The 71,244-nt window shown below is 41.3% G+C and overlaps 4 protein-coding genes and 2 non-coding genes across 9 annotated transcripts in view; 2 read left to right on the forward strand and 4 right to left on the reverse strand.

The window, feature by feature from the left end:
* Window positions 1-9,655: 9,655 nt before the first annotated feature.
* dalrd3 (DALR anticodon binding domain containing 3) lies at window positions 9,656-19,071 on the reverse strand. The gene is made up of 13 exons (XM_069693874.1): window positions 18,612-19,071; window positions 17,104-17,411; window positions 16,669-16,991; window positions 15,334-15,392; window positions 15,018-15,119; window positions 14,870-14,934; window positions 14,500-14,558; window positions 14,294-14,376; window positions 13,936-14,062; window positions 13,226-13,284; window positions 12,947-13,063; window positions 12,788-12,856; window positions 9,656-12,081 (listed from the first exon to the last, which is right to left on the reverse strand). Exons 1-13 carry the CDS (start codon window positions 18,840-18,842, stop codon window positions 11,962-11,964), a joined length of 1,722 nt encoding a protein of 573 aa, XP_069549975.1. The 5' UTR covers window positions 18,843-19,071; the 3' UTR covers window positions 9,656-11,961.
* On the forward strand, window positions 16,298-16,370 carry trnak-cuu (transfer RNA lysine (anticodon CUU)). The gene has a single exon. It is a non-coding gene; the product is annotated as a tRNA-Lys (tRNA).
* Window positions 16,377-16,448, forward strand: trnam-cau (transfer RNA methionine (anticodon CAU)). Its single transcript has one exon. It is a non-coding gene; the product is annotated as a tRNA-Met (tRNA).
* Window positions 19,072-30,168: 11,097 nt separating the features above from the next.
* impdh2 (IMP (inosine 5'-monophosphate) dehydrogenase 2) lies at window positions 30,169-42,961 on the reverse strand. 2 transcript variants are annotated; one of them, XM_069693876.1, is made up of 15 exons: window positions 42,625-42,961; window positions 40,545-40,593; window positions 39,036-39,137; window positions 38,853-38,927; window positions 38,266-38,472; window positions 37,844-37,931; window positions 36,757-36,956; window positions 36,253-36,343; window positions 35,811-35,906; window positions 34,841-34,912; window positions 32,738-32,881; window positions 32,379-32,523; window positions 31,594-31,737; window positions 30,976-31,059; window positions 30,169-30,637 (listed from the first exon to the last, which is right to left on the reverse strand). In XM_069693876.1, the coding sequence occupies exons 1-15, from the start codon at window positions 42,720-42,722 to the stop codon at window positions 30,616-30,618; spliced, it is 1,617 nt and encodes a 538-aa protein (XP_069549977.1). In that variant the 5' UTR covers window positions 42,723-42,961; the 3' UTR covers window positions 30,169-30,615. The 2 variants fall into 2 exon arrangements, with proteins under 2 accessions (XP_069549977.1, XP_069549976.1); XM_069693875.1 differs by lacking the exon at window positions 34,841-34,912 and having other exon boundaries at window positions 42,625-42,811.
* A 1,919-nt stretch (window positions 42,962-44,880) lies between these two features.
* Window positions 44,881-62,293, reverse strand: arih2 (ariadne homolog 2 (Drosophila)). The gene is made up of 15 exons (XM_069693877.1): window positions 62,177-62,293; window positions 57,198-57,750; window positions 54,814-54,881; window positions 54,157-54,229; window positions 53,476-53,617; window positions 52,268-52,389; window positions 51,625-51,734; window positions 50,909-51,026; window positions 50,623-50,673; window positions 50,311-50,332; window positions 49,575-49,726; window positions 49,051-49,194; window positions 48,419-48,487; window positions 48,060-48,185; window positions 44,881-46,839 (listed from the first exon to the last, which is right to left on the reverse strand). Exons 2-15 carry the CDS (start codon window positions 57,462-57,464, stop codon window positions 46,768-46,770), a joined length of 1,536 nt encoding a protein of 511 aa, XP_069549978.1. The 5' UTR covers window positions 57,465-57,750; window positions 62,177-62,293; the 3' UTR covers window positions 44,881-46,767.
* Window positions 62,294-64,604: 2,311 nt separating this feature from the next.
* Window positions 64,605-71,244, reverse strand: part of xpc (xeroderma pigmentosum, complementation group C) — a 14,607-nt gene continuing 7,967 nt past the window's right edge. For all 3 annotated transcript variants that reach the window (XM_069693880.1, XM_069693879.1, XM_069693881.1), the window contains 6 exons: window positions 70,502-70,662; window positions 69,724-69,805; window positions 68,526-68,657; window positions 67,111-67,280; window positions 66,328-66,421; window positions 64,605-66,124 (listed from right to left, as the gene is read on the reverse strand). In XM_069693880.1, coding sequence (XP_069549981.1) covers window positions 65,792-66,124; window positions 66,328-66,421; window positions 67,111-67,280; window positions 68,526-68,657; window positions 69,724-69,805; window positions 70,502-70,662 — 972 coding nt within the window. In that variant the 3' untranslated portion in view covers window positions 64,605-65,791. The remainder of the gene's footprint in view (window positions 66,125-66,327; window positions 66,422-67,110; window positions 67,281-68,525; window positions 68,658-69,723; window positions 69,806-70,501; window positions 70,663-71,244) is intronic.

A 71,244-nucleotide genomic window follows, 5' to 3' on the forward strand; every position in this document is an offset into this window, starting at 1 on the left:
AAATCAAATGTCAACTTGAAAAAAAAAAAATGCAGAAACTAATGATTTGTGGTGCTGGAAGTAATGTCATTATATAATAGTATGGCAGCAAAATTAATTTGTTCAATAATTTTTCTCCAAATGGAAAAGGCAACACACCAATGTGAGACACACTCGTCTACAAACCAATCAATGTCAAGCGCAGAGAGACGCAGCGCGCCAAGGTCATGACAACAGGATGCAGGTATTTCATTCCAAGTATAAAACTTACTGGATCAAATGCAATCTAACAAACGCTATTTGATATTTGCTGGAAAATATTTTACTATTATTCACATAACTTTTTTATGGTTGCGTGTTTCTCCTGTTTATACTATATTTAACATGTTTTACTGAAACCTGGTAGTAACACCCTCTTCTTTCTATTGTTGTCTACAGTGGGTGTTGTCTATAGTCTGGCAGTTGACAAACGGCTTTTAGGTGCATTACTGCCACCCTCTGGCAGCTGTAATGCCTTACTACCAGGTGCCTTTAAAAACAAGGGAAAATATATTGTTTCAAAACGATAGTCAAATTGAACGATAATTTTATTTTTTTATGATCTATTCAAAAAATTTATATCATGACCCAGGAATCAGTTTTCCCTATTACTTGGTGAGCGCAGCATTTCAACCCTCCAGAAGATGGACTCACAATAAATCTGAATTGAGCTCAGTTTAGTCTCCCCAGCTGGGATATCGAGATGTAAACTAAAACAATTTCAAGTCATCTATTATGTAAAGTTTGTGGGCCGGCCAAACCAGTGGCAGTCCACCACCTGCCTGACTGCTCCAGCCTTCCCAGCATCCTCCTCTTTCTCTCTCTTTGAACCTTCCCGCTGAGTCAATAAGGAACCGTTTGGCTTGTTGAGGATGAAACACTTCAAAATAGAGCGTCTCAGCTTCCACCTGGGGAAGATACGAAGCTGTGTGTAGTCCTGAGAAACACGCTAAATCTGTTGACGTGAATGTGTCCTAGAAAGAGGCGTAGATGAAGCGGACGTCACACCCGAGTGCGTCTCTCCTCGAGACGCGCGGGAAGATAAATCTGCTGCCTGTTGACTGCTGGTTGCCATCGGAGGGTATTAATGTTTCACAGCCCATTGTACTGGAGTGTCAGTCTCCCTTTTATCTTGTGTTTCCGCTCGCTATCATCCTGAGCGCGCACATGTGGTTAACAAACACACGTGACAATACATACACACATTCATGTAAACAGGAGTGCGTACAGTAGTTACACTCACAGCTCTACAGAAAACACACACTCACTTTAACAGACTCTTATTTCACCAGGTATTAACATGGCATGTATATCTGTATATCTTTTTTGAATAATAAAAATGAATGCAAGCACCTAACTCTGCCTCTTCCTGCTATCTGCAGCAAGCTCAGCTGATCTGGGACACACAGTTTACTGACAGGTTTGCAGCCTCTAAAATGTGATTATTGATACCAGGCCCACGATGAGAGGTCATTAGATTCAGTCATTCGGGTACAGAGTGTGTTAGTACCGAGTGTTGTATGAAGAGTTAAACAGACAAACGCTGCAGCGTAGTCTAAAACACACTCATCCCTCACGTAGAGTACTCTCACATGTTAGTACTCTTATCTGGGTAGTACTTGAATGTCGTCAGGGTAGTGTTGTCTCAGACCGCACTGACGTTCTGCACTTTCAGAAAAAAAACTGCAGCATTTGAATGCATCTCACGCCAACATATCTGCCAGCTTTAATTATTTAACCAAGAAAAAACGTGTTGTCGGGCCCTCGGTTCCACACGCACAATAAACACACTTGAAGGCTTCTGTCCAACAGCAGTTTGGTGGTACTCGGTGAAAAATAAACACTTGTTTGGTGTACTGCAACAGATTCCTCGGCCGCCCCAGTCTCAAAATACTCGCGACAGTCGAGTGTGAAAAGTCTCCATCTTCTCGTACTTAATTTGTGGACCAGTGTGAGGACAACATCCGGGTACTTGTCGGGCACTGCATGTTTCCATGCCTGACAGTGTTAACACACGAACGTACTCAAAATGTGAGCGTTAGTACGTTAGTGCATCATTTGGAACTCAGGTTCAAAGAATGGATCTGACTGATTGATGCAAGGACACAGGAAATAATTTAAATAATACCGAGTTGCAGAGAGAGACAGAGTTGGTGAGAATTATTTGGAGTTCAGTTTTCCAGAAACTAAAGTCTGGTTCATATTCTGACTGTCATTTGCAGGACCTCCAAAGCTTCAGTGGACACAAAACTTTCCTGCTTAAATGATGAAGGCAAAAAATGAGAAACTGCTTTAAATTACCTGATTATTTGGCTATAAAATAAATAATAACAAAATCAATGTCCCAAGCCTGTAAACATAACCGTAATGAAATGAGTCCCCTCTGCTTTCAAGTTATTGGTGAATTGGGAAACTGCTGTGTCAGAAGTATAATTTCTCTGAAACAAAGTCGAAATAACGAAAAGTAAAAGCATATAATTCTATTTTATTTACAGAGTAAAACCACCACTGGTCCCAATATCGAAGTAAGGAAATATTAAAAAAAACCAATTCATGAAATGTCAACATTAAAGAAAGTGTTAAAACAACGTCCAGTCGTAACAATCAATATGAGCCATATCTGAGACCTGCAGTATGATCGAATTATCCAAGTCACTTCTGTGTTTCTAGTTTGTTATGGGACTTTGCTTCAGGAAAAACCCTTCTGAGACCACAGTCTCATCTGAAGATGCAACTCTGCCAGTCAGGACTCAGCATTTCATTATCATTTTTATGTCTCCCCTCCCCAGTCGCAAGTAACACTGCTCCTTTGCTCCTCACTGCTTCCCTAAATCTTTCTCTCTCTTTTTACTTCCTCACTAAACATTTTCATAATGCTTCTCTCGTTCCATTTTTCAAATCCCTTCCCCTCTGAGTGGTTATCTTCCCATTTACATCCCGCCTCGTGCTCTCTCACTCTTTATCTTCTTTTCTGCTTACTCTTCTTTACAGTCCGTCTTGCACCACAGTTTCTTTCCTCCCTGTTATTTACTGTAATCCCACACTCCTGTGGCCCTCAGTCCATTTCCACCTCATGCTTTTACTCCATCCTCCCTTCTGTGATCCCTCTTTTCTCTCCCTCCATCAAGCCTCCTCTCTTTAACTTCCTCTCCCTCCCTCCCTCTCTCTCTCTTTATTCTCAGGGGCGTCCCTGACCCCATTCATTCATCTCTCTTCAAGACAGTGGATCCGCTTTCAGCGATTACTCTACATGCTCCGCTCTCTCCAACATCACATCACTGTGTTTTCAAACCACTTTCACATCCACCCCCTCACCATCCCCTTTTCCTTTTCCCTCGCTCTCCTCCCTCTTTTGTCTCGCTCCAACCTATCGCCCGGGGGAAGTGATTGACAAGCAAGCGGGGGCCTTGTAAAGGGGAGTTTCTGATTGGTGGTGAGGGAGATGAAAAGGATAAAGCCTCCTGGACCTGCCCTGACTGCACTACAAAAAAGGATTCATTGCAATTTATCTTTGGCTCCATCTGAAGGTGCGTTCACATCGAGCATGTTTGAAATGGATTTTTTGAACTCACAAGTTTTGGGGTTTTCTGTGTGTGTTGGGCTGAAAACCATCCAAAGCTTAGACAGCACCAAAGAATCAAACCGACCAAACCTGACAGCCGAGTTACTATTTATAATGTACACATAGATAATGTATGAGTTGGTGTTGCAAACAGGTCTACGGAAACTTAAGGAAAAAGGAGGGAACTCCTGCAAAAGTACAAAAATGATTGCTTGGTACTTTGTAAACTTGATTTGCAACCTGATTAGACTCTTGTGTCTTCTGTCTTCTTGAACACTTTAACTAGAGGTTAAGATTTACACAAATAGTCTTATCAGGATTTGTTTTTTTTTTTTTTTTCTTTGAATCAGAGAAATTTTAATTTCCAATTCAACCCAAGTTGGCTGAATGGTCATTTAAGCAGCAAGAGTTTTTAATTATTTGTTTAAAACACAAGTTAACCACAGCTACACATTTAAAATGCATGTCTTGCCGAATTAAAGCAGCCCTCAATAAACTACTATTTTTTGTTATAAATGGCAAATCAGATGTTTATCTTGTGTTTTCTACACCTGAATGAGCAGGTGGCTTCTCCACAGCTTGGAGGAATCTCCAACCTTAAAACAGAGACAGAACGATGTAGTTCATTAAAACTCAATGTAATCAAGGTCACGTCACCAAAGAGTTATGGCTATGAAATCACAGATAATGACATCTGACAGTCGGCAGTCTATCCTGCTTGGAGAGCCGAGCACAACAAAATGAGCTGAGGACAAAACATTGATGCGCATGTGCTACTTGTAAATCACACCAGAGGAAGAGTGCCAATAAGCCCGACACACCAGTTAGAGGAACTCAATTTTAAATTTCAAAACATAAAAACTTAAATCATAAAATCAAGAGTGTGAGTAAAAGACCACTGCACATCACCACTTAGCTTGGATTTTTTTTGTAGTGTGTCTGTCTTGGTTCAGGGTTTGAGTGTCAGCTGGTTAAGATCTGTCCTAACATCGCCACCATGTGGTCAATCAGCCGCGTGGCAGTTAGATTACGTCGCTCTACATGCCTTTCAATCCGTTTGAGCTGTGTTAGGTGTCACGAGTTGGGAGGTTTGTCCAAGTTCACATAACAAATACAGAGTCCAAGACATGAAGTATATATGGACACAGAACACAAAGACATTTAGAACAAACAGTACGCATATGACGGCATCGACTGAGCTCACAAAGACAGTTTCTGAAGAAAGAAGCAACTGCAGTGCAGCCATGCACAATAATCAAATATTGTATTATGTAACTCGTGTAGATATGCAGAAACAGTGAGTGAAACGGTTTGAATACAGCTGTTATGTTGCACACACAAATGAGATCCCACGAGGAGATGATTCTCCAAATCTATCAGTGACCTCTTTATCACCTGACTCATGCACACACAAACATACACAGCAATCCTGAACACACTCCCCGGGAGACTTAAATCCGCCTGTCCCACAACTGCATCAGCCAGAGAAGAGTGAGTGTGAGTGCGTGCGTGCGTGCGTGCGTGTGTGCGAGTGTGTGTGCGTGCGTGCGTGCGTGCGTGCGTGCGTGTGTGTGTGTGCGTGTGTGTGTGTGCGTATAAAATGACGGGGGAAGGAAGAAATGAGCAAAAGACATCAAATGCAGCAGATCAAGGATGAGTCAGCACGTTTGTGTATGTCTAGAAATGCCTGTAGAAGTAGATGCTTTTAAATTTGGATGAACGTATACCGAATGTATTTGTAACGCAGGACAAACACACAGATGAGAAAATGAGATCTGCAAACAGCCCAGTGTTGTTGTTGTTGGTTTTTTTTGACAGGGCTTCGGGGCAATTGGACTTAATCAGTCATGGAACAGTGAAAAAGTGACAGGATGTGACAGCAGGAAAATCATGTCCACGGTTTTGAAAACTATCAGGGAAAGTCCTGATGGAGTTGCAGTTTAAGCTGGAAGTCTCTCAGGCTTGACCACTTGTCACAAAAATTGAAGCGCCTGTTCTTTATTTCTTAAAGTCTGACTCATGTTCATGCCTCAAGTCTCCAGCTCTTTTAAATGACAATTAGGAAGGCGCAAGAATCTGACAGGTGACCTTTTCACTAATGAATGATGGTACTGTTGTTTTTGGAAATCAAAGGTTCAATGTGTCAGATTCAGGAGGATCTATTAGCAGGAATGGAATATCCATAGTTACGTTTTTAATCCTCGTTAATCATGTGAAACTGAGAAGTGTTGTGCTTTGGTTACCTTAGAATCTCCACGGGGAGCGAGTTCTCTTCCACAGAGATCGCCTTGCGTCACCGCCACATTTCTACAGTAGCCCAGAAGGGACAAAACCAACACTGGCTCTGTCGAGGGACTTTTACTGGAGCCAGTTTGCTGCAACAAAACAAAACATGTTTTACAAGCTTCCTCAAATTTAAACACAGTGTGGTTTGCAAACACAAAACACCATTAACAAGAAAATAAATCTTGTTTTGCGAAACAAAACAAACTACAAAACCAACCCGTCAAACAAACATATATTTCTAACACATCATGCTACAGAGATAAATACATGCAAGTACAAAAAGTATATGCCCGTCAAAGATTTAAAAAAAAAAAAAAAAAAAAAAAAACTATATATGTGTGCACAACTTTAGAGAGTCAAAATACAACAACACAGAAAGGATCCAGAGGCAGATATAACTGACTGCAGCTCATTACTGGAGGTGACAGCCAGGTTGTGGGAAGCGGAAGCACATCATTAAACTGCTTTGTGGGCTCCACACAATTATTGGTTGTCGCTCATCATATAGGGCTTTAAATGCCAGGAGTCTATACCAGCAAATCTAAACATTGACTCCTTATTAATACAGAGATTTCTTTTTCTGAGATTTTACACTCTACAAACCTCCAAAGGGCTCAGCACATCAGATTGATGAGAATTGTGACTTTGGATGTTTGTGAACTGTTCAGTCAGTTGCTCTACAGTCCTGTCTTGGCAGGAAGATGTATCATGACGATGTCGGCTTGGACCATCTCTTATTCTCCTGACTGTCTTGGAAGAAATGCTGGAAGAAGGTGGCAGTCAGAACAGGTGGAAGATTTCTTGTCTCTGGAAGCACCATAAATCAAGTAAATCATTTTACACACACACACACACACACACACACACACACACACACACACACACACACACACACACACACACACACACACACACACACACACACACACACACACACAGTCTCACACACAGTGCCACACACAGACATCATTTGGCAGATACTTTTATCCTCAGACCCAATAATAATGATTTCAGGAAAAACTCCACTACAGCATAATCATCCTCACTATTATTTTAATTTGCTTTTCATGGATCATTAAAATCTTAATTCATTTATTCTTAACTTGGGCCTTTTGGGAATCATCTGTGCAGCAGGATTACTGTAGATATTAGACAATAATACTGAGTTACCATCACCAAATTAAATTTCCAGTAATTGACGGCATTGTCTCCCATCAAGGCTCCATGCTAATTGCTGTTAGTGACCTTAACCATGGTGAAATTCTCTGCTAATTGCATTATTATTAGGGCAGTTAACTGATTTGTCAGTGCTTCCTCATTAAGTAAAACAAAACCAATTATTATACTTATTACGCCATACAACTGTGATGTCTACTGATTTGTGCCCCCGACTTCTCGTTTCACTCCACAGCCATGTAAATAAAACAGACTGCGACAAATCCACAGATTGGTGGGATAATTTATTGACCTCGTGTGTATCGGCGCAGCTTTGAAAGCACAGATTTGACTCAGTGAGATGAGAGCTTGTGATAAAAGGGCTGCACGTGAGAGGCATACACATGTATATGTGTGTATTAGTATTAGATACATCATTTTATTTCTGCAGGTTTTGGAGTCATTCTTTGATTAAATGCTTTTAAAAGGCTTTTCAACTCAAATAGCAGCTCAATTCTGGAGAGAGGGAAACTTGCATGTTGAGGATATAGACCATGTTAGAATATGTCAAATTTGTATATCAGTTATATGTATATAATATATTCATTAGCACATATTCAACTTTATTAGTGAAGTTGTGGTGTGTGTGTGTGTGTGTGTGTGTGTGTGTGTGTGTGTGTGTGTGTGTGTCTGTAATCTGCCTATCATATGATGTCACAGAACATTAAACAGTGAATGATTTCCTACTTTAAGTCTACATTCACCCTGATTCATCATCACTCAGTCAGTCAGTCGGCATTCTTCCATCCACCTTCCTCCAGTGAGTCATTCAGAAAAAAAGCTTTGTTTCTCTCTTATTGACTGAATAGAAATGGAGAACAATAAGGGAACAAACAAGAGAAAAATACTGCGGAATCATGAGGACTGCAGGGAAATTAGAGAGAAACCAAACAAAGAGGAACTTAAAACAAAGAAAGGAAGAAACTTAAAATTAAAGAAGGACTTCCATGTGAAAGAAACTGAATCAGGGAAAAGAAGAAGTGTGTTAAGGAATAGCATCATAAATACAGTGTATAACATGTTTTATAAACTCAGTCACACATTTGCATCTGTATACTGTATATTTGAGATTTCTCTTTTGAATGCAGTCGAAGCAATGATTTTTATATTGATTTTGTCAGCAAAACAAGTACAAGTGAAGAGTTGCATTACAGCATTTAAAGTACACAGATAAACAGCTTTATATTAGTAATAGAAATACATGAGGACATGGAGAGAAAAAAGCAGCAAGGAGTGTCAAACTACTCCCTTCAGCACACATGAGAAAATCTGCAGAGGCCCCTCGTTTATAGAATATCAAAGCAGTCTCTCATTTATCTCAGATGTGTATCTCGGTGTGTACGTTTTTCAGAAGAGCAAATTATATTATTATTCCACAGGCTTCTAAGCAGAAATGTTCCGAAGACCAAAGAAATTAGAATCATTAGTAATGAACTGTAGCTAATTAAAGACTTCCTTTTTTTTTTTTTTTTTTTTATAAAGGTCAGGAGAGGAGCGTGATGATCAGCAGAACAGAGGGAAGACAACAACAAGTCAGGAATCCAGCAAGAGAAAGGGATGTAAACAGAAAAAGGGCAACAGCAAACCGCATATCAGATTACCGGAGTTATATCTTCAGTGATGAGCCACTGTTAGAAGCATATAACGTATATCCATTTAGTGTGTGGGTTATTGTTGGATCTATGTGGCCTCGGGGCAGTGTGCAGCAGTGAGGCGTGACGGGATTAATCTATAAAATAACAGTATCAGTGTGTCCATCTGTCTGACGCTGAGGCCAAACACAAACGCTCAGTGAGAGAGTCTGTAATGGTTATTTTAGCTCTGAAAAAGGTGTAGGCGAACAGATGTCTGGAGGCGAGAGTTTGGCAGCACTATTTACATTCAGACGGAGTAATATACTTCAGGGTCGCAGATATACAGAGATTTTCATTAGGAATGAATGTCAGGAAAAATGCAAAGCATGGTCGCTAGACTGAATTGTATTTGGTGTGGTTTGCAAAATTATTGCAATTTCACTAATGAAAACAGAAGAAATATAAATGAATGCCATCTCTCACAAGACCGCATCGGATGAACGATTAAGTTCAAGATTTGTGTGCACATAAATGTCCGTTAAGTCGCTATCTATCCCTGAATGAGGTCACATAATGGTGACTGATCTATGTGCCCCACGGAGAAGCCTTTTTGCTTTAGCAGTATTACAAACTGAACAAGCCAAGTTTCTGTGGCAACAAACCCGGAAAAAAAAAAAAAATCACAAACACTGCACAATTAGCAATACAAAATCTGACAGCAAGCAGAGGTCGTCCACCAAAGAGGCGGAGCTAACGCAACCCTTCATATCGGGATTTTCAGTAATCTCCATGAGGACCCTCAATTACTTACACTCTGTATGTGAGTATACAGTGCAGAATAAAAGGATATTCAGGCACTCTTAGCAGAGAGATTAGTTTAAGGATGGAAAAGGCATGAGGGAAGAAACACGACGCTGATGTAAGGGAACATGTTGCATCTCTTATACGCGGCATAATGCAGTGTATTAGTGTACGATGTCAAAGGAAAACATGAAAATAGCAATTTTTGCATATCTCCTGTTTTAATATTGTGGTAAGTGCAGCGGCAGTTAACAAGACAGTTACTGTAAATAAATCCCTTTTTCATCGTAAACAAAATGTAAAAGGAAAAAAAGTCACTTAAAAAAATCTGTAAGTGATCACCGGGGTCACAACATTTCATGCAGTGAAAAGTGAGCTACGACACCGTAGTTTTGCTCCATTATGAGATATTTACTTAAAAAAGAAAAAAGAAAACACCTACTTACAAAATAATGTATCGCAGAGAGATAAAAACAGGCTATGGCACATTGTAAGACTGGAGGTCACATTTTAGACACTGAAGGACCATTATTAGTTCATCGTTATTCGCCTACCAAAATGTATAAATCACATTTTTGGCATAAAATTCATATATATTATTTTCATGCCATGTCATGCATTTCCTAACATTATGGCACGATGCTCTAAATACTGCTACGTTTTTTTGTCAATAACTTATAAACATGTGTGATTTGTCAAGCAGGATAACGGGGACTAATTAAAGGGTTCTGAATAATCATGTGAACACAGCAATTAAGACTCAGATGCAGAATATATATTCTGTACAGATATCACAATAAATATTTGTATGGCATTGATAAATACAAGGTGGTGAACATACGTGAAATGGGATGTTCACCTGTTGAACAAGGCTCATGGAAAGTGTGATTTTTATTTTTCTTTAGGCAGTGATGAAGAGACCTAACGTGTTTTAAAGAGGAGAGACTGTCAGTGACATTAACTAGAAGGTTCCTGGGATAATTATAAGGCAATTACTACAGTTTAGTTGGCACATCTACAGTAGACTAATGTGATTTTGGCACCAAACTCAAAAGTAAAAGTCTCAGTTCTGTGGGTTGTTGGATTTAAGGGACATACATTTATTGAATGACCATAACTGTAGTTGTCACTGTAGTTGTGGCCCCCATTCGACAGTTAAAATTCTGATGACCCTTATGCTTAATGGGAATTGCGGATAGTATTTAGTGACTAATGCAAACTTAAAGAAATACTGTGACATTTTGGGAAATGGACTTACTCACTTTCTCACTGAGACTTAGAGGATAAGACTGATATCACTAGCAGCTTCCTGCAGTCTCCAGGCAACTGGACCCAGCCAAGAACAGGGAAAACTTCCATATTTTGTGACGACAACCTAACTGGTTCGGTGCAATCTGGTATCAAAAAATGCTTCGTCATTCACTGCCAAATTCCAACACCGAGGCCTACGTCCACATTAACATGTTTTCATTTTCAAATACAGAATTCTTGCTACGTTTACGCGGGAGTAAATATCATCATCGTTCTGTTACATTAAAACAATTGTTTTCACTCGTTACACATTAGGTTTTGGCCACACACCTGAGTTGTGTATTCTGCAGTAACTGAAGGCTTTCTTTCCATCTAGTTAGTGTCTTCTGATAGCATCCGAGGTATTTAGGGGGCATCTGTTAATTGTAGCTACAGAATATAACCTGTTACACTCCCTCACCTCTAAACTGCATGAAACCAGAATGTGTAATGTTATTTTTCCTTTTCTTGAAATGGAATTATAAAATTGGTATCAAGAAAAGTGTCTTTTTGGGACTGGTCTCAAAGTCAAGGCATAGATACCGGTATTGCTATTGCAAATTTCTAAAATGACACCCAGATCTACCTAAGGACCAGTCCAACCCACTAAAAATATTGAATTTAAATTGTTACCCTGCAGTTTCTGATTAAACAAACACCAAACAACAGTTCGGAGGCTTTAGTGCATACAGGGGGGGGGGGGGCTGCTGTGTTATCTGGATGCAGAGCCAGCCTTGCCGTTCACCCATTTTCAATCTTTATGCGAAGCTAAGCTAACTAGCTGCTTGTGGTAACTTCATATTCACCGTATCTGAGAGGACTCTACGTTCTCCTCTAACCATCAGCAAGAAAACAAATAAGCCTCTTTCCCAAAATGTTAAAACTATTCCTTTAAATACACGAGCAATTTTCTATAAAAAAAAAAAAAAAAAATCTCTCTGCCCAGATGGAACCGTTGTTGACACGACATCATTGATGGGTAAAGACATCACTAAAATATTCACACAGGTATATTATGTCCAGCTATATCGACAGTGAAATGTAGAAGCGACACAGTTGGCAGGTGAAACAAGATCCCATTATTTGTAACAGTGAAAGAGGTGAGAGTGTGTGAGCTGGATACACAACATGTAGGTTGGTGTGTGTGTGTGTGGGGGGGGGTGGGGGGAGAGGGGGGAGTAGCAAACAGTGTCGGATGAGTGAAGTATGTTGAGGCTATAGTTGCCTGATTGGAGGAAGGTTGAGGATGTCCAGAGCGCTGTGGTAGAGCTCTCTCAATGCTCTCAGCAGATACAGGCGACAGAACATCTGGTTGAAGAGATGAGGCAACGGCTCCTGGAAAGAAACAGAGACAACAGAAAGAGGTGAAATAATGTCAGGGCATGTGTGAGAGTTGAAAGAAAGAGGAACAAAGAGAACGGGAGTAAATCACACAGAGTGAGAGACGGTGACACATGCAGGTATCACTGACCTCATCGTGAACTTTTTTTTGTTTTTTTTAGTCAGTAACAAAAAGTCGCCAGTTGAGGAAACGGACTATTAACACACTCATCTCAACATATTGGTATATTAATAAATAATATATATTAACAGAAAATCACTAACTACACACAAACAAATCTATTTTGCAGGCATTTTTTCTGTCATCATTAACATCTCCTGTGGTTGGAATTCAGTTTCAGTGAAAAGATCAATGCATGTGCGACCGATCAGCCACAACCTTAAAACCACCTGCCTAACGTGTCGGTCCCCTTCAAAACCGCCCTGACCTGCGGAAGCACGGACCCGACATGACCGCCGAAGGTGTCCTGTGACGTTAGCAGCAACTAATCAAATACAAGAACCCGACTGCTCACCTGCTGCCTAATAAATCCCATCTATCGACAGGTGTCACTGTACGAAGACAATCAGTGGTTTGGATGTTGTGGCTGACTGGTGTATACGTACAGCACACTTGGTATAATCCATTTGAATCCATACGACCTCTGTGTGTAAACATAAATATACACATAAATATATAACAATGCAAATACATCCTCACCCCCAGCACGTGGACCCTGTTGTAGTATGAGCTGAAGTCTTTACTGAGAGACACAAGAAATTTACAGATCTGAGGAACACAAACAACATGTGTGAGTTTCATAAACCTCTGGACTCTGCACACTATTGATGGCTATTTTGTTAACTCACAAACTCTTACCTGTTCAGTTTTAATGTTAACTCTGGCCCCTCCCCCTTCACAGTCTAGCGCTTGTCCTGATTGGTCCAGCAACTCGGAGAATGGAATGAGGTAATTGAATAGGAGGAGCCACTCACCCTGTCAATCAAAACACAGAGATAATGTGATAGGATTATAAAGTTGTCTGCCTATGAGTGAGGGTGACTGACTGACTGACTGAAACATACAGAGAATAACGATTCTAAATATACAGGAGAGACAGAGCAGACCAGAATATCAAAGAAGATAATAACGTGGCACCTCTTCTTTCAGAGCAGAGAAGTCTAGCTGGGAGCCTTCAGGGATTTCTGGGTAAAGACCTGCAGACAAACAGTCGGAAAAACTACATGAACAAAATGAAAATGCTGATCCACACACTTCAGCTCATTCAGTATTATAGACATATTGAGGTTAGACCCCCTTGCAGCTGCTGAACGGCCAAATCCAGCCCTCCAACAAAAACATTTGACCCCTGAATGAAAGCTTTCCTTCAAATGTCAATTCAAGGCAAACTGTTATGTTCTGTTAAACAAACATTAACTTCTCATCCCATAAGGATCCAAAATTACTGAGGAGAAAAATGACATATGCCCTCAAACTAAATCCTAAAGCTGTGACTTTTATTCTGAAAGGACATAAAACACTTCATAAACTCTGTTGGCTTCCCAGTGAACGATGTTGTATAATACTGGCCTGCAGCTGAGCAGGATATTGACTTTTTTTTTTTTTTTTTTTTTAAGTGTTTCATAAGCAATTTTTATATGTGAACAGTTAAGTCACGCTGAAGCTTATCAGAACATCACAATGCTGTTGGACTGAATATATCTAAAACTGTAGATTGTTCAGGCTTTGAATGGGTTTCTCTTCCACCTCACTGAGGTTAAGAGAATAATATTGCGAGTTATTGCTTGTTTGTACAGTTGTTGATCTGAGAAATGAAACAATAATTTACTGCAGAGCACGACTCTCACCCTTCTCCACTCCTCTCTCGTAGCTGTCGAACAGAGTGTGCAGTCTGGCGCAGTTGTACATCACAAACACTCCTCCTCTCGGCCCTTTGGTCGACACGCCTCCTTCCCTCTGGATGTCCAGCGTCACCTAAACAGACGGCAGTCAGTCATCCTGACTCGACTAATTACATCACAGCAGCTTGAAAGACATGTTTCTGTGCGGACATGCGGGGTTGAGTTCAGAACTGACGAGCCTGTCAAACACAGACTTTCTGGATTAAATGCCTGATTAATCACCAGGCATTTAGGGAAATACACAACACTTGAACACGCGTGCAGCGCAGTCAGATGTCAACTCAGAGCTGTAACAATGACTCACAGGACTCGTGTGGACTGTTGACAGCAGCTCAAATCTGACCATGGCGGAGGTCATGACCTTGATGATGTCATCCCACGTCTGACCTACAAGAGGCGGGTTCAATTAATTCAATTTATCTATAAATAATGGTCGTTTGTAACATTCAGGTCACTTATGCAAGCAAAGAGCATAAACACACACACAATGCTTTTTATGTGCACACACACCTTCTACTCGATCTCCATACTTCATCTCAGAGGCCTCTTTCATCTGACCTCTCCTCAGCCTGCAGGAGAAGAGACAGAACAGAAGCCTCATTTAGACAGACAGCCGGGCTAAAAATACACCGCGAGAACATCCCCCACTCGTGCCCTATTCATTTAGCTTAATTAGAACTGCAATTTTACAGTGCACAGAAAAGATAACAAACATCTGTGCGGCGGAGAAGCCGGGCGGGGAGAGAGGAGGCGGAGACGACATGAGGAAAGACGAGTGGAGACAGAGGGGACGGTGGAAACCCTGAAGATAAAGACAGGAAGTGGTGCGAGCAGACAAGAGAGGACGAGAGCCATAGACAAAGAAAGCGCTGCGTCTTACTGCAAGTACTGTGCGGCGGTGAGGTGAGAGCCGGGAGTCTTCACCGGCCCACACACGAGGTGTCTCTGCAGACACAGGAGAGCAGAGCAGGTGAGAACAGGAACGCAATGCACAACGTGGCTGTGTGTGCGTTAGGGCGCGTGGTTACCTGTGTGTGTGTCGCTCCGCTGGCCCTCCACAGCATCGCTATCTGCTGCTGGCGGAACTCATCCTGACATGAAGTCACATGTAATGCTGTTACCATGGCTACCTACGAGAGAGGAAAGAAGGATACGCAAATCAATGTGTTGTCTGGCTGTTATTTCTAATAGAAAAAAAAAAAAAAAAAAAAGGAAATCAAGTGATGTGTGTGTGTGTGTGTGTGTGTGTGTGTGTGTGTGTGTGTGTGTGTGTGTGTGTGTGTGTGTGTGTGTGTGTGTGTGTGTGTGTGTGTGTGTGTGTGTGTGTGTTTGTGCTTGACTCACTGTGCAGTCAGCTGTGGAAAGGTCCAGCTGTGCCAGGTGGGAAACACTGTCTCTGTGAACTGAAACAGATGCACCAACAGACTCTTACCAGGTGATAGACAATAGCAAATATCTGCTGTCCTGCTTGTTTTATCGTGGTAACACATGCCAACGCTGACACTTTATGAAAAGTTGGCTCATTATTTGGAGAAACACACTTTCTAGCTTTCTTTTGGTGAGTAAGAAAACACCGCTCTCATATCTTTTCTTTAAGTATGGAGCTGCAGCCAGGAATTGAAGCCAGAGGAAGAACAATGCTTTTTAAAAGTCTGCAATGGTCGTTTACTGACACGCTATTGCACTCTGCTCACATTAAAAGAGGGTCTCTGTTGTTTACAGTTTTGTGAGTTTCGGCGTACAACATACATCATATGGTGGTCAATGCCGATTGGTTAAAGGCTGCTCCACCAATTTTAAAATCAACCCTATTTCAATACACTATATTTGTCTGTATATTTGAGTGTCCAGGGGCCTTATGAATAAGTCACTGGTCTTCTAATCCAGGAATTGTGGGTTTGAGTCCCATCTGGGGTGACTGAGAGCAGAGGGGCGTTGGGCCCATAAGAGGTTCATAAAACAACACAACCTCGACCTGCAGGCTTTTCTTGGCAGCCGGTTTCCAATGTGTACGATTTAGAGGAATTATCTGGCAATTAAATTTACTGTACGTTAACAACAGTACTAAATGCCTCCCAGGCCACAGATTGTGGATTCGAGTTGCACTCGGGGATGGATATCAGCAGATACACTGTACCAGCTGCATAACTCAGAGATCAATGAGACGGCTGAGCACCACCATTGTTGTTTCTTTACACCTTTGTGTGATGGTCCCACAGTTTTCAGGTCTTTGCACCATGTTGACCCAGTGCGGTTCGTGTGCCTCTCTATATTGTTCCGACTGTCACTCTATAACAGCACAGCAGAAGCCCCGGTGGCCTAATGGATAAGGCACTGGCCTCTTAAGCCAGGGATTGTGGGTTCGAGTCCCACCCAGGGTGACTGACAGCAGAGTGGCGCAGCGGAAGCGTGCTGGGCCCATAACCCAGAGGTCGATAGATCGAAACTATCCTCTGCTAGCAATACATTTTTTCGAATTTGTTTTTGCAATGACAATTTAGTCACTGTGGAAACAAAGCGCTGAACACACAACCGGTTCATTTTGCACCGAACAAAATGCAAACTGAAACACAGCTGTGATGCAAGAACACACTCGAAATCCATTAGCTTTAGCATAAACGGACAAGCACCGGGTTGTCAAAGTTAACCATTCGATTAAACACACCCTCTCATCCTCACCTGTGCAGGTACCGAGGCTGGGGTCATATCCCAGCAGCCCCTCCTCTTGGAACACTCGTTTCAGGTTGACCCTGAGCGCTCCCTCGTTCTCCCCCTCCTCTGCTTTCCTCCCTCCTCCTCCTCCTCCTCCTCCGCTGGTCCTCCTGCCTCTCTCCGTTTCCCTCTCTCTGTACGGCGAGTTCTCCAGCACCTCCTGGACCTTCTCCTCCCGCTCCTCATTGGTCCAGTTGGCTGGAGCTGTGGGCCAATCAATTCCAAAATCTCTGAGGAAGGTGATGATGTCACTGTCTTCGGGAAGCGTGGGGCAATAGGAAACTGCAAATCTGACACAGGGATATCAAACAATTATTTTCATTACTGATTAATATATCAGTCTATAAAGTATCAAAACAGGAGACTTGTTCCATTCTTGCAATAAACTATTCACAGGCTCACCCCTGTCTTCTCAGCAGTGCCCCCATGTGGTCAGCCAGTAGAATAGTCCTCAGCTGGCCCAAACTCAGTGTCTCAGGAGTGGGTGTGTTGGGTTTAGGATGCAGCGCGGGGCAGTTGAGCACCACGCAGCCCTGCTTCTGACTTGAGGGCTTCAGGTACTCCGTAGCTCCACCCGCCAGGACGGCCCTGAAGGCTGCAGCCCGATCCACCCGCACCCTCAGACCTTCACCCATCACCTCCCCGCCAGCCACAGGGAGAATACCACTGCCATGAAGGGACAGGACTCTGGACATCACTGCTGGAGGGACCTGCAAGGATACAACGATTACAGACTCATTTACATGCATTAGGGGAAAGTATTCGCAGAAAATAACACATGTATGCACAGGACAAGTAGAAAGCATTGTCTGATATGAGCATGCAGTTCATGTCAACTCTAAAATGTTTCGGTTGGATACTTGATGTACAGTTGAGATGTTTCGTTTTGGGGTTGTGTTATTTGAACCGTTACCCTTAGATACACAGGTCTGTTTCACACACATTTATGCTTCTACTCTGGAAATAATGCACATATCAGAGAATGGTGTCTGATTCAAAACCCCACATCAGTTTATCTCTACTTCATAAACACATTGCAAATGCACGTGGTGCAACGTAGCCTACCACGTGCAAAAACATTCCTCTCCTCCAACACAGAGATGGCACATAAACACACTGACGTGCAGCTTAAATCTTCCTCATGTCATATTCCTATGGTTGATTGACATGTATACAAGCTATGGTATTGGCCTCGGTGTGTTTTAGGCCACCTCAGTGGCTGCACAGCCGGCTTTGCGGGGGGGAGGAGGGGCTTGCAGTCGTGTGTGTCTGTCTGACCCATATTGTATGCGCCTTTCATGGGTTAATAATTCCTGCCGCAGGCTGTTAGTGTCTGGTCGATCATGATGGAGCAAAGTCAGCGGCCTCTGAGCAACCCAGGGGCTTTTGGGTATCTCTGTATCGTTAAAATGCCTTCTCAGTTTGCGTTTTTAGACGTCATTCATCAAACGTAGTGGGACTCCAGTCAACTTTCTGCAGCTGTATTCAGGTGGGCAGAATCAGCTGAGCTTTATATAGGAGGTAGTTCCGGGTCCTCTGTTCCTATTGGCCGAGTCACGTAGCTGTACATTATTGAATCTCTCTGTAACACTGCTACACAACATCAACAGCACTCAATAACCGAGGAACTACACTGTGTGGCGGAAGGATAAAAGGCAGAGTTCATTAGCGCAAGAACTTGTTAAGTTGCGGTATTGCCACCGTTTTACTAAATGATCTCTCCGGGACTTTTTTTTTTATTTTATTTTTTTATTTTTTTTTAAGAAAGAGCCTTCCTCTAATAACCCAAAACAGTTATCTATGTACGGTGCATTTAGCGTTACTTTATATAATATGAGATAAACCACTACGAAATGAGCATTTCGGCATTCAGATGCTGTTTCAACCCAACAGGTATCCGCCAAACCAACCTGTCCATCCGCATACAGCGTGTTGAGCATCGTGGTCGGCGACAAGAAGTCCCTGTTTCGCAGGTTTTTCGCGCTGCTCTCTTTAAACCACAGCTTCTCCGGTTCGGGGAACAATACCCTGTCGCCGTCCCCCGGGCCGTGGACACGTCCACGCTTCCCCCGCAGCGCGGAGCTCAGCGCCCGGACGGTAGGGGTGATCCGGAGGGGCGAAAGCTCCTCCGTGTCCTCCATCACCAAACCACAACACGAACAGGTGAGCGCGCTGACCGGGCTGGAAACACGCTCACACGCAGCTCATATCTTCAGGTTACACGCCGTCACACCGGTTGTGCTGATGCGGGCTTGTGCTCAGCGGTATCACGGCGCTCCGGCTGGTCGCTGGTCGATGTTCAGATATTGGCTGTGAAGGAGGGCTGCACAGGCTGGTTTTCCCTTTGCGGAACCAGTGAAGAGCAATCGGTGTTTCTTCCGAGATACATTTTGGTCTCGGACCAGTGTGGCGCCATCAAGCGTGTGGAAGAAGAACTGCAATCTTCAAACACGCGACGTGATCAAAAGTATGTGGACACATGAGATGTGGGACTCCTGGTTATTGTGGACTTACACATTTGTTGGAGTAGCTTAGGAAAGAGCCCACTTCCTGCTTCATGTGACATAATGACCCTCAAACTGACTGTCAGTGGGACAGACCAGCATAAACATAACATGCTGTTTAGATTCCTGTCACAGAGTAATGGAAGTACGTGTGATCTTAAAGTATGCACGTTTATCTCGTCTATATCAAACATGTATTACAGTGTTGTACAGATAATGTCCACAGTCTGATCTAAGGGGATAAATGCTTCTTTACTGCTGTTGTTGGCTCTAATCCACCACAATGGATTTGAAAGGAAGTAATGACCGTAATGTTAAATGGCTGTGAACTCTGACAGGTCAAACAGCACTTTAAACTTGTCGTCATTGGTTTTGTTTTGTTTTTTAAGTCCAGTGTGTTGAAGCACAAAGAATAAAAGACGTGTCCCTGTCCCGTCGATGACCGTCAGCTCGCAGCCATGCATGAAAGGATCCGTCGAGAAAACCACGAGAGACACCTCGAACACGTGGACAGAAGACTTCACCTCCGGCACCTTCGGGCCGCTGACGCGCTGGATGAGTGACGACGGCTCGCCGTGGACTCTCTCCTCGGCCAGCTGACGAGGGCCTTAGACCACACGCCTTTTAGTTTGACTATATTTGTCAACGTTAGGAAAAGAGTTGACTGACACTCGCCTTTAACCTCAAAGCTGCTCAGCTGCAGCCAGCACAGATCGAGGTGGAAAAACCGGGTCATGTTCACACTGCGGGCCTTCGTCCTCTGGTCTCGTAGATGTGGTGACTTTATCTGACATTTCCTGAAACAGTATAACTGTCCAAATACTTTTTGGGGCCACTGTATGCTGTCACGACAACACAAAATAATTATGACTGCACAGTAAAAGTATTCAGATGTCTCCACGTGTTTTGAATCACGCTTGATCACCGTTTGGTTCCCGATAACGATTGATCAGGAAAATGACGAGGTTTTTGTTTTTCTTAGCATTTTTACAAACGCTTTGAAATTTCTATACTCGTTTCCCAAAACAGTAATCAGGAGCATTTACACGTCTTTCTGTAGCGCTGAGGAGAAAGATGGATCCATTTTAAAGAAACAACATAGATGTAACTGTAGGGCCGGGTATATGTCGTATATGTTAGAAACACGTACGTCACAAAGCGTAAGTCTTTCATAAAAAAGGACACTTAACATGCAGGTAGAAGTCTTCAGCTGTGAGCTCAGTGGATAACTTCAATGTTTAAGTCAGAGTCGGCAATAGAACGTCAACTGTGATTGTTTGAGCTGCTGTGGAGACAGATGTTGCTTTGAATGATGGGGGACCTGCGTGTTTAAGTGTGTTCGAGAAAATATTGCAAAATTTTCCACAGGAAATGACAAAAAAAAACCTATTGGAAGAAATTGATCAGTTTTACTTTCAAGAAAATCAAAACGCCCCCACAACTTTTGACAGATCTCATCCGGAGGACGAACTCTTTTTGATTGTTTTAACTTGGAATATATTTTTGTTCTAAACATGTCTGAAGTTTGAAGTACAGGGTTTGTTATTGATCACATTAGCACATCCAGATAACTAGTAGTCATAAAGAATTATTTAACTAACAGCTGCAGTGTATGTGTGCTTGGCTATGGCTTCAGACCTGCAGCGTGAACGTAGCTTTCATTTTACAGGAAGGAAAAATAGCTGAGTCAGTAGTGTTGGTGTGAACAACAAAACGAACAACTCAGCAAAATCAAGAGGAATCACACAGGCAGCTGTGGCCTTTTATTGGAGGAAATTTGTCACGAAGCTTTTGCTTTCATTTGGACCTTCATAATGCGACTTGAGTACGTGATGACATTTACAGACAACATAGACGATTCGTGTTGAAATCTGACATTTGGAGAAAGTAATTCTGTGTCAAACACTGACCCAGCAGGGTTCCCCCGAGGGAGAGGAAACCACAATGAGCTATATACGCCAGTGTGACACTGTAGTTGAAGAGAAGCTCCGGGTTCCCACTGGTCAGGGAGTTTCTGAAATATCAGAGAATTATAAAAAGATCTATTGAAGACATGAAAAGTCAGGGGGAAATAATGACATCAAGAGCTGTGGCTATAAAACTATAAGATATTCAATTATGAAGATTGGATTAGTAGATGACACAAGCCAGATGTGTAGTTTGTGAAATTACTGTTGATCTAATAAAACATGGAAGAGGGAGCCGTTCGCAGTCACACCAACAAGAAGGAGCGTGTTGCCCCCATCACTGCTCTGCTGCAGCCCAGTGGAGGAAAATCTTTAGGTCAAGAAAATTCATTAATTTGGTTCCTCTTTAAGAAGAAATATTTTTGCTCAATTAGTTGTTTAAGCAGTTAAAAAAAAAAAAAAAGGTTTTATACTGAAAACGCCTCTGAACTAGTAAATAAAGCTCGCAAATTGATGGGAATAAAATAACGTGGCTGGATTTTGTCTGATCACAACACAGAAAGACTTTTCTTCCTTTCAATTATAGATCATGGAAATTCAATGTTTTAGTCCTCAAACGTCAGAGAATTGGAAATTTGACTCGGTGGGAACCCTGAAAACTGTTCTTCAGCCATCAGTAAATGGTCTTCTATTTGCAGCGCAGGTGATGTATGGTGATTGCAAGAAAAATATACATAGTAATTGCTGCAGCTTAAAACGTGAGCTTTATTGAAATATCTACACCGTGGGACACTTTACAAGCTGAGTCGGCTCTTCAGTCGCTGTTTCAGGTGTCATTCTTGGCTGACACGAAATTCCCGGTTGCGTTTAGAGCTGTCAGCAATCCGGGAGAAAACGTGTCATTGAGGAAAGACACCTTCTGTATCGGACTGTAACCGTGTTCAGTCAGCACACACCTTTTTAAAAAGATGACTTAGCGTTACATTGTTAAACTGGTGTTAGTTCCACTTTCTTTATTGAATTTATAGAAACAAAACTGATATTCTGCCTTGAGTCGAGCAAAGGTGAGCTGTCAGCTGAAGCTGTGTGAATCAGAATAAAAGGTCACTACTAAAAGCTAAATAGGCTTTGGTTTGTCTTTGTGGCTCAGTCTGTTGTAGATACTTTTATACTCTTCCCCGTGTTTTACTGTTTTAAATGTTTTTTCTTCTCTTTATGGATCAATAAAGTTTTTAACTGAAATGATTTGAGTTCATTGTGTTTGATTTGATTCCCTGTGTGCGTATTTCCTTGTTGATGAAGGGAGGAGCTGTCGCCATCGACAACCCCAGCTCAGGATGTCTTGTGCACTGTGGGATGGAAACGGACCTCATAACCAGCTGGGGCTCAGAATCACAGCTGCATTATGGGTTCCGTTACAATCCCACCCGCAAAAAAAAAAAAGCTCTGGACCGGGCTCAGGTCAGCGCATCTAAAACAAACAAACAAACAGAAACACAGTTATAAACAGGAAAAACAGCTGAATATGAATATTATAGTCACATTAACGAAAATCCTACAGGTCGATAATTTAAAGATTTTTTAAGTCGAAAAATCTGAAGTAACAAGTTACCCTACATTAAATCATATTATGTTTCACATACATACATTGCATCCAGTATTTGAATGGCACACAGCTTCCTAATTTGTATAATGGCAATATAGAAAACAATATTTTTTAAAGCAGACACGAAGCCAAAATGAATAAGTCTGTGGCCTGTGTGACAAGCATAGTGAAATAATTAATACAATGGCAGTAATAACACAATAACTTCCCCTGGCTGATTTTATGCAGGCGTTTCAGTGGCGATGTGACCTCATTTCACACGATCAGTACAAATTCACAGTCTGACTGAAGTTGATCGGAATAGGACATTTTTTTTCTTATGTTACAGAGTGTGTAACATTGGTAGCATTTTACTTTGAGCTGTTTGTTCAGATGATAAATGCACTGGAAATGAAGTATTTCATTAACATATCTGAAATATTGTGTTGCTTCCTGAAATTGTTCTTTTAGTTTAACTTATAAGTTGTTTTTCACAAACCGCATCGTTCAATTGTGCTTCTGCAGAAGCAGAACTTGAATGTTTGAGGGAATCAGAGTTCACTTTTTGATTGCGCAAAATAAAACAGCCATTAAAGTCATTCACCCGTTCAGCTGTAACACAATTGTGTACAAGTGGCTTCTCAGTGAAACCACAAAATGTAAGCCATGATTTGTTTTGGAGAAATCAGTGAAAACAAAGCAGAGCAGCTTGTCTCCAAACAGTTGCATCATTACAAGAAGATGCTTCTGATCAAAGCAGCTTCTGAATGTTGTGAAACAAACGCTGACTCTTCTCCATAAAAGATTCATTTTCTTTCACGTGTTTTTAAAAAAAAAAAAAAAATTTAATTGAAGCACATTTTCAGCATTTTAAAGCGTAAATTCTTGTATTTGATCTACTTTAATTTAAATGAGTTATTTCTCTGGGTTGCTTAGCAGAGCAGTTTAAAATGTTCACATAAGAAACAATGAACACTTTTACAAAAGAGATCGGAGTCACCAAAAAAAAAAAAAAAAAAAAAAAAAAGCAACGACTTCCCTTAAACGTTTACATTCTTCATGAGGAGGAGCGGCAGCAAACTGCCAGTGAAACAACTGTTACCTCTTCACAGCTTCCTCCAGATGCGGGGAGCAGAGAGTGAACATTTTGATCATCACTTATGAATAGCTTTTCATATTGGTGCCCTATCTAGAAAAACCTGCTATCTGTTGTGAGTCATAGAGAAAAAGAAAGCAAGCAGGAGGGGGCAAAGGAGGTCAGGCCGACAAGGAAGAGCTGATAGGGCGATAAAAGGAAGGAGGGAGTGAAACAAAGAAAAAAAACAGTTTAAGGAAGAGACTTGTATCGTAGGACTCTTCCTGTACCGCTTGAAATATGTTGTAGGCCGTGATTTGAAGTTGTCGTACTCTTTTGTGTACTTCACAGGTTCAAATAATCCTGGAAAATAATGAAAGACAGATGATTTAATAAATAAAACAACAGCATACTTTCTGTTTGACATCAGTACTTCAACCCTTGATAAGAACATTTGAATGCGTTTTAGATTTACAGCAATTATAGGCATGATTTATCAAACACATTCATTACAAGTAATACAAACCGATTTTATGAAAAGAATGTGAGGACAAAGTTGAACTGATTGAGGACAGAAAAGAGGTGGAAAGAGGAGCAGCGCTCAGAAACAAAGCCAGCAGAGTGAAAGCAAAGTGAAAGAACACATAAAGCTGCCAAAGAGATGCAGAAATGAGTGATGGTGAGGTTTGAAAAGTCAACTCACCAGCGTCTTGGAGCAGTGTGTCGTCCTCTGCAGTTCTCCCTGCCAGCAGCTCTAGGAGTCCAAACTTCCTCTTTAAATACTCCAGAGATTCATTTCACTTTCACTTCTCCTGGATTGATTTAACCCCTCCTTTGTCCAACCCCTCCCTGCCTGCCGTCGTCTCTGAGAGACCAATTCATTCGGAGTTTTTTTTTTCAAATTTCAAAAACACTTCATATAAATGCTCATTCTAATAATAATATGAATTAAAATGATAAACTTGATTTGTGTAGTACCTTTCATACAGGAAATGCAGCTCAGAGCGCTTCACAGCAAGAGAATTACATGCAGGGTTTCACATAAAAACAGATATAAAGGAGCTTTTAAAAATATAGAAAAGAAATGAGATAAAACATCAAATGCATAAGAAACAGATACAACAAAAAGCACAAGAAACAGATAAAATGCATAAAAATGAATTAAATTAGACTTTATTTGGGTTGTTCTCTAGGATTCAATTTATGATATGAAGTAATGGAAAAATCAGCTTTAGCAGTTGTACGTGTTGTGCACTTTTGTAGAACTTTACTTTACAGTCTATAATATTATCCAGTAATACACTCCAGATTAAATCTCCTTTTCTGCTGTGGTTTTAGTAAATTCTTTAAGTTAAACTCTTCAGTGTCCCTCCAGGCTTCTGCTAAACCTCGGTTAAAAACTCACACGGGTCCAACCCGTTCGCACACTACTAAAATTCCCTTCTCACATACATATCACTCTTTTTAAGTTTAGTCTTTTTCTGGAAAGTGGTTTAATATTTGACAGTTTTATTTGCTTTTTATTTATTAAAAGGACTTCAATATTAGCTCAGCTGTCATGTGAAGTTAGTGAAGTGATTTCAGTTTATTTACTAAACCTGCACTGATTACGCAGAATTTCAATTGCAAGTTGAAATGTTTTAATATGTTATGATATCCAGATATTTATATACTCTTTCTGAAGTAAGTTTAAGAACAGACAAGTTAAGTAAAATCTGTTTTTCATGTATGATATTACTGAATGTATACACGATATGTGCCTCTTTTTACAGAGTGGCCAGATGTTGTATTTCCACACAAGTTAACGTCAAGATTTAAATCTTTTTACATTTTTTTAAAGGGTGAGTTCAGACAAGTTGCAAAAGAAAAAAAAAAAATCCCCTTTTGTCACTTGAATGAAATCTGATTGAAAAACAAGTTTTGGTTTTAGCTGCTGAGGTTTTCTAAAGACAAATTCAACAGCAGTGTAGAAAGATGTTATTTTTGTCTCTAGAAATAAATCGCAAAACAGACTTTACGTTAGACGAAGTTTCACTGGAAATAATCCATCCATCATCTATACTCCCTTTATCCTGAACAGGATCACGGTACTGGACGTATTGCTTTTAAAAAAAAAATAAAAATAAAAAAAAGTCCTTGTAAAAACAGCTAACAATTCAAATATTCAGACAAACAAAGACTTTTATTGCCGCTCTGAAATTCCATTCACCTTTACTTACTGGAGTGGAGGCTGAAATCATAAAACCAAGACACATAAAACCAGCTCTGCCTGTTTGGTTAAAAACAGAAGATGTAAGAGAGTAAATGTATTTTTGGTAATCTGATTTGAATGAAGAATGATGTTTTAATTTGCTGTGACTAAAGGTCCTCGCTGCTTTGGTCACCTTTTATTTTCCTGTTATTCACTCAGGTCCTGAATTTCAACATTCATGATGTTCAAAGATTACAAGATGATGCATTTTTAATTTCATCCTGCAATATATTTTTGTAGATGGGATTTTAGGTATTTGTAATTAGCCACGCTCTTTTTCAACTATTCCCCCCAAATGTAATTATGTAGTTTACATCATATAAAAAGCACATTTTATATGTTCTGGTCTTTAGGGTTGTTGGTCCACAGCTCTCTGTCCGGTCCCTTTATTTTTGGTCAACCTTAAAATCACCAGCCAACACATTATTAACTTTTTGTTGTTGTTGTTGTTGTCCTACAACTTAACACAGGTGGACGTTATCGTACCTTCTGCGGAATCTGTTTGCTGTTACACTTAAAATATGTTCAAACTTACCACTGAATTATTCAAATGTATGATTTTCAGGAACATTTCCTGTTTAGAGTCCAGGAAGAGTGCCAGCAGAGACTTCTCCACTTTCCTTGGTAGCATTTTTCCAAGTCCATGTGAGTACATAGACAAGTATTTTTCTGCATGGGACAAATTCTTAACTAATGTAATTTATAACTACTACTACTACTACTAATAACAATAATTTACAAAGAATTTTCAAGCAATAAAGTGTTTTCTGAGGTGAGAAATCAAAAACATAAGCAATGTAAAGATGTGAATACACATACAAGCATACATACACATCGATTTTACACGTTAAAGGTTATTATATCAAATAATAGGAGGCATGATCTTAGTGGTGACAGTAAAGGCAGAGTTCAGAAAACATTGAAATGAAATACATTTTGTTGAAAAGAGAGTTTCTTCAGAAATCAAGGTTCCATATAACCTTCGTTTCAAGTGTGTGTTGTTGGGATCATGTTCGTCTGTAACATGGACATGTAAAAAAAAAAACAAAAAAAAGTACAACTTTTTACCTATATCGGTCATTTTCAGTTTATCATCTTTTGAGAAGTGTAATTCCAGATCAAAGCCCCCTGTGGTGCCGGTACTGGTGGTAACTCCACCGCAAGCAGGAGTATCAGCAGTAAAGGCAGGTGGCTTTAGTAAACTGTACTTTATGGACAGGTGTTTTGTCTCACATGTAAAACCGCCATCCTTCCGTTGAGATAATTGAGGCCCGTAAATCGACTCTCTTCTTGTGTGTTAATTAGGAACGTCTGAGCGTGACATGACGGATGAAGTGAGACAGGTGTGAGCAACGGAGTGTGACTGCAGGACTCACATCCAGTCCGTGTGGGTTTCAGCCTGGAAAGTCCGGTGGATTCGGAGGAGCGCCCGATCCTCCCTGGAGACCTGCAGGAGGAAGGCGAGGTGGCCATTTTGTCCTCTGATGGAGGAACCGTGGCCATCACTCCCACACCTCGTCCTTCAATATGCTTCAGTCATTAACAGATTAGGATTGGAAAGAGAGTTTATAATTCTCTAAATTAGACCAAGATGAATACTATTCTTCACCCTTTTCTTTACAATACAAGTATGAATTTTATTTGTGTTAACCTTTGCTTCTCAAGGATTTGAAACACACTTACACTTTACAGCTTTGTCACAGATGAAATCCTCCTCATGGAAACTGTTAATCACTTGCATGTAGGTCAACTTTTCGCACCGTGGCTTTGAAAGGACCTCTATTTTACGAATCTTTTCTTAAGTTAGTAATTGCTGGTGTAAACTAAAGTCTCTAAATTGAGGCATAATAAGTGAGCCGAATGTTTAACGGTAAAAATATAAAATATGTCTACAAACAATTCAACAAAATCTGTGTGAATTACAGTTATCCATCAGCTGTCTCAAAATACTTTCCTTAAAATTTGTGCTAATTCATTAAAAGACAAAATAGAAATGGTAATTGTAAAACAATTTAGAAGTTATATATCACTAAGAAAGAAGTGTAAAAGTAAAACGCAGGCAGAGTAAAATAAAATAAAACAGCGTAAGACAAAAATATTGAATAACACTGAATTGAAGAGAATGCATTTGTATAAAGATGTGGTTTTAAGAGTTACTTCAAAGATCAAAGTACAATTCAGACCAAAACCCTGTAAAGGCTCACTTAGAGAAATATATTTTTAAGAAGGGTTTATAGGACAAGATAGGAAGTTTGCCAGTCTTGCCAGGTTGTTTCAGAAAGTGGGGGCTCTGACAGAAAAGGATTCGTCCTCAGCCGACGCTGAAATAACAAACAGCTCCGGACGCACACGGTGCTCGAAAATCTGAATTGTACCGAGGCGCTCGTCCAGAGTGAGCGTTAACATTTATTAATAACATTTTACATTTCTTCCTGAAATTCATCAGAGGCCAATAAGGAGAAGCAAAAAAAAAAAAACAGATCGATGTGCGCTCCTTGTTTTGGTTTTGATGAGGAATGTGGCTGTAATATTTTGGACAAGCTGTAGTTTATGTAAACTGACGAGTCAGAGTTGGAGAGCAATTTACAAAAGTAAGAGGAATCAAGAGAATGTACGAGTTCCACGACACTCGGAGGAGCTTCTGTGAATCAGGTTCATTGAGCAGAACCTGAAATTGTGTCGCAACTTTTTTGATAAGATCCGAAAGATATGAAGCTGTGTTATTTTTAACAACTGGAGTCAGTCAACCGAGGAAGACGAGAGCATCTGAGAATTTCGGCCACACAATGTGAGAGCATGAAGAGTTTGTATTATAATTGGACAGATTATTATGGACCACAAATGTGAACATTATGCATTCAAGGACACCAACATCTTCACTTAGTGTGTTATTTATTAAAATACTACGTAAAAGGACAAGATCAACAGTGTGGCTCTTGTGGTTAGTCGGCCCCGTGACAACTTCACTTCAATCAAAAGACTTCTTTTTTTTTTTTTTTAAACCTTCCTCTAAAAGATTCTTAGGACAGCAAATATTCATGTTAAAATCTCCCTCAATAACAACTCTGATATAGTTTGGCATTATAATGTAGAGGAGTTCAGAGAACTCAGTTTTATTTATACAGCTAGAGATTCCAACATAAGTCAACTCGGAGCAGTGAACACCGAAGAGTCCCGACAGCAGAGCAGTACAGAGAGAAACTCTGATTTCTGACACGCGCTCAACTCCATATTAACAGCATGAAACCTCTGACCGAACTAGACTCGGAGGTGAGTGGGCAAAACAACAAAAAACAAAAAAACAAACACACAAAACAATCAAAACAAGAAGAGAAAGCCAGACCGATTTCAGGGAGTGAGGATTCTGTCAAGGGACAGAGATGAACATTTAGCCGAGTTTCTAACGTCATAATAAAGTTACGTCTTCTTAACATTGATAAGGTCCTGGCAAATAAAATGATCAGATGGAAAGTTACCATATATTGAGCAGACCAGTAAGAAGTTTAAAGATTTAAAGTAATAAAGTTACATGTGTTTCTGTGATTTGCATTCGCTACAATATTTTACAAAGACCATTTAAAACACATAAAGCATGAAATCTGTGATTCCGTGAGATGAGTAAAGAATAAACCGGTGCTTTTTAAAAGCTCCCTGGGTTGGGAGGGTTCACGCTAAGGTGTGTGCACACGGGCCGTAATATTAGTTTAAAATAGTCTTAAAACCAGACAGGCCAAGAACAAAAAGTGCCTTTTTCACGGCAGACATTTTGACTTGTCACAGCAGGTAATGAACAGGTGTACTATTATGATGGTTCAGCTGCTTTAAGTGTTGCTGTAAGTCATAAAATCAGAAACCCATAACTAGAATTCAGTCATCATTACTGGTGTATTAATGACTGAATTCTGCTTTCCCTTCAAGGACAAGTGAAAATCTTTCCTAACTTCTGAAGGTCTATTCATGGGGTTTAAAGCGGAACCAAAACTGAAAGCGCTCGTCCCTGTGAACATCAGTTAGTGACAGGACCGTCACCACGTGTATCCTGGAGACGAGCGTCCACAGGACCGACCCGACGTTTCGAGGATGCAATAAAACGTCCGTTTTTAAGTTGCGCAATCGATACAAAAAAAAAAACAGACGACAGCAACTTGTGGAAAAACACATGAGCTTTATTGTTGGACGACTTTTATTCCTTAAAATGGACACAGCAGGACACAGGAGACATTTGATTTCAACAACATGAAAGGCATTGGATTTGTCATTTGACTCAATCAAACGTGCACTGATTGATAAATGCTTAATTCCCTCCCTCCCTCCCTCCCTCCCTCCACACACACACACACACACACACACACACACACACACACACACACACACAGTCTCACACACACACAGTCTCACACAGACAAACACAGATGATGCATAGATGACACTGGCAGGAAGACTGATGAATCCTTGGAAACGGACTGAGTTGATCTGAATGAGAAGTCAGGTTGTGCGTGTGCTGCGTATGACTGGAACCGGGTCGGGCGAGTAGTGTGCGTTTGCATAATATGGCTGTTGGAAGGATTCTCCATCTGAAGACGGGCTGCTTCTCAAAAGAGCCGTTTCTCATAACTGTGGGAGAAAGAACAGTCATTCAGAGAGGAAAAGATCACACGACCATCCGCGATGCTCGCTGAGATTTCCTGTTGAGAATGAGGCATCGGTTGCCAGAGTGGAGGCACTAAAGAGGAAGTTTAACTGAAGGCCTGAGTGGTTGTGGCGAGACATGAAACTAAGAATCATTAAGGCAATGAAATATGAAACCAAACAAAAGAAAGTCTGAATCTACTGAGATGAGGGGACCTGTGCTGAAGAAACACCAGTTTGTGTTCCTGTGTGTGTGTGTGTGTGTGTGTGTGTGTGTGTGTGTGTGTGTGTGTGTGTGTGTGTGTGTGTGTGTGTGTGTGTACCTGTGCATGCTGTGGACTCCACCCTCCATCTGAGCTGATGTTGTTCTCTTTTCAAATTTCAGATCTCCCGAGTACATCATGGCTCTGATGGAACAAAACAAACACGATTACGACAAAAACAAATCCACTTCAACGTACACACCGAGGAGGAGAAGACTAAATCTGTGTCCCAAACCCACGTTACACACCCAGTTTGTACAGTGTCTCGTCATCATTATAATATACAATTTTGGCAATTACTTGCAATTACTTGGGGAACGTGAACGTGAAGAGGGCCACAACACAAAGACAAACAGAGGCTTCGGCATCACATCAGCAAATTTCCTTCGAGCGAGCGAGCACCATTTCGAATCTATCCTCATATCACAACACAATGAAACGTCGATACTTCAACCAGCTCTAGAATACAAACTGAATGAGTACGTGTTGTTGTGTTGGGACACCGCAGCTCTGATCGCAGGTGCAACGTTTACCTTGATCACCATCCGACTGTATTTACATGCTCATATTCGCTAAACGGCTTCAAACAGCTCTGACTAATGGGAACGTGATCGTTCACAAGATTTAAAAGTACTTCCGACACGAATTGGGGGTCTGCGTGCACGTTTCCATTTTTACCTGAGCTGGGTGAGACTTTTGGCTCCGATGTCCTGACAGGAGTGCTGAATGCCAGCCAGCAGGTAGGGGACAAACTTGTGGATGGATCCTTTGTCCTGCACAGCTCCGGAGACACCCTGAGCCACTTTGATCTTATCACTCTCGCTGCGAGGAGAAAGCGGGGGAGATTAGTGGAGGCGGTTTGGTGGCTTTTAGCTGCTTTCACACTTGCACTGCAGCCCTGAACTCACCGAGACGGTTGGGAGAGGAGCTGTATGTGAAATCACCAGTTCATCATCTCACTGACTCTACCCTGCGATTCCTAATGCAAAAGTTAAACGTCCACGGAGTCCAATGTCTGGAGGGCTCCGTGTGTGACCGTGTTCAGATCGGATTCTCAAAACATTGCCTGGAGTTCCCACAAGAAAACGGCTCCAGAAGCACCTGCGGGGTGTCGTGTTGCTTTCAGCCTGCGTGCTGCCACCTAGTGGATCAACTTGTGCTGCATTATAAGGGGGACTGAACACCCGCTGCCTCTTGTGAAATGAATGGATCAAATTGAGTAAAGTGTCAGCTTCAGTGTTTTCTCGCAGGCTCATCAGTCTTCACCACAACCAGGCAGTAACGTCTAAATACTGGAAACCACTGAGAACCAAATGAGGAAGACGTGTCTGCCGGGGTAAACTTGCAAAAGATTACCTCGGACAACAAAGAGACTGACAATACTCCTTTAAAAGGGGAACAGCTCCCTTTCCTATTTCTTGGAGTGGTAAGAGTGAGAGCGTTGCTTTATCGTGTTTGTGTACCTGAAGTATCGGGTCTGGGAGCCCAGGTTTTTGTCCATGGCGTCCAGAGAGCCCATGCCGCGGTATTTCTTCAGCCTGATGCCATCAGAGAAGAAATATTCACCAGGAGCTTCGCTTGTGGCAGCCAGCAGAGAGCCCATCATCACTGCACACACACAAGGAAAACGTTAGCGAGGAGAGAACTTGAGTCCCGGATGTTTGAGTGCTGTTTTGTGTTGGTTTTTGACTGACCGAACACAATTCTGTCTAAAACAAGGAGACGTATTTTAGCGTCATTTAAAAATGGATTTCTTCGTCAAATCTAAAATGAAGTAAGCTACATTGTCGTCTCAACATATAAACTAAGCCATCATCCGCACCCGTGGATGCTCCCAGCGCGACGGCTTTGGCGATGTGTCCGACGGTCTGGATGCCGCCGTCGGCGATGACTGGCACACCGAAACGCCTGGCGTACTCCGAAACTTTGTAGACAGCCGTGGCCTGCGGTCTGCCACATGCCAGAACTGATGGGGAGGAAGAAGAGGGAGACGAAGAAGGTTTAAGATAGCGTGAGTAAATGCGCTGGTCGGACCGTCTTAGTTTACAACATTCACCTGACAGAAGATATTCAACTGAAGCTCCGTCAATTCAGCGCTTCCATCTTTACAAGCAAGTTACTGTTTCCTATTACTGTTAAATGTCTCCAGTTTATAGGTGCTGAAATGTTCTACCTTGGAATTATCAGCTGACTGATCCTTTAATAAAGTGACATCAACAAAAGTACATATTGATGAACGGTGCTTTGATTGGGGGGGGGGGCGTGCTTTGACGTGCCAGGAAGTGATGTGAGCAACACGGCGAATGAGCACGCAGGCCGGGGACGCGTCTCTTTCCGTTACGCTGGTTGAAAAGTGAGAATGAGGAAGTTAAACTTGTCACGTCAGCAGACAACACCTCGCTGCCCCAAGACTCGCATATTACACTCTGCCTCTGTTCGCAATAACATCACGTAAGATTTCTGGCAGTAATCTTTCACACCATCAGGTGAGAGAAAGGGAAAAACGTGTCGACTGAAACATCCCAAATCCTTTTTAAAAAACAACAACAAACAAACCACAAAACCTGTTGCTTCCTGTGAATCGAGGGCCTCCTGGTACTTACCAAAGCAGTGATCCTAATAACCCTCCGGTAGTATCGTGTGTGTTTGATGGTCATAATCTCAGAGAGGAAATGTTGTAAAGGGCTCTTTGTATCATTTATCCACATTCGAGTGCAGCAGCAGTGTTACTAGCAGAGGTGCGGTCGCTGCTACCTTCAATTATTCAAGGCTTGGGGAGGTGGGGGTGATGGGGGTGATGGGAGAGGTGGGGGTTATAGGGTTGTACAGTCGGGACACGGTATGTTTGACCGCGACACCCATCTCGCGAGGTCGATCCCCGTCGGCGTTAACGGGCCACAAGAGGTCCAGGCTGCAGCAGACATGCTCACCTCAGACGACCTGCACACAACGCCCCAGAGAACCGACAGAAACAAGCTCCAGATGGTCTGAATGCGAGATGGTCTAAATGAAAAAAAAAAAATGAAAAAAAAACAGCAAATGGAGGATTCGATCTTTAATCGAACTGCCAGATCCAGGCTCGACTGACAGAACTCTCGCTCAGGTCCAACTCTATTATGTACGGCGTCTGTTATCAGAAACTATGGAGCCCAATATGTTTGAATTGTTACTGTCTGGTCTTGGGTCCGAAAACATACGATTAAAGCGCGAGGAAAAAAAAAGAAAGAAAAGAAAGGCAAACAACGAAGCCATTTCAGCCGCGATGCTGCTCAGACGCCACGCAGACATTTACAGCCATGCTGAGTGCAAAGATCAAAAAAGGGTGGCAGCACATTTTAACATGGGCTTTGTGCAGATGACCAGTTATTTATTACAATTGATCAAGTGCTGGAGAAACCTGCCTGCCTGGTTCCAACCAGATCACCGTCATGAACACGTCTGCTAAACAGAGACACCCTGTGGCTGACCGTCACACCGTGGACCAACGCTGCCGTTTACACTTTCCACACTCAGGATTACGTGTTAGAAATGGAGGAGAGCTGCAGTTTAAACCAGACAGAAATATGAGAAGCAGCAGCCACAAGCTGACCTGGGGTATCCGTACCCGGAAGACACATATGGATAGTATCACAACGTCATCAAAACCAGAGACCGAAAGGTCAGTCAAGTGTGTGGAGGAAGGCAACATTCACTCAGGATGACTGGCGGGTTAATGTGGACGCAGAAACAAGAAAAAAACCCAAAACTCCAGCTCTCAGATCCAAATACAACTACAGATGCAAAGCTGTTATCCAGCCATTGCAGCAGGCTGTGAAGTGGAGGAGGAGGAGGAAGAGAAGGAGGAGGAGGAAGAGGAGAAGGAGGAGGTGAGACATAGTGACAGTGGAGCCAATCAGAGCCCAACACGAGCCAGCAGGGAACTTACTGGAGTATCCTGTAACAGTAGTTGGGGTTTTGGGGCTGTGGAACTTTATAGCTGGTGGTACACTGAGGGGAGCTGGACATGGACACAAACACACTCACACAAACACACACCATACAAACACCGGGGGTAGGTGAGAGGTAGAGGAGAAAATTTAAAAGGAGGAGAAAAAGGAGGAGGAGGTAGATCGGTAGGACGACAACCACATGAAGATGACAGACAAAAATGAAGAAAACAATAAGCGAAAGAAAATGAACAAGAACTGCTGATTTAAGAGGAATCATTGTCAAGATTAGGAGACAGACAAGAAGCACAGAGACACACAATATGTATAGACCTTCACTGTACAAAACAAAGACCCACAAATTCAACCCTGTGACAGTTTGGATGCAAAATTCAAACCCAATTTTTGCACGTAAAAAAACCCTGAAATTAAAAGCTTCTTTTTGTTTACTGGCTACCAACCCACCTAATGGCACCGTTTAAACAACAACTTCATGTCTCAAGCCAGAATCAGACAACAATTTGAACAAGGTTGGACCGAACTACACACTGAACCCCAAACGGACAGCCGATCAGACGGGAGGAGCTACAGTCAGAAATACAACAATCTTTGTCCCCAAAGGCAACAAACACAACGATGACAAACTATGTGAGAAATGCTCATGTTTCTGTCAGGAGTCTCATCGAGGCGTCCTGTAGATGCAGAATCGCTTGTCTTCCACGGAGGGACACCGCACCGGTCGTTTGGTTGCAGCATTTGGATCACTCCAGCAAAATAAACTTCAAGCATCCCGCTTTCTACGGCCGCAGTCGTTCAAATAGTTTAACCACGTAAAAAAACTGTATTCACGTCCACCAAAATGTTCCAGCTTCAGTAACCCAATCGTGGGGTCCAGATTGGCCGAGAGCTTTGTTGTGGATGGGAGCAGGAGCGGCAGGTGTTTGTTGCGTTTGGCCGCCCGTCTCTCACCTTCCTGTGTGATGCAAATGGAGCCGCTGCCCATCCCCACTCTCAGGGCGTCCGCTCCCGCATCGATCAGGTTCTTGGCCTGAGCTGCAGTCACCACTGCAGCAGAAAGGGGGAGACAGAGAGGCTTTCAGAGCTGGATGATGACCAATGTGTCCTCTGGTGATCAACCAGCCACTAACAAATGAGTCAAAGGCATCAATTGGGCTCAGCCAGTCTTTTGAACAGAGATGATCTTTGCATTCACAACTGATGATGATGATAATGATACAAAGAGGGCTTCCTCTTTTCAGGAATGATGTGATTTTAATTAATCGTTAACTGGTGCAAATGTACAAACAGCATCGATTCTTTAGATCTCCATATAAAAAGCAGGGATGAATGTAAATACCATTTCTGACTATTTCTGACATGATGGTGTGCAGCTAAAGATAAATGTAATTACCGTTGCCTCCGATGACCTGAAGGTTAGGGTACTTGTCTTTGATATATTTGATCATGTTGATCTGGAAGATTGAGTTGCCTTGAGACGAGTCCTGGAAGCAGAGAAGCAACGCACAGTTATGTAGAAAACATTATGCCGTTCACTGACATGCAGACTCTAAAAAGCCAATGTCCCACGTTGTTATGTCTCCAGATCAAAGCAAAGGATTCAGCAGGTAACCAAGTGACTGTGCATCCATGAGACAGCTCACCTCCTGTTTGCTCTCCGTCAGCAGGCCCACTACTAATTACACAGTTAATAAAGCTAAACCCACTACAACCTGTTTTTGTTTTGGGACTAACGCACACCTTCCCAATCTGCATCACAAAACTTAAAACTGATCCCGGTACAATAGTTCAGGCCAGTTTAAACCCAGCCCATGATATTACCAAGACTTCCCTCCCCACGGTATTTGTTGCAAACAAAGTGCATATCTCTAAAGACTACAGCCGAAGACCTGCTCACCAGTACGACCACATCCACTCCACTCTGCACCAGCAGGTCCAGGCGGTACTTGTCGTCGTTGTGGGTGCCGATGGCGGCGCCGCACAGCAGCTGTTTTCGAGAGTCTTTGGCGGCCAGAGGGAAGTCTCTGTTCTTCTTCAAGTCTGTGCGGGCGATGATGGACACCAGGGAGCCCTCTTCATTCACTATGGGCAGTTTACCTGCAGGAGCAACCAGAGACATGAAAACCTGCTCATGCAGACGAACCTGTGTGAAGGTTTACTTGTTTCATGGCAACATTTTCCCCCACAGACCCAAAGCAGATCAGAGTGTTACTGACCCCTTTAGACAGGTTTACTGGCCCGCCAAACAAAAATGTCCTCCCATAATTTTGGTGATTTATTATACAAAAAAAATTTCCCCTCGGGGAAATAACCTAACCTAACCTAACCCTACAAAATAAAATCAACAGCGACGTTCCTTTCAGATGTGTTTGTAAGAACAGAATTTATGATAATCACATATCAGTGAGTATGGATGACTTTAATAATAAAGTCTGGTGTCAAGAACATAAGACGGTGCCGAGACATCTCAATGTGTCCAACGGGAAACTTGTGATGCAGCATGCGGTTAATATTCTTGCAGACACGCATGCATTTAGAGGTGGAGATTGTAACGCCGGTTACATTCTGTTGCTACAATTTAAAGATGTCTCCTAAACGCCTCATGCATGACCTCGCTAGCTCGACGGCTGTGCACAGAAAGACTTTTAGTCCACTGCAGTGAAACTAAAGACACGTGTGTGGCCAAAAATAAGTTGGTTTGGAAAGAGTGAAATAAGGTGATTTTAATGATCTGGACAGTCCCTCCTTCCTTCTGCAGCATCGTACGATTCTCGTATGTTTCTTTAGCGATGAGAGCGCGTCAAATAATAATGCATTGTCCTTCCACATGTATGAATTTCAGCTTGCCGTGTATCTTGAAAATGATGACGGGCCAATCAACTTCTCCAGCCTGAACTTTTATAGCCGGTGGGCCATCAATTATGTCAAACTTGTGTTTATTAAAAATCAAGTGAAACAATTACAAAAAAATAATTCCTTCTCACCTTTCTTACTCCTCTGGAGGATCTCATTGGCTTCTTTCAGTGTCACTCCAGCAGGGGCGACAACTAGATCCTCTCGTTTGGTCATCACCTGTCAAAACAGAGTCCGTTTCCAAGAAATGTGGTTACCGCTGGTATTTCTAAAGATACTTTTTCTATTTGAAGAGAAATATTGTAGATAAATTCAGCCTCTGGATGTGTGTCTGATTACACTTGGGATCATTTTTTCTTATTTCAACTTAAATGCATGTTGTATTTTGTAGTTAGTTAAAAGTTTTGTAGTAAATAATGCAAAATTCTGAAGTCTTAAAATGTGCAGTTTCCCCTTAAAATATCAACACATATTGTACAATCTCACTTCATCAAGTCAAAGTCTTTTGCTATGCAGCATCATCGTAGTAGGACATCTACACTCCTCCACCCACCTCGCTCAGTGGCAGGTCGTGGTCCTCTTCCTTCAGAAAATCAATGTCTCTGGAGGAGATGATGCCCACCAGCTTGCCGCCCATTTTGCCGTTGTCTGTGATGGGAATGCCGCAGAAGCCGTGGCGAGCCTTGGCCTGAAAGACGTCACGCACTCGCTCGCTGGGGCTCATCACCACGGGGTCTGTGATGAAGCCCTGCTCGTAGCGCTGGAGGACGGACGGACGGGAGGAGGGGGGAGGAAAAACAGGGATGTGGAGGTGTCAAGGGCGGCAGACGAAGGAGCAGTGAAGGGAATAAAAAGAAATCACTGCCTACACGCTACAGCTGGGGGAGGGGGGGAAGATGCCGAGACAAACGAGGACGTAAAACACACACAAAAGATCACGTGAGACAAGGAAGATGAAGACACAAAATTTACATACACAAAAAAAGAGAAACCGAACAGAGAAAGAGTCATGACACTGAAAGACGGGAGGCTGAAAGAAGAAAGGGGAAATAAAAAAATAATCAAATTTAAAAAAAAAAAAAAGAAAACGAAAAGAGGACAGGAAAGAGGAACAGCGAACCAAACAGTCTTCATGACTACCTTGACTTTGCGAACTTCATTCGCCTGGAACTCGGGGGTGCAGTTGTGATGGATGAAGCCGATGCCACCTGTTAGCTGGGAGGAGAGAATACATCAGCGTGTGAGTGAGCGTCACAGCGTCCAAACGTGGCGGCAGAACAACACGCAGTCTAACAATCCAAGGACACCGTGTGTCGTACTGACTGCCATGGCGATGGCCATGTTGCCCTCCGAGACCGTGTCCATGGGAGACGAGACGAAGGGGGTCTTCATGGTAATTTGTTTGGTGAGCGCCGACGTCAGGTCCTGGACAAGAGACACATCACAACACTTTCGCTCAGCCTTTTATAGCTTCACGTCACAGCGGGAAAAGCACAAAATTAAAATATTTAGCTGCTTCAATTTCAGGATCCTCACATTGTGTCACGGCTTCCTGATTCTCCTACTGTGACAAGCCGTGTAATAATTCCGTACTGCAAACCAATCGTGGACATTAGTACCAGCTAATCTTTGTTAATATGCGAGCAGTCAACACGCTTTGATGTGGAAATGGAGCAAGACGAGCTGTGCAAAGGCAATCAAACTTTAACGTCGTGTTTTTCCTATGAATTTGTCATATTTCGTTGTCCGAGTTAAATGAGCCGTTTTACTCGTCTGCAATTTATCGGGTGATAAAACGGGCCAAACCGATACGTCGGTTGGGTTCAACAATACGCACTCAAAACCTACGTAGGGTTAGTGTGTACCGTGGATTAGGGGTTGAATGTTGGTTGTGAAAAAGGCAAATAGTCAATATTAAACTTCATTAGAAAAAGTTCAAGTAAAGCACTTTGAATGGTGTTTTATAAACACACTTGCCTTGCCGTATGTCAATAGAAAATAATGTCTCTTTTATAAACTTTATAAATGACAGATAGTCTGTCTTTTTGTGGTTAATGGGTGTTGATGATTAAACAAGAAGGACATAAAAAAATCATTAAAAAGGTGCCAAACCAGCAGCTTTGTTAATCATTATTAAGTGTTTAAAGCCAACATGTTTGGTTATAATATCTTCAATATAATTATGATGTTTTAATTTGTAGTGAATATTGCCCTGAAATTAGAAACGGTGAGGGTTGTAAATGATGACTGTGTGCAGTGATGTCTGCCACAATGTCTCCCAGTGAAAGTGTCCAGAGTCACAGACACTTTAAAATCACATACCGGGGCTTTAACTTGTGAAGCGAGGTGCGGTGTGTTGTTTGTTTTTTTGCTGATGCAGCATTTCTTGTATAGTTTGATGGACTGTGTCACATAGTCGCACTTAGAAAAACACACTGAGCAGTTTCAGTGCTACAGCCTCACACAGTTTGGGAAGCCCAGTAGTTTGTGGTGGCTAATGTCAGCAAACCTTTAATGTATCCAAACTGCATAATGGATAACATCTTCTCAGTTTGGTGACTTTGGGATTTCTGTGACAGTGTTTTGTTACTGAGTCACAAAAGCCTCCTCAGATGTGGAGAGAGTGCATTTTACTGCTCGGCTCTCTGAAAGCACCGAGAAGCCTAATCCAGGTTATATTTGTGATGGGCAGCACATGTCTGATACCCCCCCCCCCCCACTCCTCCTCCATCCCCTCAACATCATCCCAAACTCAGATTAGCACAGCACCACAACATCACATTTAATCTGATTTAGCGGGTCGGTGAATATTTGTCCTTCATCTCCACTCACCACTTGGTCGGCTGTGAAGTCGATGTAGCCCGGCAGAATCAGAAAATCACTGCGGAGACAGAGAAAGGAAAACATTTAGAAGATGTCAAATAAACAGAGGTCCTTCAACACCGGTCCATCCTGACACCTTTGAATCCGCCTCAACGAACAAAACACTGAGAACTACAAAATTAAGGTGAACACCAAATTGTTACCATCTGCTTCAACTAACCAAGTTTAACAGTACAGTTAAGAGACCTAAAACTTTAACGAATTCATGTCAATCTGACAAAAGACGTGAACAGATTTGGTGCAGTTGGAGAAAGCCAAGAGCGTTTGAGTAAAATATTTACCAGCTATTGTTCAGAAATAGAAAACCATGACATTGAAGGAAAACTAAATTCCAAGCCGAACATTACATGAATTTCTTACGCGGGACTTTTCAGATGGGGGAGTGGGGGTGGGGGTGGGGGGTCATGTTACCGAAGAGTTCAAAGCATCCAGGCAGTGTAAGTACGAGTGGCAGAGAGGTCTCGTGTACCAGAAACAGTCAGCGGAGTAAGATGGCGTTCCAGCATGTGGCTGTCAGCCGTTTAACCAGCGTGACAACATTTGAATACGCCTCAGCAGCATTCAAACACATCTATGAAGTAGAGGATTCACTGGATCATCGGTGCATAGTCGCTTTTTATATCATTGTACTTCCTTCCTCAAAACTCAGTGTTAACTGCTTCTGTGTTTTCTTATTTATTTTGAATACTTTTTTTTTTTTAATTTATTCGTTTATCATTTAATTGATTGGTTAATAAGATGTCCATCACAGTGTCCTGGAAGCCAAAGTGAAATCTTACAATTTCTTGTTTAACCCAAAGATATTTCATTTAAAAAAAAAAAAAAAAAAAAAAAAAAACATACAGAAACACAACTACGATTTTCTTTTTTTCAGATTTGAGAAGCTGTGGCCAGCAAATGAAATGAGTGCATCGTTTGCTTGATTAATGACAAATTGAGCTTTTACAAAAACTGCTGTGAATTTTCTGTCAATCAATTACGATTTAAAGAGTAAATTATTACAAATGTGCCGGTAACAGCAACAGAAATGCAAAAAAAAAAAAAAAAAAAAAGACCCATTTTATACTACTGTTATTTAAAAAGCATTTTGGCTGCAATTGTAAGCCTGAATGAACTGTTTGTACTTACGGAGAAGTACCAAGCAGCTGCTCTAAACATAGCTGGTGTCCAAACAGTCCAGAGTAACAACACAGGGCTGCATAAGGCAGCACCTAAATTTAGGGTGTGCACACTGAACCTCCACGAGGCTCCAACTCTGATCCAACAAGTGGTTTTTTTGGTTTTTTTTTTTTTTACTTTCTAAGACGAGAAACACAAATATTTTCCAACTGGCAATGCGTGTCTAAAAAGATGAACCCGATCACAGTCTGCTGGTAAAGTTCAACCATTCATGTGACTTCCCTGATGGCTCAGAGCCAAACAAGATGGTCTCTAAGTGACAACAGTGATGTTGACGTGTGGTTCAAACAATGAGTAAAACGGTGGTTCATATTGTTTCCTTAAATTTAATGTTTGTGTTTTAAGCACAGAGGTTGTTGTTTTTTGTGATTACCCTTTCAGAGATACCGAGTTTAAGAGTTGAGTTAAAGCTTGCGCGTGACGACGTTAACTTAAAACGAGCTTTTAATTTGGGAAAAAAAAAAGAAGCACATTTGTGGCATTGGCAGGCCAATCCTGTAACTTTGATCACAGTCAGTGAGTCAAGACAGCCCGAATGAAAAGGCTTCAACATATCACTGTTGCATTGAGAGAAATAAATCAATCCAATGTTTCTGGATTTTTTTTTTATTTTGGGGGGAGAGGGGGGGGGTCGATTAACGGGTAATTAAATGTGTAGGTAAGTCACCAGTTTGGTTTTAAATTCAAGAAAGTAGGCATTAATCAGTCATTTAATGCGGGTGGTGTACGTTGGCTCAGTGGGACCCTGGTCTCACTTCCCGAGTCCATCACCGAGTCCAGACGTTGAAGGAAGCGTCAACGTCTGGACTCTCCGTCCCGTCGGCCCGGGCCGGAGGAGTGTGGTTTTTACTTGTATGTGAGCCCGTCTCCCGCGGTGAACAACTGCTGTCCCGTCAGCCCGTCGTCGGGGACGTAACCGGTCTGGCCGCTGATCAGGTAGTCCGCCATGGTGTCCTCGACCAGTCCTGTGTTTGTCTTCAGCTGGTAACCGTTCACCTGAACGAACTGATGAACGAATACAGGAAGAAAAAAACAACAAAAAACACACACACACACACGCACGCACGCGCGCGCTGGCCAGTGCGCAGCGACCGAGAACTTTCTTCCCTCGCGCAGCGAGTTGATCGACTCGGACAGGTCCCCGTCCGTCGTCCTGCTCCGCGCGCCTCCGAGGTGCCTCCGGTTGTCTTAACGTTTACAAACCGAGCAGAAAATGTCGGTGAGGAGGTTCATTCGTTCTTTGTAAGGCCTCAAAGCCAGTCGGAGCCGACAGCTCATGCTCTGTCTAAAGGTCCCTCAGACACGTGCATCGCCGCTGTCTGACAGCGTTTCCGACGCCGACGTCACATCCGGCCGACCCGACCCCCTCCTTCTATATTGTTGCAGAGGGACTCGTTTTTATTATATAAATAAAATATAAGTCAAAATGACTATTGTACAGTCATATCTGAAAATGTGTATACACAAATCAAGATCCCTCTTTTCCTTGCTTCATCAGCCGCATAAGTTGTGCTGGTGTAAAATATTAAGTCATATTTTGGTGTGAAATTGTATATATATTTAGAGCAGCGACCCCAGGAATAGCATAGAAATAAGGCATACATATCTTTGGAAATAAGGAATCCATATATATATATATATATATATATATATATGTGTGTGTGTGTATATATATATGTATCTATATCTGTATAAATATCAATATATATCCATTTAAATATAGATAGATATCTATATTTCTATTCCTTCATCCATCTATAATTAATAGAGACAGATAGAGATATACATGTACGTCAACTTGTTTCTATTGTTTTGTAAAGTGTTGTATTGTATCTACTCCAGAAGGTGACTAAATTTCACTGCTGATAGATCAAAAAAATTGCCCATGTAGTACATGTTGTATATTACTGGTCCTTGCACCTGTGATATCAACATGACCTCTATTTATTTGTCTGCAGCTAAAAATATACTCTATGCACACCCAAATTAGGTTGGATTTCTGTATTGGATTTCACACAGTAAAATGCATCCCACTAAATCTGAACTCGTCCAGTGTTACTGTGGTTTCCAAACATCCCGCACCCCCACGGAGCTGTTTTATAACAGGAAGCGCCTGCCTGTCCTGCTTCGGAATAAACACTTGAGGGTGCCATCCTTCCTAACACGCCATGTAACTGTGCGAGTATGAAACTGGGTCACACACACATAAGGTCAAGCAGAGCAGCGGAGCAGTTAATACTATCTTGGCACACTATTACACGTGACTATATTAGGCTGTGGCAGACACAGCAGGACCTGCAGCTACTAAGGGGCCAATCTGATAATGTCAGAGGTTACCGGGGGTTCACTGCAGTGAGGGAGAAATGTTCAAATTATTGTGAATAACTTTGTTGAAATTCAATCATTTTTCTACACATTTAAAGAACTTGGACTTCTTTCATGAAATTTTAACTTTTAATACGGTTGTTGGAATTGCACCAAATAATTTGTGACAGATGCAGGGCTTGTACATGCTTCTTGTTATCAGTCACTTACAGATCTGAAGTCCTAATATAATCAGTGAGTGGCCCCTTAAATACTTTTGTTAAAGGGGTGGCAAGTCAGATGGTAAATGACCTTAGTTTTGCCTCTATTATCAATATATATAATCACAAACATTACAAAAAAATAGTGCTTTAATACCTACATTCACTACAGTAATGAATAAGTGGTCTGATGCCGTTACATGAGGCTCATGATGGTCATTGTGTCTGCCAGGGTCTCCAAAAACAAGGTTGTATTTATTCATTTCAACTCCGTTTAGCTCCAAAAGTTAGTTTGTTCTACAAAAATTAGGCAACAGGTGATTTTGTTGATGGAAAATGTTGTGTCTCAGAAGTGTCATATGAACCTCTTGCTAAGGAGGGGTCACTGTTGCCTCATATTTCCTGCTGTAATTTGGTAGATAATTGCCCTTGAAGACAAATACATTAATACAAATGTTTTTCTTTGACGTAACTACAATCCTTTTAAAGTGATCTAAATCCTGTGCAATCAGTGTTTGACCTGTTGTCTGTGTGTGTGTTTATGTTTGCGTGTGCGTGTAATTAACACACCAGAGACAGGGTCCGGTTTTAAAAACTCTCTCAGTAACTCTATTTCTGTATTAATGTACAACCGTTGAAAATTACAGCAATTTTTTTGGTATTTTTTTCCATTTTTTCTTTTTTTTAAACGATCTATCTATCAACAGCCATTTTCCAGAAGAAAAGTGAACCATGTGAGCAGCAAGGGGAAAAAAAAAAGAGAAAACAAAGAGCAAAATAAAGTGAGGAAGAGATGAAGGTAAAGAAAGAGAAGAGAGCACGAGATGGGGGGGAGGAGACAAATTAACGGTTAACGTTTATTCTCTGCAGCGGAGTGTTTGAGCGTGTTGGCATGTGCATGCCATGTCAACGTCGGTGGGAGGTGCTGTAGTGTGTGTGTGTGTGTGTGTGTGTGTGTGTGTGTGTGTGTGTGTGTGTGTGTGTGCGTGTGTCAATGGTTTAAGATTACACTTGCTGCTCCAATACAACTTTAGCATCTGATCAGTGGAGGTGCAAATGTTCGATTTTTATTGGGGAGGGCTCACACTGGTTTGGATCTACGTGAAATCATTGTAGAATATAAAGAGACAAGAATGAGACTGATTCAGTAGTTTTACTTCGACCATGATGACGATTTGCTGGCAGTAGTGGATGGAGCGCCTCCGGGTTTGGCACACAACCAAACAAAGAGGGAGGATGTATTTATTGTGAAACACCGGCAGCAAATCTGAAGTTGCCATCTAAACACACATTCATCATATGCTTTAACATCTTGTGTACATGTTTATTTTATGAGAATTTTAAGAAGTATGTGGGACTATGAGGTCACCGTTTTTCACTGCAAACACACTGTATTTTTTTTTTTTTACCATGATTGGAATTATCACACACATGGTCATATCAGGTTATATCTGGGTTTTTTTTTTTTAAAACAGAGCCAGAGCTGTGGCAGTGACACTTACTGTTTCATCTAGAAGCATCATTCTCCACTAGGCAGTTTCCTGTTTTACAATAGCTGAGGTTAAGTTTCTTTCATGCTACCTTCAAGAACGACTACACCACCTGTGCGGCAATTATTTTTTTTAAATGTATTAACCTCTTACAGCTCAAGAGAGGAAGATAAATTTAAACTTTGCATGTGTTCACACAGATGTGGTCAGTGCAGCTACCAACTGTCTGCAAGTCAGTATGGTCAATGTAAAACCAACAAATGCAGGTCCACTATCAGCACCGTCTCCTTTAAGAAACAAAAAAATCGTCTTCATCTGCTTTATTACACAAGCATCTCCATCCTCTCCAGGGATGTTTCCACTATCACAGAAATAAATAACAGCTCTGACTCTTTCACTCTTTTCAACAGGCAACATGTTGCTTTTGTCAGTGTCTAAATGATTACTGTGACATAACAACAAACCAAAGTTTTTCATACATACGATTTCCAAATTGGACCTACATGATCAGATCTGAAAAGTTGGAACAAGTGTAAATCCCGTAAATGTAATGCTCTGAAGCCAAAACATGTCAATGAGGTGAGGATGAGAAGAGGAAGGGGTGATACAATCGTGCCATTCTGTGACCCTGCAGCATTATGAGAGTCAGAGGAAGGAAGGAAGGAAAGACAGAAACAAGGGAACAAATGAGCAAGTGAAGAGAAGCAAAAGGAGGGGTCAGTATGACTGCACCGAGGGATGGTCGTGGAGGGAAGCAAAGGAAGGAGGGAAGGAGGCAAGGAAGGAAGGAAGGGAGAGAGGGAGGGAAGAAGGGAAGAAGGGAGGAAGGAAGGGAGGAAGGGAGAGAGGGAGGGAAGAAGGGAGGAAGGAAGGGAGGAAGGGAGAGAGGGAGGGAAGAAGGGAAGAAGGGAGGGAGGGAGGGAGGAAGGAAGGAAGGAAGGGAGGAAGATGCTGGTGCTTTGCAGTCACAATGGAGCTTTAGGTGTCATGGAAATCCTTCAGCAGTGTACGTCGCCTCTGCTCAGCAATGTGCATCTGATTCTCCAGATCCTGCACAAAAAAAAGAAGACAAACAAACAAAGCAGCAATAATTATTATCACATATTAAGTTTGCTGATAATCTATAGTTTTCCTACTGTGAACAAATTCCATGAAACCTCCTAAACCAGCATTGAATTGATCCTCATAAAAGTTATTATCTATATATCCTCAGCCCGATAGCTTCTTTCTTTGTGTCATTGAGCTCTATTTCACCAAATGTGCAATAATCTACCACAGAAAATAGTTTCAACAAATACAGCTTTATTCCTGGTCAGGGCTGAACATTGTTCAAAATTTTCCCACTTTCCCCAAAATATCCACTTTATAAAATAAATTTGTACAAAATGAAAATGATATTACAGTACAAATCGTTAGTTTTCTTGCAGTTTAGATTTGAAGAGTGTAACCCAGGTTATTTTGTGTAGCTACACATTACAGATGCCCCCAAAACGCCTCGTGCAGACTAAAGGTAGACGCTATGAGGCCTGCTGCTCTGGAGAAGCCTCCACTCTGACATATGAGGCTGAAATATCAAACCTTTTTAACCTGTGGAGCTACATCCACCCTTATGCCTAAAAGACACTTCAGACAGAAAGTACAATTTAAATGAAAACTGAAATAAATGAAAAGTCAGGTGATCTGTCGCCACTCAGCTACCTAAAACAAAAAAAAGATTTTCTGTGAATGTCCCGCTCATATAGTTGAGCCCTGATCATACGGATGCAAACACAGACTTACACGTGCAAGGATGCACACTGTAGTCAGTTATACGTGGGAACGTTACACCTGCACCAGAAAACATGATGGCGACCTCTGGATAGCAAGACAAAGCTCACACTTGAAAGTTGCCCTGTACAACTACAGTTAGATGTGTTGGCTTGTGAGCAGCTCCACTGGAGAAGTTGTATTCATGGGGCCATGCTCAAGGGCACTTCAGTGATGAGCGTAAGCAATGTTTTACTGGCCAAGTTTTTAATTCAAGGCACACTGTATGTAAACAGTAGGACAACATATAAATACTCTAGCAGGGAGACATGGATGACTATTCTGTTTGTGGTCAGTGAGCTCCCATCCCTTAACATGCAATGCACCCAACACAGCAAATGCACATATACATTATGCATCCCTGTGGTTGTCTTCCACTGCCTCCATTATCTTGCACAGCCTTCCCTCCTCTTATCGACCTAATGTGCTTCCCTTCCCTCCCATTGTGCAGTACGCTCTCTTACCCCTCTGTCGCTGGCGCTGAGCTCCCCCTCGCCTCCCACCACTCCTCTCTCGTAGCTGTCGGCTCGCTCCACCTTCCACGACAGGTTTTCTATCTCAGCTTCCAGCTGGGCCTGCTGGTACTCAAACTGCAGAGGACAGATCATAAACAGAAAGATCAGGCCGAAGGTAGCGCCTCCACTCCCCTACAAAGGAAAAAGGATTTAAGATACAATCAACCAAACTGGGTAAAGATTCAATATCAGTTGCAGGAGGGTGAGGAAGAAACCACATCACAGCTGATATGGTTGCTGTATTATTAGACCATTTTTCTGTAATAAATTTAAAAAAAAACTGCAGAGGAAAGAAGTTTGTTTCTCACCAGCTTCTTGCGTGGACCGGACTCCATGTAATAGGCATAAGGGTAGGTGTACTGCAGTGTGTAGCGACACTAGAAACAAAAAGACGAGACGCAGTCATGATGTTGCACTAACTGGGGACAGTTTGGAGAATTTCAGATTAAAAGACAATAAAAATTCAGAAAGGCACACTGACAATTTATTGACATGCTTATTGGATCTATTACACCTTAGAAGTAGTATGTTGTATGAGAGTCATGATTTACAGGCAAATTAAAGGGCAGTTCTTCAATTTTAACACCTTCCAATTAGAAAAGAGGAAGTGAATCAGGTGAGCAGTGTTTTGTAAAACATGGACTCTTCTGGTGATCCAAATTCCACAAATGAGCGCTAACGAATGAGTAACATTTCATAACATTGTTATCAGTGCAAGTTACACGCCAACAATGATGCTTGGAAACTGTATGCTCACTGTATTACATTTACAATAGCAATTTCAAAGTTCAATAGTATATAAAGTTTCTAAAATGAATCCCATGATTTCATATTTTTGGTGTTTCCTGTGTACCGGTTCATCCACTTTTTATTTGGAATTTTAATATTGAATTCACACAACTCTACTTCTACACAGTTACAGCCACAGTTCAGACGCTACCTTAGCCAGTAGCTTTGCAGCGTTATGCAGGTACTGCCAGTCGATCCAGGTTCCCAGATTGTTCATTACTCTTTCCTGGATCTTCTCCTGGATCCTCTGGTACGTCTGAGCCTCCAACTGCAGAGACTTGTTGTGATTCTCCCACTGGTGCAAAACAGGACACAAATTATGAATATAAAAGAATGAAATGGAACAAACTGCGTTATTTCTTTTCTGAACTGTGCTAGTAGTGAACTTTAGATATTATGTGGCACCTTTTGTCTTAAAGAACCTTTGAAATGCGAGTGAACCTAAAAATGTTTATGCAAGATTGCGGAAGGTAATCTTTTGCATTGTAATGTCCCTCTAGTCTAAAAAGACAAAATAAAGAAATCATTTTGAACACTTATGTGATATTAAGTTTACAGCATATAAAGCAGAGACACTCTGAAGGACACAAATTGACAATTGTTTTTTTTATCTGTTACTTTAATCACATGGTTTTACCAAGCTTTTGAACCGGGAAAAAAAACAAAAACCCTCACCCTCTCGAAGTAGAAGAGGTATTTCTTAAGGGCCTCTCTGGCCTGAGCCTGCTGGCTCTGGTTGACTATATCAGGGTTTTCTTTGTAGCGGCTGCACTCGTAGTATTCACTGCCGTGAGTCTTCCAGTCTCCGAGACACATCCAGCAGAAGTCTTTCAAGAGACACAAAATATACATTTACATGCTTTACACAGTAGATACGGCAGGTGACAGGTGTTTATAAGTTTTGTATCACAGAACAACCTATATAGTGAGCTCAATTCAGAAGTCTACAGCAGCCTAAACTGGGTGAGATGAAGCTGTGGTTGGTAATATATTTTTATTTCTCCAGATGACAAACAGCTGTTTGATTTATCCATATTTTTTTATTATCTAACTGACAGGAAGACGCTGATGACTTGTGGGACTGTTTGTTGGCCTCGTTGACATAAAGTGAAAAACAATTCTCAAACTGTCGCTTCAGAATATTATTTACTTGACGTTATGCTCCTTCAAGGCTGTTTGTTCTCACTCTTAGCAAAGATATGCAAAAAAGAGGATAAAGACTCCAGGATTACTCTAAACAAAAGTCTCATTTGACACAGAGTTCAGTTTGTTCTATCTTGTAATTATGACTGGTTAATACTTTAATACTTTCTGTGTGATGTATTATTGCCACTGGGTGGCTGCAAAGTGCCTCACACTTTGCTTCAGTGGATCATACAGGAGGTGTGAAACTTTGAGACAACTAACTTACCGTGTTTGCACTTGGAGCATTGCTGAAACAAGCAAAGACACAGGAGGAAGTCAAATTAGTGATACAACAACCAAGTAATTGACACTTTCAGTAGCTGTGTTTATACTACACCACTGTGATTTAACACGATCATACTGCACAGCTTAGAGACTTAAAACTATGATGAAAAATGTGGATAACAAACTGTATATGTGCTCAGGAGTGATTAACCACAAGTCAAACTATTAAAGGTTGAGGACCTGAGCTCTGGGAATAATATATTTTTAGACTTTTCTGTGTTCTGGGAAAGTGTGATTTTCAGCTCTGACTCACCATGTGATTGCACCCTCCGTTCTTCTCGATGCAGATATTGCACTTGGGACACTAGGGGAGAAATACACAGCTCTTAACTTCCCATTTCAATCTGTACTGCACAAATGTGATGGCAGTTCGTTACTAAAAATACTGGGAACTTCTGTGTTTCATCATTTCTCTTTTCAAACCGTGAGCCTATCTGTGATTATGCGAGTGTTCAAAGTATGCATACCAGCATATTAAATTAACAGCGGTTACAGTGTGCATGTGTATTTGTGTGTGTTCACGTGCAGATCCTTCATACATCTTTAGTGTGTGCGCTGATGTAGTTTGCGGTCTCGGAGTCGTCTGCACATTTGGTCAGCCATTTCCGAATCGTTGCGCAGTCTGTGGGTGCGTGGTACATCTGACGGCATTTAAAACTGAGGGAGAGACAACAATTACAGACACTGATTTCTTTAAAGGTTTACAGGGACATAACAAAGACCCTGAATAAAACAAGACACGGTAAAAAAACAAAAAAACACCAGTCTACAGATTAAATAGGAAATAACTGATAACATGCAAATATGCAACAATTTGAAGGCTACACAAGTAACATTAATACGTCATTTTGTGTGCAAAAGAAGCATTTCATTTACTCAAACAAAATGTCATCTGTGTGTCCATGTGTGAACATCTATTTTATTTTGAGCCTGGACAAGAAAAAAACAGTCATCTAAAGAATGACGATCTTAAAGGAAATTTCTAAAGGAATAATCCATTCATTTTTTCCTTGCTCTTTGTCCCAGCATGCAACTTCCTCTTAACTGGATAATTTACGGTCAGTGCAGCTGAATACAACCTTGTTTCACAGCCAGCAGGCAAAAAAGAAAATCTGACCATAATAACAGTTTGACTAAAATATTTTTAATCAAGTCTGAAAATAGCTCAACAAATTACTGTTGTAGTTTGTGTAAAATTGTGCAATATTATTATGAGACATGTTCATATAACTGTGTTTGTATGTGTGTGTCCTACCAGAAGACTTCACTGCAGCGGCTACACTGCACCCTTCGTGCCCGAGGCTCCTGCACCTTGATGACGATGGGACAGTCTGCGCCCGGACACAACTGCAACTGGAAGTGACTCTGGAGGACGCAGATACAGACGATGATTAAGAAACACAAATACCCGTAAATATGACATTGAAGAAAACAAAAACAAACATCCATTGGACCGACATTCTACTGCAAAATGTTCTGATAAAAACTTGTATGATATTGTGTTCTGTAGTTTGTCCAGACTCACGGTGACTATTTTTGGGAAGAAGTGTTGAATTTTTAAATGTCATTTTTCCAGTGCTGTGAGCACTGCAATTCACCTCCACTGGAGATAGAAATCTCAGAACCTGGGAAATTATAACTGACAATTTTATTTCTTTGTCACTTGAGTGAATGATTCTTTAAGAAAACATTAATGTCTAATTTGCGATATCAGAATTTACACAGACATGTTAAGTTGAATAAACGATTTGCTTTTTATTGTTTTCTATACATGCAGACTTGGATGCAGCATTTGAGCAAACAGCCTGCGCGCCTCACACACACACACACACACACACACACACACACACACACACACACACACACACACACACACACACACACACACACACACACACCTCGACATAGTCTCTGAAGAGGTAGCGTCTGTATTTGTCCTTAAGCTCCTCTCCTGGCAGCAGCGGCAGGACAAAGTCTTCCGGCATCTGCAGGGAACAGTCCTGAGCCATACACGAAATCCCTGAACATAAAAACACACAATACTTTATTAAAAAGAGACAAGTAACACACTGCGCTACAAAGGCTGCAACTTCTGTTTGTCTGTTTACAAATGCTCAACTACACAACCCCCATCATCTAAATTAAAATTCATGTGACAAGAGAAGTTTCAGTTTAGTTGCGTTTGGTTTAAGCAGGCTGGATTTTAGCGTTACAGTGACCCAGAAACTGGATTGAGGTCATCTGTCATCAGGAACTTGTCCGTCATTCAGATGACAGAGACTCTTATTAGACTCAGAAGGACTCGGTTATGTGGACTGACTTCATCAGAGACACTGCATTCAAACATGCTCACACACCCCGCTACAAAAGTCACTCGTGCTCCCACACACTCACATCTGAAGCAAAGGGAGTCTCGTAAACTGTACTCGCTTCACCACACACGCACACGTACACTATAATGCACAGCAACTTTAAACTGATCCATGTACACACCCACACACGCATCTGCTATCCTGCTGACACAAGCGCACTCTTTCACAGACACACACTGTTAATCGTGAGGCTGCCGCAGGAGCATGCCTGCCTGCTAAACTTTACACCAGATGGGAGTTATCAAAACCTCATATTACACCTCTTTTATCTTCAGTCCCGAGACATTCTTGGATTTTACACACATGCAGAAACACGTAAATAAACATAGACCTGTTTAGGATTTGCAGTGCTTTCAGTATAAATGGCATCATTAGCTGGCAAACCACTGCATACCCTGCTGTTCTGGCACAAAATCAGAGACTAAAATACATTTTCACAAAGTCCTGATTGGACACGGACACGGACACACACACACACACACACACACACACACACACACACACACACACACACACACACACACACACACACACACACACACACACACACGCACACGCACAAAGAGACCTTTGGGAGCTCAGATCAAACAAAGTGTGACTCACCCACTCTAATACCAGTTTTGAGGACTACAGAGATACACACACACACACACACACACACACACACACACACACACACACACACACACACACACACACACACACACACACACACACACACACACTGTGCTTACCCACTCCCAAGCCATCTTTGACCAGCACGGTGCAGTGCTGCTCCCAGCATGCTTTGCAGAAGGAGTGCTGGCAGGGCAGTGCCAGCAGGGAGTCTCTCCGTACAACCTGTAGACACACACCACACTGGAGGGACTGAGGGGCCTGAAACACACAAACACAGACATTATGAACACACCAATGGATGTTTGATGCCCCGGAGAGGCCAGAAACAGAGCTCAATATATATAGAAAAACAAAAATATGCTGGGGAAATCACTATTATTATTATTGAGAAGTAGAATTTTTGCTGCAAGGGATTATTCTTTATAATCTACTAATACCGGTATATAAAATAAATAAGGCATCTCATGTTACCATAGTGATACCTGAAAAATCATGTGGAGTCTCTTGCTATAACATTTTAGGTCTTGACCTCACTGTGGTTAAGTGTTTTACGATGACAAATGTTACGATTTGGTGCAATATAAATAAAACTGAATTGACATGATTATCTCAATAAGTTATGTAAAAAGCCAATTAATTATCAAAATTGCAATCTATGTTATGTCAATCAACTAATTCACAGCTGTTACAGTACTAGTGGATTCTCTTCTGCTTTACAACCTTAAAGTTACGTTGCTGCAAAGATGACGACAGCTGTGAACCCGAGGCCGCAAGAAAGAGATTCTACCCAAACTCACAGGGACTGATCTGCAGGAGCTGCTGGGCTGGACCAGAGCGTCCGACAAGAGCAGGGACGAGTTGGACTTATATCTGTGGGAAACAGGGACAGAACACCAGGGGTCAAATGAGGAGCTGGAGAAGACAAAAGTGCAACTCGGAGCCTGGCTGATAAATTGTCCAACGTTAGTTTGGAAGAAATGACAGAAATTTGTTTAGAAACACACCCGCCAGTATTTTATTTCAACTGTAAAATGTTCTTTTTTTGCCCATTTATCAGGAGTAAATGGTAGTTTGTTTACAGAAATCCATATTATCATCAAATTTTATTGAACTTGGCAATATAGGTATGGGCCTCAAAACAACGCTGTATTGGTTACTCTAATCAGAAAGCAAAAAATTAAATGAAAGAAAATGAGACGAAGAAGAGATTTTCAAAAAGGACTACAAGTTTGTAGAGAGAAATCAGCCGCCGAGAGATAATGAAGTAAAGACAGTGAGGAGGAGGAGGAGGAGGAGGAGGAGGAAGTACAAGAGACAAGTAAAACACAAGTGAATAATGAGAGTAAATATGGGGAAGTGAGGAGGGCAATAAACAAGCAGAGAAGAAGTAATGAAAAAGAAAGACTGCAAGCATGACAAGAAACAGGAATGGTGAAGGAGCAGAGGAGACATACCTGTCCAGTATTTGTGTAACCTGCCAGTGAAGATGCACCAGGATCAGTTTTGCTACTGCCGGTAAAACCTGAGAGAAAGAGAGAGAACAGAGAGATGGTTGAAATGTGCTTCAGTCATATTTAATATAAACCAATGAAACAATGCTTCAAAGATGGGTGCGTGCCGTTAAAGTCAAACACTCTGCAGTGACAGTTTCTCGTTTGTTTAATGAATAAAAAGCTGATGAGCAGGAATCACCTCTCGGTCCCGAACCTGCAAAGGTTTCCTTCTTACTGATGATCTCATTACAGAACAAGTAACCTGCCAGAAAAATAAGTCAAACGCTGTAAGAGACTTGGGCACTTCAGTGGAACTGACCTAATATCTGACTGATTATTTCAGAAGAAAATGTAGCAATTACAATTTTTACAACCAAATAAAATTATTGAAAAATACAAAAAAAAAGATGTTTCAAATTTAAAGATGAGCTTGCTCTTCTGTTTTATACTGTTTAAGTATCCTTAGGTTTGGTACATCAATAGAAAATACATAATGAGCCATCTGAAGACATCAGTTTGGACAGTGATATAGAGTAAAACTTTCAGTACTCAATTAAAAAAATGAGAGGTAACTTCAACTATATTTTAAAAAGATCATATCCAAAACATTCAAGACCGTTTCAAAATAAAGAGGAAGCATTATTAACCTTCTGCTTTTATTCATCGTCGAGGAAACTCTAAGTTCAGTCACTGATGAGCGATTAAAAGGGCATATTACCCCCCACTACAGGCCGGACATCTAAAATGTCAGACAGAGGTTAGAAAAGCCTGAAGGTCACAGATTCAAATCCAGTAAAATGACTGAGAAATATTTCCTTCTTTCACCAGCCGCCATCAAGAAGGACACAACAAACACAACAGTGTGAAGTATGAAAGCCCATATTCAACATGACAGAAGCTCGTGATCCGTGTGAGTTAGCTTCCTCCAGCTCTACTGTAAAAATGCTTTAATAGTGTGTGTGAACACTACAATGTTGGGTGGAATAATTATTTCTGGGTAATCCTTTTCATACAACCATAAACTTAAGCTACAATGAGCAACCATGAACACAAACATATTGGTATACACCTAAACAAAGACTACACTGTTATAAGAATTTCATTTTTATATGGTAAAATACGTGGAGACACGTCCTTGAGCAACTCTTTGTGCCCGTGTAGAGATGGCTCACTGCTGTGTAACTTGTTATTTTCATCAAGTAGTCAATAACAGGCCCTTTATCGAATAGATAATTATGAAGGCCAAGGCCAAGGCCTGAAGAGAAATGTATCGTCTGAGTCGACGAGGACCACGTCCACAAGAGTCATATAAATGCTGACTGTAAACACTCATACTCTGAGCCTTTTACTCTGTAACCACATGATGTCGGTGCATTGTTAAAACGCTCCTCTTGTACAAGTTTAATCAACTGCTGATTAAACCCTTTAACTTGTATTCTGGCTCCGGTCTCCTCTGTCTAAAAGTCAACAAAAAACTCTTTTGACATATATCTTTTGACGTAAATAGTTTGAATAAACTCAAAATGTATGTTAAAATATACAAACGCTTCTTTTTTTTGATTTGGAAGAGGGAATCGATCATTTCTTGGCCAATCTTTTCTCATCGACACCTCATGTAATTTTGTAGTAGTACGCTTGCAGTTCAAGTATTATGAGTACTTTTGGTACATCTATAAATGACCTTGTGTTACTGTGTGTGAAAGACGCTTAACAAGATCTTTGAGTAACACCACACACTCCTTCCTGAAAATGACCACCATGTTTCAGATCATATTAAGACAATCTGGCTAAATTTGAAAACACATCTGTACCCCATGTTGTATTTTGTCCTGACAACCAAACTATTCAGGCATTTTTCACAACCGCATGACTGCACTTTTCAAAAACACACTCGTTTCTTGAAACAACAGGTGGTGCCACTTGGACACACCAGCGATGAAGCCGCTGCCATTGACTGTTTCAGGTCTTAGCTTATCCTCTTATGACAGAAGCAGAAATACGTCAGTGAGAACAACTACAAAAAGTGTGTTCAGCTCATCACAGTATCATTAATCACGGAGGGAAAGAGGCAACAGCATGAGTTGAACCTGCTGAGACCAAGAGGAGGAACCAAACTGTCTGTTTTACTTTTGGTGCTTCTGAAATGATCCTACTTTGAAACGCCCGTTTCATGGCCATGAACAATGTGAAAGGGTCTGAAAGCAAAAACAATCCTTACCAAATGATTCGACTTGAAAAACACACTTCATCAGCACCTTTTTCTTGCTGACTGATCATTTTTAAACTTAACCTTTTATATCATTCACAGGGTTTGGACAATGCTGAAAAGCCCCGGCAACACTCACCTTCAGTGCAGCAGCCACAGTGTTAACCTCCTCTATCAGCACCCGCTGGCTCTCTTTGTAGGTCAGACAGGTGAACTGGTACTCCTCTGGGTCGAAGGAGTCAGCGCCCTGTTGCTCCACGTCACTGGCCACTCCTTCATAGTAGCCTACTATGTCGCCCTGATCCTCCTCCTCTCCTCCATCGTCTTCATCGTCCTCCTCTTCAGAGTTCACCCCGAAGTCTTCCTCGTTGCTGTCCGACGCCTGGCTGTTCATGTCCACAGACATCCAGTCGACTTAATCAAAGCACCCGGACAGGTAGACCACCCGCCTACCTGTCGGATCCAACGGGTCCAATTAGCGGATACGGCTCGATTGAAGCTCCGCCTCCCCGTTTCTCCCCACCACCTCCTCGCGTCGCTGTTCAGAGACACGCTGCCTTCCCGGCTGTGTGAGGCGCGTCGACAGCGCACTCAGCAGCAGCGGAAGAAGCAGAAGAAGTCACACTCTCCGTCACTCATTTAGAAACCTGGTTACAACACAATCTGAGGAGAGAGAGAGAGAGAATAAGAGACTGGAGGGGAAGAGAAAGGAGGAAAGCAAGCAAGAGGGTTGAATGGGACAAACAGTTGAACAAGAAACGGGAAGAAAGGTAGAGTGAGAGAGGAAAAAACAGAACAAAATATGCATTAGTGATCAAACTTGATTGAATGAATTACATGCAATTCTGAAAATAATTGTATCTTTCGGTGTCCCGCAAGATGAGACTACGTCTAACGGGGGCTGATAAAATTGCGTTCCCCATATTTTGTCCATATTTACAGTATATGTTATTAATTACCAAAAATGTTATTTTCCAATACTTGTCCAAACATGTAGGAATTCAATATTTGCCACAGTGGAGCAGTTATAGTGACAGCAGTTCAGTGAACATTATGCTTTCAGAAAAATGAGACCCAGCAACTATTATTTTCATTATTAGTTCATCTTTTGATTATTTCCTCAATTAATGGTCTATAAAATGTCTATAAATAATGAAAAAAAACTCTTAACAACTTCCTCAAATTAACATTTCCAAATGTGTTGTTTGGTCCAATCAATGATCCAAAATCCAAAGATATTAAGTTCAATATTCAAAAGGCAAAGAAGAGAAGAAATTTGTCACATTTGAGAAACTAGAAACAAAGAATGATTTGGTGTTTTTGCAAGAACAGACAAACAATTAATAGCTGATTAATGTTCTGCTTGTTTTTCAGCTCTACACGCTGCCTTGCATAGTTATAGAAGCAATTAGTACTAAAGGTAACTTTGCTAACAAATATCTCGTCACATAAATGTTTCAGTAAAGATTTATACCAAAGGAATCGTATCTATATTTCAGTTCTAGCTGAATGCTGTTGAGATTCACACAAAGTACCAAACAATGACAACAGCAGCACATGTACACACTATAAATCCGTAGAAACGATATCAGAACACATAAAAGCGACATCAACAGGAAGCAGATAAGGCGTTCAAGTTCGCCAAGCATCTATGGTGTCTCAATAACTTGGTACTCTTCTCTGAGTAATACCTTGGATCTTTGGCTGTCAAGGCGACGACGTATTTACAGGATGAAGGTGCTGGTATTAAGCTACTCATCCTCAGTGCTACTGAAAGCAAATGTCCGCTGACCTCTCAAAAGTTGTGTACTGGTGGAGGGAATCTCCAAATTGTTATACAGTCTAAAAATGTTCCCGACAGGAAAAAGAAACATCGACAAACTCAGTTACCAACAGGAAGCCGAGCCATCTGCATTAATACTGCAGGGGAGATTAATGGGATGTGAAGACACGGTGACACAAACAAGGCTGTATCCAAACAGTCAGTCCACGCATTACTTTTTTTTTTTTAAATAATACTTTATCTTAAGTACAGAATATATAAAATATATAATCTAAATATAAAATCAAATATATATAGATATATACATATCTATATAAATATAGATATATATTTGATTTTATATTAAATAAATATATAAATATATAAAGAAGCTATTTAAGTAATCTTCACATTTTACCAGAGGTGGGCATAGAGATTCTGAGACAAACAAAAGTCTCAAAATGTCAAGACGCCAAAGTGATACAACAAACCGCAGAAAACTAATGTGCAAACACAATTCATGCACTGAATTGAGACCGAATCACCACATCCACAATCACACTGTATTTTCTTATTATCTAACATTATTAGCCTTTTAAATAATCCTGGTGATTACCAATGTTGACAAGTTAGAATATTGTGGACAGCAACCAAATCCACCGCACACATTTGGAGGCACTCTTTGGTGGATGCGATTCAAAACACTGGAAGGTGAATGTTCATAATTTGTCCACGTGGATGACCGGCTACTCTTGCTGAATAAAGCAGATCAGAACAGCAGAGCTGGTGGTTCACAGACTTCAGAGAGTCTTTGATGACATTCAGTGATCTCAGATTTTGGGGCCCAATTTCTGAACAACACATTTCAATCTCATTGCAACTATTTGATTTCACAGAGCCGGTTGTGTTTCAAACAGTGCAGCGGGCCATAAGTCAAACTGATGGCAAAACCTACCCACTCTTTGTGAAATTCAATCACTTCCCTTTAAAGTGATCCATGCCTCGGCACAGGAGCAGGGTGGGTAGTATATAAATAGCATTAATTAATCTTTGCTTTATTTAAAAAGGTATACATTCAACACAGCCGGTAATCACAGGAGTCTGAGATTTCTTTAAATTTACACAAATAATGTGCGACTACCAGTGAAGAAAAAGTGGTTTATGTTCAGTATTTTTGTGAAGGACGACAACACTAATGCCTTGTTCTCTTTGCCAACTGATCTTCAGGGGGGGAAAAATGACCACGCAATAAACTGTCGTAACTTTTCAACAGATATCAAGAAAAAAACTATTGCATTACTCAAAATGTATCACAAGTTATCAATTTGAGTCTTCGTAAGCGTGTCTTTTGATATTCTAGTAGTTCAATACTATAGCAGAGCTGTACAAGGCAGTCGTCACTAAACTTGTGGATGTCTCTACTTAGCATTCATTACAGATTACGCCCCATTCCTTTAAACCAAGCAGAAATGTACCTGCACAGCGAGTACTGGCCACTCAATTTAGTTTATTTACATGAGATTGTGGCCTGATAACAAACTTAATTGTCTTTGCAGGCTAGAAGACAAGCCAGCCATGATCTAAAGGCCATGAGATGTGACTGGATTAGGTCCAAGGTTCCTCCCTGCCTGCCTGCACACTTCAGCTGCACCTATCACCATATGATTTCATGGTTTTTTTTGTTTTTTTAATGCTGTAAACAACTGAAATCCTTCTTTTCATCTCCTGCCTAAGTATACACTTTTCTCACTGGTCGTATCATTTTCTACGGCTCCATTATGCCTGTACCGAACTTCAAAAAGACATAATCTAAAACGACCTCTTGCTTATATTTTGTGCATATTTTTGTCCCACTGCTGTAGATGGAGATACTTTAGTTTTAGCATGAGGGGACAAACAGACAAACACCCTAACTGTATACTTGGTGGCAAATCGGGAAGTAACACTGGACACACAAAGGGGAACAAGCCCGGCTGAGTTGGCATTAAACCAAGAAAACTGCAAGCAGTTTTGTATGACTGGGTTCATAATAACTGACGACATAAGGTTGACACAGACACATGTACAGTATGTCTCTTTTCTACTAATATTAGCCTTTTCCTTTTGATATCTTGAAGGATGAGGACTACACTGTCTGATGTCTTCTGGGAAAACTTCCAAAATACTTGTGAATGCTAATTTAAAATGATCACAGTACTACACTGGACAGAGGATTTCCCACATGCATAGCCATGTTTGTCTCCTCCAACGCAACGTCTCCATTGGAGACAAACATGGCAATGGCCCAGCCATTTGGCAGAGTAATAATATATTTTCCAAGCAGAAAATGCACGGTGGAAATAAGTTCCCTAAAATTGTTGTGCACGGGGGCAATGCCAGATAATCAGACCTCGTCCAAGTGGGGTTTAAGACAGTTTTATCACCATCTATATTTATTCTTTGCGTTTTCGTCTTGCCAAAAACTTGCGTCCCCACCGATAGGTCAAAGAAATCCTCTAACTTTTGAATGGGACGATGATGCATATTAGGACACGACGGAGGCTTCAAGCAGGCTTATTTCAACATGTGACTTGTAATCACTGCGGTCAACAAACACCAGATCAGAGACGTTTTCTGGCACCGGAGTTCAAATGTGACTTCGCAAATATGCACCTGGATAGAAAACAAGGTTAACGGGAAGGCCGGCCGGCCGACCCCGGTAGCAGACCCGGTACCGGACCGGGTGACAGACAAATGGTCGCATTCCGCCCGATCCGGGATAAAAATAGGCAGCAAAGTGGGTGACACACATCTAACGTGTTACAGCGACTCAGCACGGGTTTGATAGCGGATCTTGGGGGAAGGGAAGCAGGGTATTCTGGGCGAGATTGAGCAACGTAAAACAGCAGCTCGGTTATCGCTGGATATCAGCATTTCGGTCTCATTTCGGCTCAAAAGCTTAAAAAAAAAGAAAGAAAAAAAAAGCAGTGAAGTGAAATCTATGGAGCGACAGGCTAATTTACCGTTAGCCGGATTAGCTTCCTGGCTAGCGAGCTGGCAGTAATGTTAAGCGGTGAAGTAACGACATGCCAAACCCACGACCCGGACGAGTTAAGACTCTCCAGTACTTTCAGAACAGACTTGGAAAAAGCTTTCAAGAAAAAGTTAATTTCGTCCTTTGACAATAATTTTCAACACAGAGCCGGCCAGGTCAGGCATCCCTCCCTCTCCTTCACTCCCGATGTGCTCGCAGCCTCTCACGCACTTTAGTCCGGGGCTTTAGATGTAAACAAGGCCCTCCGGAGCGAGGGAGTAAACAGACACGTTCAAACAGCCCCCTGCATTCATTTCCATTGTTTAAAGTGTGGAGTGTTTACCTCTCGGATCGGAGTCGGCTCGGCCCGCGGTGACTGCCAGAAGCAGGTTTTGTGTGGAGAAATCCAAGGAGCGATTTACACTCTTTTGCTTGGCTGTTAGGCGGAAGATAGACGGCTACTGAGGTACTTATCTATGACGTCACGTCCGCGTTTCTCGTGCCATCACCCTCCCTTCTCTGCAAGGAGAGCTGCAGCAGCTTCACCTCATGCATTAGTGTCCATTAATACCCAAGCAGCACTGCCAGAAGGGGAAATCATCTCTTAAGTTGGACAATTAAAAGAACTGTTTTTAAATTATTGTACTGAAAGCATATAAACTTTCAGGATTTTGCAATGAGGGAGGAGGCGGTATTTTAATATATTTTCAAACTTGACTGGAGGAGATCTGTAATATTGATTACAGTATATGTTGCAGCAAGGATTTATTTTTAGTTGTTTGTAGGATTTCAGTTTTTAATGGGCTAAACAGTTATTATTTCCCAGACTAATGTATGTGCACATATGAATTACAAAAAACTGAAAAATATCAGTAAGTTCTCAACTTCTGCAATGTCCTTTCCCACAACACACACCCTTCAGCACTGAGTGACACAGCGTATTTGTTTTTTACATTTATCCTTATGAAACAACACTCATTAGAAAAGCAGTACAAAAAAAAAAAAAATCCTCCCCACAGTCTGGGCTTTTGTTTTCTAAGCTATGTCTGAAGCTAATTATTTGTTATTGTTATATTATAGTTAGTTTTTGTGTGCTTCCCACTTTTAACAAATTGATTCCTGGACTGGGTAGTCCATGGTTCTATTACACCAAAATGTGGCTTAGGATATCATCTACAAATCTCAGACATATCAGCACAGTATACTGACTGTTAATAGTGAAATCCTTGACACAATAATGTAGAGATCTTCATCAGATCTCATCAACTACATTACTATGTTTGATATTTACGTTGTATATCCTTATAGACATATATATTTACATATATAGACCATCACGCTGTGTAGATGTGCGTGTTTTGTTACCAATGCCACCATCATTCCATCATACAAAAAAAACATTATACGTGGTAAATTTCTTTAAGCAACATGCAACTTTATATTTTGAGTTTTTTTATTTGTAGGTGTAGACATTTGTGTTGTCGTTATGACCAGCAGGCAAAGTGAGAAGAGGCTGTTTCAACTTGAAGGAAGTAATGCGTTGCTTTCTGCTGCTGCTGCATGTGCTTTCATATTTTACACTTGTACTACCTTAGTAAATAAAAGAAAGAAAGAAAAAGTGGAGCATCATTGTAACCCCACTGCATATGGGACGCTCTCATATATTGATGCTCTTATAAAACACTATGGTGCTTTATACTTAGCGTCAAACACTGATGTCACTTCATGAGGTAGAAATATTCCTCGCCTATAAATGATACTGTTTGTCATTTTTATCTAACACTATCATATCATAAATCTGCAGGTCTACATTTCTTCTGCTGTGCTTTTCCTCTTTTATATGTGGCACGGGTTGGACTATAACTGCAGATATTGCAGTTATAGTCCAACCCAACTAGATGGAAGCACTGGAGGTACTTTTGATATGGGAATAGAATAGAAGTGATGGCTCAATAAACAATGCATTACCTCTCTGCAGAGGCCCTGTGGTAAATGCACTGGTAATTGATCTGGTGTTATTGAGGGGAAGATAGATCAGCATCGAATGCAGCTGATGTTCAGTCAATTGTTACTGCTGAAAAATGATACACTATACTGCAAAATATTCTTTAGTTCACAGACTTTTATTTTTTATTTTTAGGAAGGCATTGCAATTTGGTCAGAATCAGTTTCAATTCATGCAGCAATGAGTCTGTATTTGTAAAAGGACGATATTGGCCTGTTTTGGCAACCGAAACACCAAATAATTGTGACTTGTTTAAAACAAGAAGGTTAAAAGAATCCGAATTTTACAAATATTCTAGACATGTAGGAAGAAGATATAATTATATGAATGCTGATTGTGCCATGTGTACCCGCACACAGTTGCATCTTGCAATTTACTTTTTCCCACAGAGCCATATTTGCGGTCTTGCATACGCACAATCAACAGTCAGTGATAAAGTAGTGGATATAAATGACATTGTATCAGTCCTGTGGACATCCTTGAACTTGGCCAAGAACACTGAACTCCTGGTTATGTCCGCCTTCAAGTCAGTCAAACAAGTCAGATCTCTTCACAGTTGAACAATAAAAAACAGAATGATTGCTCTGATCCAGGCTTTGTGACTGCTGATGATTTGGAAACTAGAAAAATAGTGCAAAAAATATATTGTGGTAATTTGTGTAACTTAAGATTTTCTTTTTGAGCTTTAATAATTCTGAAAAAAGTTGTCTTTTAAGTAGATGTCCAATGGAGAAAAAAGAACAAAATCAATTAAAAAACTACAACATTCATTATGGTTGTTTGCTTTTTACTCACATTTAAACATTTCTTACAAAAATACTTTTCATACAAAAGATGTTAACTATTTCAAATACAGCCACCGTCACCTATGAATGAACACATGCACAGAAACAAGACGTGAAATGGTGACAAATGTGTGAAAGAGAGGAGAGTGCGATTAAGACGCTGGATGTGACAAATGACGCAGAAAAGGGCTGAAACGAGTGAACCGCCGGAGATGTAGCAGCCTCACAACAAGTAAAAGAAAAAGAAAAGGTGAAGTGTTGGTGAGAATGAAGACTGCATCAACTACTGACTACTGAAGCTACAATTGGCTGTTTGTGTTTGTTCCTGACAAATGTGACACTCTGGAGTTCAAAAGTTTTCAATAGACAAAATAAAAACAACAGTAGAATTTTCTGTTTTTATGGGGACCAGTCCAGTCAGTCACAATGGCTGCGCTCCATTTGGTCGTGCCTGCTGCATGCTACTTGTTACGTGTGGACAAGGTTGGGGAAAGTCTCTTAAATGGAAAAGTAGTGGTTGGAAGTAGAGGCTGCTATTTCAAGACTTTTAAATGTTATTCGTTGTTTTCTTTGAGTTTGCTTCAGTCATAAGAAGTCATGGCAAAAAAGTATAACATTGGCTTGTACTGCTTGTAGTGTTGTTGTCATAGGAGCTATTGTGTTTATGTGCCACACAGGCCATCAATTCAAGTCAGCAGTAACTCTGTAAGCTGACATTTGTGTGCCCACCCATCTCAAAACTGTTTGTTCTGTCTGAGACAACCTGGTAACACCGTGCTGCACACGTGTCAGGCTGCTGGATTTGATATTCACCATATTTACGTTCTGGCATATGTAGTGTATTTTCATGAAGTTTTCATTCCAAAAGAAAACAGTACAGTAGACGAGCAAATGGGATGATGTACAGTGATGGTGAAGGCAGAGGAGGTTTAATGTACCACTGGATGAAACAAAACATTCCTCTCCTCCTCCTTTCTTTCTGTCTTCCTCTCTTCTCCTTGCGTTACAGTCAAAGCTGCTGAGATGATTTCAGATCTGTTACATCTGCAGCTGCACATTGTGTCCTGCTTCAAAGGCATGGGAACTACTTCCAAAGTAAATACCAGTCAAGTGCTTTTTTTCCACAGCAGAGTGTAATCGACCTCGGTTTACAGTTCGATCTCCAACATCACACTTTCTCAAAGGGGAACAAATGTTGCTCCTGACCCCTCTTCTCTCGTTTTGTGGTCTTCTTCTTCAGTCCGCTGGCACTCCCACCCTCCTCTTCTGCTTGTCTGTTTTGGGGCCAGGACGTTGCCAGAATCTCAGCTGCCGTCTTATCTCCAGGACTTCCGCCCTCGACCGGCTCCTCATCGGATGACAGCCCGCCGACATCGTCGTCTCCGTCAGCCAGGCTCCCCGATCCCTGGTTCTTCTTGCCGTAACGCCGTTTAAGCCGTTCTCTGATCAGGACTCCCTTCACCAGCAGAGTCCAGTTGGATATCACCCTCTTTTCTTTTTTCTGGAATGAGGAGGAAATAAAAAGCTGATGTGGAGTTTTGGTACTGAACAGGTTTTAATTAACTGGTATTGCTTTAACTTGATAGTAAACTGTTTTTTAACAACCAAAGTTCCCACCTTGACTGCATGTTCAGTAATGCATTGTCACAGATAGTTACTGCCTTTGAATCAATTACTCTCAGATTAGAAAAGCTTCCCACTCACCTCTTTTTCCTTCTGTTTCTGAAGCTCTTGCTCTTCCACCCAGGCAGCTCTGAGAATCTCCTCATGCTCCTCACACACAATGTACCCATCAGTCCTAAAACATATACACAGAATTTTGTTTTTACATTTTTGCTCTTAACAACTGTATTTATTCATTTATTTTTTTTCAGTGGTAGAGAAAGCTATTATTATCCTGTTAGTAGATTTACATGCAGACTTTCATCTCTTTGACACATTTTTGTAACTATTCAAATCATACCATACATTTTTACAAAGGAGTAGTTTTATCCGAAACAAACTAACGAGATGAAAATTGGCCCATTGAAAACAATAAGCTTTAATACCATATTGAACAATAAACTTTAAACCCAGATGTACTGTATGTGGGATATAGGAAGCAGACGCATTTAAAAGTGTGTGAGTGTAGTTCGCAAAAACGTGTGATAGGCTGATGTTTTCTTTCGCGCACACACACTTTTCTGGAAAAGTTTGTGATTCAAAGTCTGAGGATGTACATAAATAATGATGTACATGGATTATGACAGCAACTCTTAAAAACATCAATAAAAATCAAACAAAGCTAATAGAAAGAATGAACACAGGTGTCTGTAGGTCCTGACATGTCCACTGAACTGTTGCAAATCTTAACTATGAGTGCTGTTGTTAAACCTCAGACTGAGATGGGACTAAAATCACTCAGACTCTCCCTCAGCGATCATATTCATGTACTGAATTTTGTTTTAATGATTCCACCCAGCAGAATGTTTCTCAGTGTTGTCTTACACAGCGTGGGAGTATCCTCCATGGAAGTCGAAGCCTGTGACCGCAGGTGCGGCGTCCATGTCCAGCTTCCTGGCCACACGGTGCAGGTTGGGCAGCCTGAGGTGAACGCAGCCCACCGGTAACATACAGGGTTTAAACAGGTAGACGTTACCGTAGTCGTTACGAGGAACCTGAAAGGAACATACACAGATAACATGTAAACAACATTAGACTGTGCTGAGAAGGATAAATCAGTTATTTGATTGTTTGTATTGTAATGATTCACAGACAAACACCAAACAATATATTTCTTATACTTTCACAAATGTTCTGCCTTTTATATCATTGTAAAGTAAAAAACTTTGGGTTTGATCTGTTAGAGTGAGAAATAATGTAGCCAAGTGGAGCTGACGTTACGAGACAGTTGGTGTGACCAGACAGGGATGAGGTAATAAGAGGGACCTGCTGGCGATCCACAGGAGCTAATTTGTTTTTCGTTTCTTCCGGAGAGGGCTGACATGCTGCATGTAGTGTGTTGCTCCCACCGTCTAAGGGAGTATATTAGATCTGGCTGTACACAGCTGGCTAAATTTGGTGTTAAGCACAGCAGGCAGAGGAGAGTTTCCTGCAGAGAGATTGGCTTGGCTTGAAGAGCCCGGTGGAGGAATCTTGTGTTGATGTAGCGGTTTGCACTGATGGACCTGTGTGAGGTATGGTCGTGTCTGTGTATTTACATTTTTGGGTTGATGTTCATTGTGTATCATGTATGCTGTACCACTAATGTTGCAGTCTGTGTGTGAGTTAGCAGAGCTTCTTTAACACGCCTGCAAAAGACCAGAGATCTGCTGTGTAGCTGGTGGGTTTTAATAGATTTCCTTGCATTTATTTGCTTCTTTTGTGGATAATTACTTGTGCTTAACTAAGGTTTGTTTTGTATGATTTGCAACTAGTGAGCCTTGGTTGCTTTTGTTTTGCTGTTTTATTTATTTACCTGCTTGATTGCCACTTCATGTTACTGAGACTTGGACATAAACTATGAGCTCCTCTTGCACTGGTTTGTTGTGTTCACAACTCTAATGGACATTATCGGATGGACAGTGTGATTTAGTTTTTATGTGTTGTTGAATGTCAACCAAGCTGTTCTCTAATGCTGGATTCCGATCTTACTGAACAACATTATACATATGAATGATAAAAACGTATATTTGAACATAAATCTGCTTCTTAGTCTTATGTTTCTTAACGGCATCTAAAACAGTTTAATGTGGCAATGAGGCCGGTGCTACTGTAAGCAACATTAAGACTGTGGGGCTAGTTTAAATATTGTTAGCTTCTTCTAAAACCTATGAACCATTTTGTCTGATGTATTGTAACAGCTTTTGCTACAAGGTATCTTCCTTCTCACGGTTAATATTGTGGTCCAAAGAGAGATCTACCTTCCCATCCACAGCTATAGGTGGCTGGTACTCTTCAGTTTGCCATTCTCCAAACAGAGGCAGGTCGTTTTCCTCCTTCAGCTCAGCCATAATCCTGGCCTTCCGGGAACGATTGGAGAAGCCCTTCACCATCTGACGGGAAGAGACACAAAGGATTATACATACCATCAATTGACTTCATACAAGCAACAAACACTGTTGGTGGTTGCGTGTGTTTATGTCTTCCAAAGCCATGTTTGTACATGCCACATAAGCTTTGTGTCTGTTCAGAGCACACCGGCTGAACTCACTAAGTTGCGGAACTTGCTGCCACTGACTTTAGTTTATTGATTTAATTTGACAAAGTCAGATTTAATCTGCATCATTGCTCCCGAAAGTATTCAATACATCTGCACTCAGCAAAACATCACTGCTGTAATAAAAATAAAACTGTTTCTACAAGTTCAGCCTGAAATTATGTTACAACTGACACCAACACACAATTCATTAATCATTTTTCAAGACAATGACAAGAAGAAGCTGTTAACTGTTTTTCCAATCAGAAATGAGTCCAGTTTTTGATCCAGAGCCAATGCGAGCTGTGCTACGAGATACAGTTCATCTCAGTAAAAGCAGTACAAAAGTAAACAGACTGTTATGGAAATTCCCAAAAGAGGATTCTTTGAAATAAAATCTAGCTGTTCTTCACCATTAAAGGGCAAAGCTGCATGTCATGAGTTCCATTTTTTAATTTCCCATGAAAATTCTGTAGCCACAGTGCAGAAGAACAAATACGTTTCTTCATGAAACTAAACATCTTTGAACTCTCTTTGCAGTTTTTTGGCCACAAATCAGACAAATTACACACATTGTCATATTTACAGTTCAAATCATCCACTTACTTTAGAGGGAACCTATCATGGATAGGTGCTGGATATTGATGTTAAATGGCTATGGCTTTGGTGGTTATATTTACATCAGTGGAGTGACTAATTACATTTAAATAAGAACGCTGTGACCGTGTTTTCATTTCCTCAAATTGCTCCTCTTTTCTGGAAACATCAGGCTCAAATCATACAAATGAAAACTGCTCGAGTGATTTGGCAAGAGACTTGAGAGTGATTCAGAGAAACAAACAAACAGAGAAACAAAGTTCAAAAAGAGTTATTGATGGGTGGAAACAAACAAAAAGATAGAACGTGAGAAAGTCTACTCTCACCTTGTATGGCTCCTCTCCGAGTAGTACAGTTCGCGCTTCTTTCAGCCATGTGTCTTTGGAGTGGAGGGTGTGCACACAATCCCTGGAGAGGAGGAATATTAAAACCTCATCAGAATAACTGTAAATGATACATTTTTAATAGTGAAACTGCCATTTGTCTTAAAACTGAGTAACTAGCTTACTGTTTGAGTCCAATGCGGACTCAAAGTCTTTTAGTTGTATTTTAAGATGTACTTTAATTCCAAGTGTGAACACTGGCTCATCAATAGTAAAGATCAAATGTATTTTATAGCTTGCAGATCAAATCTATTGAAATCACAGCTTTAAGGCCATGACAGCACCACTAGGTGGAGACTGATGCTCACAACCACAAATAATAACAGTCCTGCAGGCTAACATTAGCACTCAGTGACTCAGCTGCTGCAACTTCTTAGTCTTGTTTTTCATTTCATTTCAACCGACAGATTAAGTAGTGACTTTTGACAACACAAGCACATATCTAGTGAAGAGGACATGGTCACTTGAAATTTTCCAAATAGAAGGTCTGGCCTCAACAGTCGTTTAAAACAACTGACAGGTGTTCAAAGGATTATCAGATTCTAGAGGCCTTTAAGGTGCTCAAATAACCAGATTCAAGTCCACAAGTCACAACAGTTGACTTCACTAGAAATCAAAGGTTTACACTTTAATCCTGCAAAATTCAGCAATATGTGATAAAATGCATCTTGAGAGCGGCCTGAACTAAAAAAGTATCCATGATGACCGTTTGATTACTCACCTGGAGTAGACTGGCTCTCCTCTGCAGTATCCCAGGACAGTGGCTGTGGCAGGATAGATGGCTTCGTACTTCAGAAGGTGTCTCTTTAAGGCGTACAGCGGGTGGTTCTTGTATTCCACTATAGAGATCGGCAGGGGTTTGTTCAGGAGCTTATTCTGGAGCTGGGCGGGCAAAACCGGGAAAAGATGGTCAGTTCAAATTGTCACTTTGAGAAAGCAAGGAGATCATTTCTTTTCATGCTTTGGATTAGACCAAGCAGCGCAATTAATGGCAATGTAGTGCTGTCAAGCTGATGCTCATGTGCTCTATTACTGTGTCCTACATCACTGACTTTGGGCTGCCAGTTAATATGGAAGATCGAGGCAGTGACACACTGACAAGAGAAAGTTTAGAAAAAATTGGAAAGAAGACAATAATTTCCGAAAATAATAAAATTATAAGTAGTGTTTTAATTACTCTGACATTTTATTTTAGATCTCGAATGTAAATTTTCTGTAAAATAGATTACATTTTAATAAAATGTAATTTCACACATGAACATTAATTTTGGTCTGCAGCCCTCCATAAAAAATTTTGGCCCCTTCATAGAAACTTTTGGGCACCTCTAGATTAGACAATAGTGGCAGATCCTGCCCCCCCCCCCTCCACACACACACTGTTATCAATGTGAAAACGTGGGACCACTTCTGCATTATTTATTATTACTTATACAGTAAACGCTTAGCTTGACTTAAAATTAAAAG

This window comes from Brachyistius frenatus, unplaced genomic scaffold (assembly GCF_029030835.1).
Source record: "Brachyistius frenatus isolate BFR_SWC_R1_liver_20210118 unplaced genomic scaffold, ASM2903083v1 Contig_16, whole genome shotgun sequence".
NCBI classification, from domain to species: Eukaryota; Metazoa; Chordata; class Actinopteri; family Embiotocidae; genus Brachyistius; species Brachyistius frenatus.

Excerpts from the sequence above, each read along its gene's own strand:
- dalrd3 (XM_069693874.1), bottom strand. The coding sequence starts at position 18,842 with ATGGAGGACACGGAGGAGCTTTCGCCCCTCCGGATCACCCCTACCGTC. Across the intron at positions 15,393-16,668 it reads CAGCCTCGGTACCTGCACAG|TTCACAGAGACAGTGTTTCC; the intron begins GTGAGGATGAGA and ends CATCTGTTTCAG. Across the intron at positions 12,857-12,946 it reads TTAACATTAAAACTGAACAG|ATCTGTAAATTTCTTGTGTC; the intron begins GTAAGAGTTTGT and ends TGTGTTCCTCAG.
- impdh2 (XM_069693876.1), bottom strand. The coding sequence starts at position 42,722 with ATGGCGGACTACCTGATCAGCGGCCAGACCGGTTACGTCCCCGACGAC. Across the intron at positions 40,594-42,624 it reads GGAGACGGGCTCACATACAA|TGATTTTCTGATTCTGCCGG; the intron begins GTAAAAACCACA and ends CTGTCTCCGCAG. Across the intron at positions 35,907-36,252 it reads TCAGGTCATCGGAGGCAACG|TGGTGACTGCAGCTCAGGCC; the intron begins GTAATTACATTT and ends TTTCTGCTGCAG.
- arih2 (XM_069693877.1), bottom strand. The coding sequence starts at position 57,464 with ATGTCTGTGGACATGAACAGCCAGGCGTCGGACAGCAACGAGGAAGAC. Across the intron at positions 54,230-54,813 it reads GTTACACAAATACTGGACAG|ATATAAGTCCAACTCGTCCC; the intron begins GTATGTCTCCTC and ends TGTTTCCCACAG. Across the intron at positions 52,390-53,475 it reads CAAAGATGGCTTGGGAGTGG|GGATTTCGTGTATGGCTCAG; the intron begins GTAAGCACAGTG and ends TTTTATGTTCAG.